Here is a 72,089-nt window from a genome sequence, read left to right as displayed (position 1 = left end):
CATAGTGATATTGAAATCTCCTGCCATAAATATTTTGGTGTGGGACCATTGTGTGAGTAGGTGTGAGATATGTTGGAAAAAGTTGTGTTGATTTTCGTTCGGCGCATAGACATTGCATAGGGTGATATCCGAATCTTAGATTCTCCCTTTTACTATTATGTATCTCCCCTCAGTGTCTGCAATTATTTCATCTTGTGTGAAGTTGAGCGAGGAGTGTATGAGAATGGAAGTGCCCCTTTTTTTAGACGTTGCTGTCGAGTGGAAGTGAGTATTAAAGTATTTTGCCCAGTATTTTGGAATACTGTCTTTAAGTAAGTGCGTCTCTTGGAGAAATAAAATGTTGGCATGTAAGGAGGTGTATTGAGTCATCGCCATTCGCCTTTTTACATCAGTATTTAATCCCCTTACATTATGGGATATTATTTTTATTTTAGGGATCATGGTAGTGTGTCTGTTGTAGCATGGTGCGAAAGGAGTTTTGTTACCTGTGGGTCACTGGATTGGAAACCTACTGGTATAGACTGTGGACGATCATGTGCATAGGTGGTGGGCTGGTATAAAAAGTTTTTAAAGGGATATCGTATGTGACAAGGTGTTTGACTGGGAAGGACACAAATTTGTTTTTATATATGTGTACATATGTGTATATGTGTATGAAAGTGTACATATTTGTATGTGTGTATCTATGTATGCATATTTATGTGCACACATACAGGGAGTGCAGAATTATTAGGCAAATTAGTATTTTGACCACATCATCCTCTTTATGCATGTTGTCTTACTCCAAGCTGTATAGGCTCGAAAGCCTACTACCAATTAAGCATATTAGGTGATGTGCATCTCTGTAATGAGAAGGGGTGTGGTCTAATGACATCAACACCCTATATCAGGTGTGCATAATTATTAGGCAACTTCCTTTCCTTTGGCAAAATGGGTCAAAAGAAGGACTTGACAGGCTCAGAAAAGTCAAAAATAGTGAGATATCTTGCAGAGGGATGCAGCACTCTTAAAATTGCAAAGCTTCTGAAGCGTGATCATCGAACAATCAAGCGTTTCATTCAAAATAGTCAACAGGGTCGCAAGAAGCATGTGGAAAAACCAAGGCGCAAAATAACTGCCCATGAACTGAGAAAAGTCAAGCGTGCAGCTGCCAAGATGCCACTTGCCACCAGTTTGGCCATATTTCAGAGCTGCAACATCACTGGAGTGCCCAAAAGCACAAGGTGTGCAATACTCAGAGACATAGCCAAGGTAAGAAAGGCTGAAAGACGACCACCACTGAACAAGCCACACAAGCTGAAACGTCAAGACTGGGCCAAGAAATATCTCAAGACTGATTTTTCTAAGGTTTTATGGACTGATGAAATGAGAGTGAGTCTTGATGGGCCAGATGGATGGGCCCGTGGCTGGATTGGTAAAGGGCAGAGAGCTCCAGTCCGACTCAGACGCCAGCAAGGTGGAGGTGGAGTACTGGTTTGGCTGGTATCATCAAAGATGAGCTTGTGGGGCCTTTTCGGGTTGAGGATGGAGTCAAGCTCAACTCCCAGTCCTACTGCCAGTTTCTGGAAGACACCTTCTTCAAGCAGTGGTACAGGAAGAAGTCTGCATCCTTCAAGAAAAACATGATTTTCATGCAGGACAATGCTCCATCACACGCGTCCAAGTACTCCACAGCGTGGCTGGCAAGAAAGGGTATAAAAGAAGAAAATCTAATGACATGGCCTCCTTGTTCACCTGATCTGAACCCCATTGAGAACCTGTGGTCCATCATCAAATGTGAGATTTACAAGGAGGGAAAACAGTACACCTCTCTGAACAGTGTCTGGGAGGCTGTGGTTGCTGCTGCACGCAATGTTGATGGTGAACAGATCAAAACACTGACAGAATCCATGGATGGCAGGCTTTTGAGTGTCCTTGCAAAGAAAGGTGGCTATATTGGTCACTGATTTGTTTTTGTTTTGTTTTTGAATGTCAGAAATGTATATTTGTGAATGTTGAGATGTTATATTGGTTTCACTGGTAAAAATAAATAATTGAAATGGGTATATATTTGTTTTTTGTTAAGTTGCCTAATAATTATGCACAGTAATAGTCACCTGCACACACAGATATCCCCCTAAAATAGCTAAAACTAAAAACAAACTAAAAACTACTTCCAAAAATATTCAGCTTTGATATTAATGAGTTTTTTGGGTTCATTGAGAACATGGTTGTTGTTCAATAATAAAATTAATTGCCTAATAATTCTGCACTCCCTGTATATACATTAAAATATACACATACCTGTACAAACACCTTTAGCCCTTCCCAGTCAAACACCTTGTCACAAACCATATCCCTTTGAAACATTGTTAACACAATTTTTTTATAATAGTTTTAATTGTTCTTCAATTGGAAGGAAATGTTATCATTATTTTTAAACACATACATACACGGGGCTGACTTCCGTTTGGGGTGGAGCAAGTAGCAGTTGTTGCTGCTTTCATGTGCAGGGAGGATACTGCATGGATACCAGCATTCCCCTAACCGACTGCCTTGTGGCACAGGGAGACATCCGTGAGATGGAGGCACAGAGCTAATTGTAGCTCACTAGAGGAAGTCGACTGAAGGCCTTTCCAGGTGTAGTGGTGCACTCCAGAGCAAAGTGGTAGGGGAGAGGAGAGGAGAGGGGTGAAGAAACCGTTGTATACCTAGAGGGGCAGAGGACGGTAAGAGCTGGTTTGTCTGTGTATACTGGGAGGATAAGTCAAAGCCGACGATGGGCTCAGGGAACAAGAGTTAAAGACTTCTTTGAATGTGAGCCTTATGACTACAACTAAAGGGTGCCCCCTGATCGGCCATTTGTTTCTCTAAAGCTCAACCCAGGGACCTTACAGAGGTAACACGCTGTCCCCCTGGTTGGAGGAATACGGTACCTAAGGCCTAGTCCCTCCCTCTCCCCTTGGTGAATTATAATTTTCTGTTTGGTTAACTAATATAATGGCTATGGCTAATATAACTAAAGTTAACTAATATAATGGCTGAAATCTGTCCCACATAAATCAAGCTGAGAACAATTCAATACTGCCTAACCGTACCTGGAGTATTTTACTTTCTGTATATATATATATATATATATATATATATATATATATATATATATATATATATATATATATATATATATATATATATATATATATATATATATATTTTCTCGTACATCTTGGTATATCTTGGGTATTAACCCCATAATAAAGCTGCAGTGAGTAGCTGGAGTAAAAATCGGATATCGGCTGATTTATTATGATATATATATATATATATACAGTGGGGAAAAAAGTATTTAGTCAGCCATCAATTGTGCAAGTTCTCCCACTTAAGAAGATGAGAGAGGCCTGTAATTTTCATCATAGGTATACCTCAACTATGAGAGACAAAATGTGGAAACAAATCCAGACAATCACATTGTCTGATTTGAAAAGAATTTATTTGCAAATTATGGTGGAAAATAAGTATTTGGTCAATATCAAAAGTTCATCTCAATACTTTGTTATATATCCTTTGTTGGCAGTGACAGAGGTCAAACCTTTTCTGTAAGTCTTCACAAGGTTGTCACACACCGTTGCTGGTATGTTGGCCCATTCCTGCAGGCAGATCTCCTCTAGAGCAGTGATGTTTTGGGGCTGTCGCTGGGCAACACGGACTTTCAACTCCCTCCAAAGGTTTTCCATGGGGTTGAGATCTGGAGATTGGCTAGGCCACTCTAGGACCTTGAAATGCTTCTTACAAAGCCACTCCTTCGTTGCCTGGGCGGTGTGTTTGGGATCATTGTCATGCTGAAAGACCAGCCACATTTCATCTTCAATGCCCTTGCTGATGGAAGGAGGTTTGCACTCAAAATCTCATGATACATGGCCCCATTCATTCTTTCATGTACACGGATCAGTCGTCCTGTTCCCTTTGCAGAGAAACAGCCCCAAAGCATGATGTTGCCACCCCCATGCTTCACAGTAGGTATGGTGTTCTCTCTCCTCCAAACACGACAAGTTGTGTTTCTACCAAACAGTTCTACTATGTTTCCACATTTTGTCTCTCATAGTTGAGGTATACCTATGATGAAAATTACAGGCCTCTCTCATCTTCTTAAGTGGGAGAACTTGCACAATTGGTGGCTGACTAAATACAGGTAGCCCTCAGTTTACGCCGGGGTTAGGTTCCAGAAGGAATGGTTGTAAATTGAAACCGTTGTAAATTGAAACCCAGTTTATAATGTAAGTCAATGGGAAGTGAGGGAGTTCGGTTCCAGGCCCCTCTCAAAATTGTCATAAGTAACACCTAATACATTATTTTTAAAGCTTTGAAATGAAGACTTTAAATGCTAAACAGCATTTTAAACCTAATAAAATAATCACACAACACAGAATATATAATTAAACTAAGTTAAATGAACAAAAACATTTGCTAAACAGCATTATAAACCTAATAAAAAATTAAACAACACAGACTTCACTTGCATTTTTCTGCAAACAGTTCTTTCTATGCATTCCAATCTGGACTGATTTATAGACAGGAAGATCTCGTTCCTTTGAAATCTGCTCGATAGCTCAGGTCTAGTTAAACTGATTAATTTCGGCTTTGCTGAAACACAAGCGGACAGCTCCACCTACTGGCTATTTTAATAAATGCACTGCTTCTCAATGCTTTTCAATAGCAGTCACATGACTGGAAAAAAAAGGTTGTTATTCTGAAACGGTGTAAATTGAACCGTTGTAAACCGAGGGCCACCTGTACTTTTTTTCCCCACTGTATGTGGCTCCTGCTAAAAGAGTTACCTCCATTGTTAATTGTAAATAATTCATCATCGTCATGATATCTGCAGTATCTGTCTGCTATCTACATACATAGCACTTGCTAGGAATCTCTGTTTTGGGTACATCTTGGTATATGCTGAGCAGTAACATCATAAGAGATTGGCTATGAGCTGACCTAAAAATTTTGGAACAGAGCTGCTTTGGAGTATTAATTGAACTTTGTCTGATTGGCTATGATATATCTGGGTAAATCCAGCTAAAAGAGTCATCTCGTTGGATTTGATGTGGTCAATCTTATACCTGTATGGTAGATGAAATATTTGTTTGCTATATCTGCACATAACTATAGTTGGAGATTTCTTTAATGGGTACATCTTGGTATATGTTGAGCAGTAATTTTATAAAGAAGTGGCAGTGAGCAGATTTAAAAGCTTCAACTACAAGGCAAAAAAAGCTTTGGAATATAAGATGAATCCTGGCTAAGGGACTAGGACATATATACGGGGATTTCCCCTTAAAGAGATATCCCCTCCTGTCAGCTGGGAACAATTGATTACAGATCACTCCCACGGATTTGGAATCTCTATTTTTCTCTATTTTTTATAAGCAAATGCAGCGTCTATTGAGAAATCTCATGTATTGGGTATATCTTGGTATATGCTGAATAGTAATCTTACAAGGAAATAGTAGTGAGCAGACTTAAAAGTCTGAAATACAGCGCAAATAGAGTTTGGGAGTAAAAATTGTATCCTGGTTGTGTAACATATTTAGTGTCTGCAGAATTCTGTGTAAATCTTTGGTTATACCCTGAATGGGGCATATTATGTTGCAATCTGTGAAGAATTAAGTTGTGAGCAGTGTCAAAAATTACAAAAGTCATAATGGTTCCCTGAAAATGTCATGCTGCATGTTGGTTTATCTTTCTAAATAGCTATTACTGTTTGTATAAACTACAGATATGACAACTTGAGCTGTACAGAAATTTGAAACCTTGTGGGTTAAGGTAATTATATGACTATCTGCACATCTTCTTAAGAAAAAACATGTAATTTGCATAGGGGTCTTGGGTCCCTCTATTGTAAAGGAATTCACCCTAAGATTTATTGAAATTATATATATATAATTCTTATAACAGTCTGAAGGTAGTGGATCCCAGGGGATTATTCTGGTCTTTTTGCTGATTTTGCCCTTTAAAGGGCCAGTAACTAACGGCTAGATTTGGAGTTTGGCGGTAAAAGGGCTGTTAACGCTCCGCGGGTTTTTTTCTGGCCGCACCATAAATTTAACTCTGGTATCGAGAGTTCAAACAAATGCTGCGTTAGGCTCCAAAAAAGGAGCGTAGAGCATTTTTACCGCAAATGCAACTCTCGATACCAGAGTTGCTTACGGACGCGGCCGGCCTCAAAAACGTGCTCGTGCACGATTCTCCCATAGGAAACAATGGGGCTGTTTGAGCTGAAAAAAAACCTAACACCTGCAAAAAAGCAGCGTTCAGCTCCTAACGCAGCCCCATTGTTTCCTATGGGGAAACACTTCCTACGTCTGCACCTAACACTCTAACATGTACCCCGAGTCTAAACACCCCTAACCTTACACTTATTAACCCCTAATCTGCCGCCCCCGCTATCGCTGACCCCTGCATTACACTTTTAACCCCTAATCTGCCGCTCCGTAAACCGCCGCCACCTACGTTATCCCTATGTACCCCTAATCTGCTGCCCTAACATCGCCGACCCCTATGTTATATTTATTAACCCCTAATCTGCCCCCCACAACGTCGCCGACACCTACCTACACTTATTAACCCCTAATCTGCCGAGCGGACCTGAGCGCTACTATAATAAATGTATTAACCCCTAATCCGCCTCACTAACCCTATCATAAATAGTATTAACCCCTAATCTGCCCTCCCTAACATCGCCGACACCTACCTTCAATTATTAACCCCTAATCTGCCGACCGGAGCTCACCGCTATTCTAAAATATGTATTAACCCCTAAAGCTAAGTCTAACCCTAACACTAACACCCCCCTAAGTTAAATATAATTTTTATCTAACGAAATAAATTAACTCTTATTAAATAAATGATTCCTATTTAAAGCTAAATACTTACCTGTAAAATACATCCTAATATAGCTACAATATAAATTACATTTATATTATAGCTATTTTAGGATTAATATTTATTTTACAGGCAACTTTGTAATTATTTTAACTAGGTACAATAGCTATTAAATAGTTAAGAACTATTTAATAGTTACCTAGTTAAAATAATTACAAAATTACCTGTAAAATAAATCCTAACCTAAGATATAATTAAACCTAACACTACCCTATCAATAAATTAATTAAACACAATTGCTACAAATAAATACAATTAAATAAACTATCTAAAGTACAAAAAATAAAAAAGAACTAAGTTACAGAAAATAAAAAAATATTTACAAACATAAGAAAAATATTACAACAATTTTAAACTAATTACACCTACTCTAAGCCCCCTAATAAAATAACAAAGACCCCCAAAATAAAAAATTCCCTACCCTATTCTAAAATACAAAAATTACAAGCTCTTTTACCTTACCAGCCCTGAACAGGGCCCTTTGCGGGGCATGCCCCAAGAATTTCAGCTCTTTTGCCTGTAAAAAAAAACATACAATACCCCCCCACCAACATTACAACCCACCACCCACATACCCCTAATCTAACCCAAACCCCCTTAAATAAACCTAACACTAATCCCCTGAAGATCTTCCTACCTTGTCTTCACCATCCAGGTATCACCGATCCGTCCTGGCTCCAAGATCTTCATCCAACCCAAGCGGGGGTTGGCGATCCATAATCCGGTGCTCCAAAGAGGACATCCGGACCGGCAAACATCTTCTCCAAGCGGCATCTTCTATGTTCTTCCATCCGATGACGACCGGCTCCATCTTGAAGACCTCCAGCGCGGATCCATCCTCTTCTTCCGACGACTAGACGACGAATGACGGTTCCTTTAAGGGACGTCATCCAAGATGGCGTCCCTCGAATTCCGATTGGATGATAGGATTCTATCAGCCAATCGGAATTAAGGTAGGAATTTTCTGATTGGCTGATGGAATCAGCCAATCAGAATCAAGTTCAATCCGATTGGCTGATCCAATCAGCCAATCAGATTGAGCTCGCATTCTATTGGCTGATCGGAACAGCCAATAGAATGCGAGCTCAATCTGATTGGCTGATTGGATCAGCCAATCGGATTGAACTTGATTCTGATTGGCTGATTCCATCAGCCAATCAGAAAATTCCTACCTTAATTCCGATTGGCTGATAGAATCCTATCAGCCAATCGGAATTCGAGGGACGCCATCTTGGATGACGTCCCTTAAAGGAACCGTCATTCGTCGTCTAGTCGTCGGAAGAAGAGGATGGATCCGCGCTGGAGGTCTTCAAGATGGAGCCGGTCGTCATCGGATGGAAGAACATAGAAGATGCCGCTTGGAGAAGATGTTTGCCGGTCCGGATGTCCTCTTCTTGCCGGATAGGAGGAAGACTTTGGAGCACCGGATTATGGATCGCCAACCCCCGCGTGGGTTGGATGAAGATCTTGGAGCCAGGACGGATCGGTGATACCTGGATGGTGAAGACAAGGTAGGAAGATCTTCAGGGGATTAGTGTTAGGTTTATTTAAGGGGGTTTGGGTTAGATTAGGGGTATGTGGGTGGTGGGTTGTAATGTTGGGGGGGGGGTATTGTATGTTTTTTTTTACAGGCAAAAGAGCTGAAATTCTTGGGGCATGCCCCGCAAAGGGCCCTGTTCAGGGCTGGTAAGGTAAAAGAGCTTGTAATTTTTGTATTTTAGAATAGGGTAGGGAATTTTTTATTTTGGGGGTCTTTGTTATTTTATTAGGGGGCTTAGAGTAGGTGTAATTAGTTTAAAATTGTTGTAATATTTTTCTTATGTTTGTAAATATTTTTTTATTTTCTGTAACTTAGTTCTTTTTTATTTTTTGTACTTTAGATAGTTTATTTAATTGTATTTATTTGTAGCAATTGTGTTTAATTAATTTATTGATAGTGTAGTGTTAGGTTAATTGTAGGTAATTGTAGGTAGTTTATTTAATTATTTTATTGATAGGGTAGTGTTAGGTTTAATTATATCTTAGGTTAGGATTTATTTTACAGGTAAATTTGTAATTATTTTAACTAGGTAACTATTAAATAGTTCTTAACTATTTAATAGCTATTGTACCTGGTTAAAATAATTACAAAGTTGCCTGTAAAATAAATATTAATCCTAAAATAGCTATAATATAAATAAATTTATATTGTAGCTATATTAGGATTTATTTTACAGGTAAGTATTTAGCTTTAAATAGGAATCATTTATTTAATAAGAGTTAATTTATTTCGTTAGATAAAAATTATATTTAACTTAGGGGGGTGTTAGTGTTAGGGTTAGACTTAGCTTTAGGGGTTAATACATTTATTAGAATAGCGGTGAGCTCCGGTCGGCAGATTAGGGGTTAATAATTGAAGGTAGGTGTCGGCGATGTTAGGGAGGGCAGATTAGGGGTTAATACTATTTATGATAGGGTTAGTGAGGCGGATTAGGGGTTAATAACTTTATTATAGTAGCGCTCAGGTCCGCTCGGCAGATTAGGGGTTAATAAGTGTAGGTAGGTGTCGGCGACGTTGTGGGGGGCAGATTAGGGGTTAATAAATATAACATAGGGGTCGGCGATGTTAGGGGCAGCAGATTAGGGGTACATAGGGATAACGTAGGTGGCGGCGATTTGCGGTCGGAAGATTAGGGGTTAATTATTTTAAGTAGCTTGCGGCGACGTTGTGGGGGGCAAGTTAGGGGTTAATAAATATAATATAGGGGTCGGCGGGGTTAGGGGCCGCAGATTAGGGGTACATAAGTATAACGTAGGTGGCGGTCGGCAGATTAGGGGTTAAAAATTTTAATCGAGTGGCGGCGATGTGGGGGGACCTCGGTTTAGGGGTACATAGGTAGTTTATGGGTGTTAGTGTACTTTAGGGTACAGTAGTTAAGAGCTTTATAAACCGGCGTTAGCCAGAAAGCTCTTAACTCCTGCTTTTTTCAGGCGGCTGGAATCTTGTCGTTAGAGCTCTAACGCTCACTGCAGAAACGACTCTAAATACCGGCGTTAGAAAGATCCCATTGAAAAGATAGGCTACGCAAATGGCGTAGGGGGATCTGCGGTATGGAAAAGTCGCGGCTGAAAAGTGAGCGTTAGACCCTTTAATCACTGACTCCAAATACCAGCGGGCGGCCAAAACCAGCGTTAGGAGCCTCTAACGCTGGTTTTGACGGCTACCGCCGAACTCTAAATCTAGGCCTCAGTAAATAGTAGGAGAGCACGGTTATTAATCTATAAGGGTTAATTCCTAGGTTGCATATCTAGCTAGGGCTCTTAAAGCACTAAATCACTACTACACTACTACAGTTTGTTTTTTTTCCTCCCACTTTTATTGTTTTGATTTGTACACAATTTTGTGTGGTCACGGCTTATTAAGCCTCTAATTTATTTTATTTAGTGGATTTATCACATATTAAACTTTAAAAAATGTAACTGGTAGCTGATACTCAGAAGCTACCACACAAGTATAAGTGTATGGATAAATTTATATCACAGGTGAAAACAAATTCACCCGTAATGCCGGCTAAAGGTAAGGATAGGAAACCCAAGAGTGCCAATCTTAGTATTGAATCCTCCTCTGAATTCAGCCTCAGATCACCGATTCCTCCCACCTTATGTTTCAGCTCTCTGCTTTTTTCACTCCCCAATTGGATGCAATTAAGAAAGAGCTGGGTTCTATCACCTCTGAAGTATCCATATTATTCAACGAAATTAGGCAATTTGCGATAAGGGTGACAGAAGCAGAGAGCAGAATTTCAGAACTGGAGGATCAGGTTAGTACCCAGAAGCAGTGAACAAGTGTGCGTGAGACACACGAAACATGTCTGCTGTTGCTGCACTGTTAACCCTTTTTGTCAGTGTGTAGAGCTTCGGCTCTTTGTGTTTTAAAGTGCACACAATAAAGCTTACTTTTTACAATACTGGACTGACCCCTGCCTCATTACTTGGAAACAGTAGGTTTGTAGCCCTGTAGCCGCATCAGTTTTTGCACAATTGATTCTAGTTGCACCCTGGACAGAGGCGTGTCGGCTGGGCTCCCTACTTCCGGACTCTGCATACACAGCTGCTTGGAGGAGTGGAGGATACATCAAACACTTAGCACGCTGAAGCGACGCTGCTCAGATCAACAGACCACGTACCCTGGAGGAACGGTAAGCGCCACTCTTGTGTTTTTTTTTAGTACCCAGAATAATTTAATCTAGGAACAGGGAAGATATATTCAGTCCATCAATACTAGACTCGAAGACCTTGAGGATAGGTCTCAACATAACAATGTACGTATTGTAGGCCTTCCAGAAAATATAAATTACTCAGACTTAATCAAATTTACCTCACTAATACTACCACAAGCTCTTGGTATACCTGAGGAAAATCTTCTGTTAAAAATAGAGAGAGCTCATAGGGTGGGTACTATAAGATCTAAACCGGAGGATACATGGTTTAACAGAACACTCATATTTAGAGTCCTGAATTATCAAGACAAGATAGAAATGTTTAAACTCTATAGGGAACTTGGTACATTAACTATAAATAATCATAAAATACTGATGTTCCAAGATTTCTCTAACGAAACTCGAAAAAAAGGAAAAGTATGTCCCCCTATTTTTCTCAATTCACAGAAAAAGGCTGCAAAGTTAGAATGTTATATCCAGCCAAACTATGGGTGGATGTTAAGGGAAAAATGAACATATTAAATAATGTCCAAGAAGCGCAGGAATTGCTGGCCACTATTTAAATCATTTTTTTTTAAGGAACCAAGGTTCACCCTTATGGAAAATAGGGTTAATAAAATTTGTACTTTTTTGTTACCTAAGTGACCAAAGGTCAGCCAACATAGGATATTCACTCGGTAGGGATATGTTAGGAGTGTTTTTGTTTGTTTGTTTGTTTTTCTGTTGCTCCATCTCTCTATCTGTCATTTAAGTATACAGAGTATCTATATATGGGTACACAGTTGAATATCCTGTCATGGAATGTCAGGGGAAATTCTTCCCTAATAAAACATAAGCAAATAATAGCACAGTTGGGTAAACATGCCCCCAACATTGCCATGATTCAGGAAACGCATCAAGGAGAGTGAATTAAGCAAGCTAAAGACTTGATGGGTTGGGGAAGTATTGGCCACACCTTCCACTAAAGGGAGCTGTGGTGTTGCAATTTTAATGCACAAAAAAATAGAATATCAAGTTTTAAAAGTTGAGCGTGATCGGAATAGTAGGTATATATTTGTTCACTTAACAATTGGTGGTACACAATATATGGTAGGTAATATATATGGGCCAAATGTGTTTTCTCCACAGTTCTGGGACACAATTAAAAGTAAGTTATACTCAATTGCTAGCGAAAGATTAATTCTTGCTGGCGATTTCAACATGACAGTATGTCCTAAGTTAGACAGATCCTCAACTAAAGAGAAGTTTAAGAATGAAAAAATTGCCCAGTATTTTAAAATTGTTTGTACGGCCTTAAAATTTAACGATATCTGGAGAATTAAAAACCCAGAAAGCTATGAATATACATGTGTGTCCAAGACCCATCGTTCATTCTCCAGAATTGATTATATTCTTGTTTCAGAGCAGCTAATTTTATTAGATTCAGAACCCAAAATTCATGATATATTGGTCTCGGATCACACAATAATTTCCATCAAATTTCAATTGATAAAAGCTGAAAAGCGTGTAAATAATTTTTTCACATTTCCACGTTTTATGTTAGAGAATACTAAATTTAATACTTGATTGTCCGGTCAATGGAAAGATTTCCATCATAATAACAGAGGGTATTATGATAAAATTAAAGTATATTGGGAAACAGCAAAAGCGGTTTTGAGGGGAAAGACAAAAGCATATATGTGTAATTGGAAAAGAAAACGGCAAGCTAGGGAACAACAGCTATCTAATCAGCTCAGGAATGCATTTTTACGATATAGATTGGAGAACTCTAAGTTTAACTGGGATAAATACTGCCACGCTAGAACCGAAAGGGAGTTATTTTTAAAGCAAAAGTGTTTAGAGGAAGATAAGAAAATCAACAATCGATATAAGGGGTATATTGGTTGTTCAGCTAAATATTTAGCAAACATAACTAAGAATAGGAAGAGTAAAATCTATATAGCAGCAATTAAGGAAGGGGGTTATAGATATACTGATAACAAACATATCAGGGAGGCATTTTTAAAATTTTATCAAAATTTATATAAAAAAGTTGATGAAGATCTATCTCATAGAACAAACTTCTGGTACAAAATTTCACCTCCCAAGGTTTCAGAAAATGATCTTGAATTGATCAATAAACTATTCTCAGTAGATGAGATATGTGAGGCTATCGGTGAATCTAAACTGAATAAGGCTGTGGGCCCAGATTGGCTCCCGGCAGAGTTTAATAAAATTTTAGTAGAAGATATTAAGTATACACTTACTAAACTCTTTAATTCGTATTATATTACTAATATGCCAATATCAAGCTACTTTTCCCCAGGTAATATTACTCTTATTCATAAAAAAGGCAAGGATGCCGAAGAGCCAGCTTCCTATAGGCTGATTTCTGTTTTAAACGCCGATTATAAAATCCTCACGGCTATCTTAGCGAACAGGTTAAACAAATTTCTGTATAAAATAATACATCAAACGGGTTTCATACAGGGAAGGAATATGAGAAGAGAGAGAAGAGGCGCCAAATGGCCCCAAATAAAAACTACTTACAAAATTTCCAGCACTTGAGAAGTGCCACAAATGCCTTCTGAACTGTTAGCAGCCGTCCAGCTAGCTGATATGTATCAGAATTGCTTCTATACTGTGCTGTTCAAGACAAAAAACACAAAAGTGCCACAATAGTGTGTATCAGTGTGATCATTTGATATAGCGCAACAAATGAAATATACTCACAAGATGTAGGGCACTTGAGAAGTGCCACAAAAGCCTCCTGGACACTTGTCAGCTGTCCAGCTCACTGATAGAATCGATATCCCCTTGGTTCACTTGTTCAGCACACAAACGAACTCTAATGTAGCACACTAGAATCTCCCTGCAGCTCAATATTCGGATGAGTGCAAGTATGGCTACCAGTGTTGGATGTGCAAAGTTGCTAAAAATTGCCGTGCTACTAGTACTGGTTAGTTAAAAATAGAAATTTATTAAAAACAATGTTACACTACGCGTTTCCCGGTTACTCAGACCGCTTCCTCAGGTGTAATTCCAGATACAAAGTAGCAAAATTTTATAGCCCATTATCGGCGTCTAACCCGACCCAGGGCGCATGCGTGCGCAACTAAAGAAACATTAGCCAATCAGTGCCTTAGTTGAGTTCCTCTCTAATATAATTGGTTCTCTCTTGGGGGCTTGGCCAATGACGTGCCCGCTATCTGATGTGTAATGTTTGTCATCGGCACTCGTGTCAGTTTTTAAACTGACAGTTAAACTTATCGTAGGTATTACAATACCAGAGTGGTACATTTTTATTATAATATTGCCTACTTTGGCACCAATTTACTAAAGTTAGTTGATCAAGCATTTACAAATAATATAAAATATTTTATAATAATAATATATAGAAACAATATCACCATGCATATGTTTGTGTTGTGGCTCATTTATAAACCTCTATATGTATTATCTGATTTTAATGTAGCTGTAATCGGACAGATCCACATATACTTGTGACTAAACTGATGATAGGTTGATATTGGTAATACTCTTAAAAATTGGCATTAATCTTGATGAAAAATGTATATATAAAATATTGATAATAATATATAACTTAAATGTATATTAATCTCGAATATGATCCAAATACAAATGATATATAACGAATAAGTTATAACTTGACTGTTGTTGCGAATGACCTATACTGCAGCTGTTGATGTATAGGTCCTATATCTTAATTGAAAGCAGCCATGTCTATATTTTCGTTTAAGCCATAGGGTTGGAGAGTCTTGAGCTTCCAAATCCAAAATGTCTCTCTCTGCCTTAGATGGGTTAACCTATTCCTACCCCATTTGGGAGCAATCTGTTCTAAAGGAAAAATGTTAAATAAATCAGTTTGTCCATCATGACAGTTTTTACTGTGTCTTGGGACACTATGATTGGCCACCCCAATTTTTATATTTCTATTGTGTTCCCCCCATCTCTTCTTTAGGGGTCTTGAGGACCTACCAATATACTGAATTCCACATTGACACTCAAGGAGATATACCACATAACTTGAATCACAAGTGAATCTAGAATTTATTTCAAATTCTTCCTTAGTGGAAGCAGATTGAAATTTTGTCCTATTCCCTGAAGTGTACTTACAAAGACCACAATTTGGTCGATTGCATCTATAAAAACCCCTTTTACCCATCGGCCAACTATTTTTGATGGTTCTTATGTTGCTACCTTTGGTATATTTCTTCATTACCACCTTGCTCGGTGCTAATTTATTTTTTAAAGTAGGAGCTCTCTTGAAAGTGCAGATGGGGAACTCTTCTAAAATATTTTTCAGAATGCAATCATTTTTTAAAATATACCAGTGTTTGCACAAAATGTGTTTAATTTTGTGGTGGTTGCTATTAAATTTGGTGATAAATCTTAAATTGTTAGATTTGGACTGTGTATTTTTGGATTCATTACCACTATTTTCATTAATGCCTTCATGTTTCTTTTTAAAAAATTCCTCTCTATCTTTGATCCTTGCTTTTCTATAGCCTTCTTCAATTAGGTCTCTTGGGTATCCCTTTTCTAGAAATCTTGATCTAAGAGTCTCTGCCTGATCATCAAAACTATTTAAAGTTGTACAATTTCTGCGGATCCTTTTAAAACTGGTTGTATGGTATATTTTTTACCCAGGCTTTGTAATGATTACTTTTATAGTTTAAATAACTATTAGTGTCAACTGATTTGAAATATGTTTTTGTGGTTACTCGTCCATACACATCCCAGCTCAATACTAAATCCAGAAATTCTATGGAGTTCCTATTGATATTTGATGTTAATTTGAGGCCCATATTATTATTGTTTAAAGATGTGATAAATTTCTTAACAGAGTCTTCTGTGCCATCCCATACCAGTAATAGGTCATCAATGAAACGGCCATAGTACACCAGGCCCGCCCCCAGAGGAGACTTGTAAATATATTTCTCCTCAAATATCCCCATAAACAAATTAGCAAAGCTGGGGGCAAACCTGGTGCCCATGGCCGTTCCCTTGATTTGTAAAAAGAACCTCTCCTGGTACACAAAATAATTGTGTTTTAACACAAAAGATATGGCTTCTAATAAAAATTGTCTTTGTTTGGATGGTAGATATTGATCCCTTTTTAAAAACTCATCAATTGCTTCTAAGCCCAGACTGTGACAGATATTTGAATATAAAGAGGATACATCACATGTACACCAAATAAGATCTCGCCCTGCTTTTTCTATCTTTGATATAAGATTCTAGGCCCATAACCGGTTTTTTAAGATAGGTGTCTACATATTCAGATAGATTGCAAGTAAGATTTCCGATACCAGAAATAATAGGTCTCCCTGGTGGACACTTTGGGTCTTTGTGTATTTTCGGAAGATGGTAATAATAAGCCAAATTGGGTGACATGGGTATCAAGTAATCTCTCTCTTTTTTATTTAAAATCCCTTCTGAAAAGCCTTTATCTATTAGTTTAATGAGTTTAGCCATATATGTTAAAGTGGGGTTAAAACTCAATTCCCTATAGTAACAAGGATCTAACAAAATTTTATCGGCTTCTGCAATGTAATCTGACATATCTTGTATGACCACCCCTCCCCCCTTGTCTGCCTGCATAATGACTATATCTTTATTGTTAGCCAAATTGACAAGAGCCTTGTATTCAAATTTATTCAGATTATGGTTGTTGATCTCAAGGTTCATAGTACCAAACTCTTCTAACACTAGATTTTGAAAAAGAGTAATATTGGGACATGTAGTGGGGGGATTAAAATTGGATCTAGGTGCAAGATTAGAGTGTATGTAATCATCGAATAATGATTCGCAAAATTCTTCAGGTTCACAGTAAACAATTTCTCTAGTAGGTCTTTCAGGCATGTCATTTGTGATGATGGGAAATTGATTTGTTGACTTCAATTTTTTATCACAAAAATACCTTTGTAAATTTAACTTTCTGATAAACCTATTGAGGTCAACAAACAACTCAAACATGTCATGTTTTAGTAGAAGATATTAAGTATACACTTACTAAACTCTTTAATTCGTATTATATTACTAATATGCCAATATCAAGCTACTTTTCCCCAGGTAATATTACTCTTATTCATAAAAAAGGCAAGGATGCCGAAGAGCCAGCTTCCTATAGGCTGATTTCTGTTTTAAACGCCGATTATAAAATCCTCACGGCTATCTTAGCGAACAGGTTAAACAAATTTCTGTATAAAATAATACATCAAACGGGTTTCATACAGGGAAGGAATATGTCTTTAAACTTGCGTAAAGTGGAAGTCATTTTGGATTATTTTTGGAATACAATCCCTCAATGTGACGACCAAGGTTAACCAACCCTGTGCTAGTCACTTGTTTGGCACAAAAAGGGTTATCAGACCCCTTCTACTGTCACTAATACGTCACAATCTAGCCACACCAGGCAAGCTTGTGATTTAGTTCAGTGGGTGCAAGGGTTAACATTACTCTCTAGTCTGTACTAGACTTAAACAAAATGCCCAAAATTCCCCTTTAATGCCACCCACACTAAACTAACTATGCTGCCACCACTTATGATTAATTAAAGGGAAAATCCTAATGAAAAACCCAGACTTACACATAACCTCTCAGAATACAATTTAGCAGAAAATAACCTAAAATATACAGTTCTAATACTCCAGTCCTTCAATTATTAGACAAAGTCCAAAGCTTAATAAAGGAATTATTTATTATGCCAAAAGTATTATGCACAATGCATTATTAATAAAAAGTTGTTACAAGTAGAAATACACACAGCAAACAGTTTTTAAAATAAAAAAGGAGAAAAACAGATTTGATACTTTACTAGGCTCAAGATCTGTGCCCGGGATGGCATGAAGCAATGGGTCCTTACTCTGTAGAACAGCTCCCCTTGTAAGAATGACCATTTTATTGTTAAAACACAAGATTCTTATACATATTTTCCAGAGATCAAGTTGCCTGACCACACCCTCTTGGCAGGGCTAAGAAACCCCCCTATTTTTATGACCTTCAATAAACTCTAAGTCTTTGGCTGAAATTATAGAACCCTTTATAATTTCCGCTAGATACATCCATTTTCATATAGACCAAAAGGCAATCTCTTATTACATTGTGAGAATCAATTTGATACCAAATATGACATGGTTGCCTTATTTCCCTTCATTTAATGTCATAACATGTTTTAAACACATATCTACATGTACCAATGTCCTTTTATTGACCTCATCAGGATACGGGGAGAGGGCACTGCTTATTGTCTTTGGAACCAACACATTTATGTCCTGAATGCACCAATGCAGTGGAACTCTGAAACAATTTATGATGGGGTCTGGTTTTATCACAAAAAAACAAACATACACAGGACACAGTTCTTTTTGAAAAAACAAATGTTTGTTAGCTCACAGGCTAAACAGAATTAACCCCTTAGCAGCAAAATCCTGAGGTATTCGTGACACCTCCCCCAATAAGAGACGCAAAAGGGGGTGGCTACAAGCCACTCCCGATGCGTATCAAAGAGAGCGTCCCCTTGCAGTGAGAACACCATTGCCAGACCAGTTGCACATAGCAGTTTTGCCATCATGATGCCCTCCATTTAGAAATGTCACACTAGCTGCTCTACCCAGCTGTAGCTGTTCTGCCTCATGAGTGTTAGTACCAGAAATTTTGCCCCATCTCATATACTCCCTCTCTGGCAGTGAAATCCTGCAACTGTTTTTGTAGGAATATGGCATTGGCATCTCTGGGTTTTCCAGGTACCCACCCCATTAAGCCTTGTATCTTATCCCTGAATAACACATCACCCCCTGTTACAGAGGTGTCTGTGAAGCCTAGGGTCTTGCTACATATTGTGTGCTCTCTGAACATATTGTGTGCTGTCAGTTGCTGCTTAACTACCCAGGGCTCTTGCCCTCCCACTGGAGTAGAATTCCTGTACCCCTGCACTCTGTTATGGTTGGTAGGGGTTTGACTAACTGCTCCCCTCTTCTCCACTGTGAGTACTAGCTGCTGAGCCTGCTGGGGACTCTGATGCTGCGCACCTATCAGTGTATCTGCTGAATAGCACTGTGGGGCTGTGTAAATACACTTCTCTGTACTCCCCCCCCCCTGTGTCTGCAGTCTGTGTCAGTCTCTATCCCCTAGTCTGTTTATAGGTTACATCTGAGGTTACTGGGGGTCTCTGTCACCCACAATCTTTAACACTCACTCTGGGGGTCCCTCACAGAGTATCCTGTACCCTCCTCCCCCATACACTCTGGAATCTGGGGCTCTGCTGCTTCTGTTATAGAGAGGGCTACATTCTCCCCCCGCTTTCTCTCACAGTCAGTCTGCCGCTTCACATCCTTACACAGAAGTTGTGATCCTTCTGACACTGGTGCAGACAAGCACATATCTTCCTTCTGCCATTTATCCGATATATCCTGTCTTTCCACAGGGGACTCAATTGGTTCTGGCACAGACTAGCACACATCATCCAGTGGCCCATTCATCCAGTCATTCTCTACCCCCATATCCTCACTTCCTTCTATATAATTCACTGATTCAATCACAGACAGGCACTCACTACTCATCTGCCTCCTCTCACAGACAGTTTCTCCCTGTACAGTTAAAATTGGCTCAGGCCCAGACAGAACCACACAGTCTATCTGCCTTTTTCCCCAATCAGTCTCACACTGTACAGTTAACTGTAATTCTGCAGATACTGCTGGTTCAATTACAGGAAGACACACACCATCTATCTGTCTTTCTCCCCAGTTAGTCTCTCCTCTTACAGGTTTACATCTCAGCACAGACCCCCCCTAGTTCAAGCACAGCATTTTGCACACATGCACTATGTTCTCCCTCCTGGTCAAAATGTCTCTGAGCATTTTTACACACAGCCCTTTCCACATAAGGGTCTACAGCTAATGTCACTAGGTTAAATGTAGCATTGTCAGGCACATAAGGAGATAACAATCTACCCAGATCAGTACCCAGTAAAACATCATTAGGAATATGTTCAGATACCCCCACATTTCTTAAACCTCTCCCGCTCCCCAATCAAGATATACAAGTGCCATAGGCACTGCAAGTTGCATTCCCCCAATCCCTTTAATTGCTACAGTCCTGCCAGGAATAATGTCCTTAGAGCTCACCAGCCCTGGACGCACAAGAGACACTGCTGCGCCTGTGTCCCGAAGTCCAAGTGTTACTTTAGTTCCGATGAGCACAGGTTGCAAGTTCTCCTGGTTGCTTTCCTCTAGACGCGTAACAAACAAAACAGATGCTGGTAATTCTGAGGGATTACCCACTCCAGCTGATTGCACCAAGTTAATCTTCTCTGGGCAAGTGGAGCTGATGTGGTCCACTTTGTTGCAAGCAAAACACCTGTGGGTATCCCCCTGCCCAGGTTCAGCACTTGCACCTTCTTTCCCAGAGGGAACAGACACGTTAAACAAAGGCACAACAGATTTTGTGAAACGGGGTCGTGCAGCAGCTCCTTTCCAGGTGGATCCCCCCTTAACAAAGGATTTTCTCTCATTCCCTGGTGACCAGTTGGCTGTGTAAAAATCAGCCAGTTCACCAGCTTCCAATGGTGTTATGGATTTACGATCTAAAACCCATTCTTGAACTTCTGCTGGGCACAGCTGCATAAATTGCTCCTTCACCATCAGATCTTCCAGCTCCTCTATAGTTGCAATAGTTAGCCCTCTGACCCACTGTTTGAAGGCTGTCATCAGGTTTCCATCAGCTGAAATATAGCTCTCTGACATACCTTTCTGCAGAGAATGGAATTTCTTCCTGTACACCTCAGGTGTAAGATTATACCTCCTCTGCAGTGCAGCTTTAATGGCATCATAATTCTGATCAAACTCTGGAGGTAGTTCAGCAAAAGTCTCCAGGGCAGGACCTTTCAGGTGTAAAGTACTTGGCCCACTGCTCCCTTAGCAGCTGGAACTGTCTGCTAATTTTCTCAAGCTATGCAGGAATACATCCACATCACCATTGAAGAGAAAATTCTCTTCACGAACTCTGGGAACAAGTGGGTCTCTAGGTTCACTAACAACAGGTTAGACCATCCCTCTCTCCAACCGTACAAGCTGTAGCTGATACTCTCTCTCAGCCTGTCGTTCAGCAGCCTGTCTCTCAGCTTCTCTAGCAGCCTGTCCCTCAGCTGCTTCTACCTGTCTCTCAGCCGCAGCAGCCTGTCTCTCATAAAATTTTGCAATCAGCTCCATGTGCACACTTGCATCCGCTGAGCCCATATGTTTCAGAACAGTTTGCAAATAACAGTCCAGTGGATCCCCAGATCCTGATGAATCACTGCCCACAGCTGCAGACACCTCTCCTGAGGCTTCAGCTGGGGTGGCTTGGTTGTTATCATTTTCAAAAAGAGCTTGTATTAGTCCATCTTTGTTCTTTCCACGGGATGGGATATCACGCTCCTGGCATAACAATGCCAGCATCTCCTTAGTCTGTTGTTGGTATAATTCCATAGTAAAAATAAAATAGAAAAGAAAAACAGAGAATAGGGAAGGGGACTGTTTGCAATGTGTGACTATATAATGAACTGAGTTTTAGCCTTTGGAAATTGTGAGAGTCACAATTTCTTTTAAGTACCGGGATTTTCACACTAGCAAATCCACCAGCACTAAAATCTAATAAAAAAATGATCTACACCACTGCCCACCAATTTGTGACGACCAAGGTTAACCAACCCTGCACCAGTCACTTGTTTGGCACAAAAAGGGTTATCAGACCCCTTCTAACTAATATGTCGCAATCTAGCCACACCAGGCAAGCTTGTGATTTAGTTCAGTGAGTGCAAGGGTTAACAACACTCTCTAGACTGTACTAGACTTAAACAAAATGCCCAAAACTCCCCTTTAATGCCACCCACACTAAACTAACTATGCTGCCACCACTTATGATTTATTAAAGGTTAAATCCTAAGGAAAAAAAACCCCAGACTTACACATAAACTCTCAGAATACAATTTAGCAGAAAATAACCTAAAATATACAGTTCTAATACTCCAGTCCTTTCAGTAACGTGGTTCAATTATTAGACAAAGGCCAAAGCTTAATAAAGGAATTATTTATTATGCCAAAAATATTATGCACAATGCATTATTAATAAAAAGTTGTTACAAGTAAAATTACACACAGCAAACAGTTTTTAAAATAAAAAAAGAGAAAAACAGATTTAATACTTTACTAGTCTCACGATCTGTGCCCGGGGGATGGCATGAAGCAATGTGTCCTTACTCTGTAGAACAGCTCCCCTTCTAAGAATGACCATTTTATTGTTAAAACACAAGATTCGTATACATATTTTCCAGAGATCAAGTTGCCTGACCACACCCTCCTAGAAGGGCTAAAAAACTCCCCTATTTTTATGACCTTCAATAAACTCTAAGTCTTTGCCTGAAATTATAGAACCCTTTATAATTTCCTCTAGATACATCCTTTTTCATATAGACCAAAAGCCAATCTCTTATTTACATTGTGAGAATCAATTTGATACCATATATGACATGGTTGCCATATTTCCCTTCATTTAATGTCATAACATGTTTTAAACACATATCTACGGTGTACCAATTTCCTTTTATTGACCTCATCAGGATATGTGGAGAGGGCTCTGCTTATTGTTTTTGGAACCAACACGTTTACGGCCTGAATGCACCAATGCTTACATGATAACATTTATTCAAGTGGAACTCTGAAACAATTTATGATGGGGTCTGGTTTTATCACAAAAAAACAAACATAAACACAGGACACATCTATTGATTAATGGTAACCCCTCAGCTAGAATTTTATTAGGTTGTGGGACTCGTCAAGGATGTCCCCTTTCCCCGTTATTGTTCAATATATCTATAGAATCTCTTGCTATATGGCTTTAGTTTGAATTGATAGGGCTGAAATTTGGTACTGAGAAGATTCAAATATTATTGTATGCTGACGATTTACTGGTTTTCTTGGAAAACTCAAAAAAATCTATACCTTTATTATTAGACATGCTCAATATCTTCAGCTCAATTTCAGGCTATAATCTGGGAAAAAGTGAATTGATGTGGATCATGAAGAAGCCAGATAGCTATTTACATTATCCTTTAAAAACAACAGATTACATAAATTATTTGGGGATACAACCTTATAAGAATCAGAAAATTTGGTATGAGATGAATTTTCCGCAGGTTTTTAGTAAATCTATCTCAGATCTTAAAAACTGGATGGATCTTCCCATTTCTTTGTCAGCCAGAATCACATTGATTAAAACAATTATATTTCCACAAATTCTGCATTTGTTAAAGAATTTAACACATTTTATTTTTAAACAGCAGATAAATAAATTCTATTCAATTTGTTCACAATTTTTATGGAAAAAGCAAAAAGCCTGCATATCAATAGCAAAACTTACTAAAAAAAAAAGAGAATGCTGGGCTGGCTTTTCCAGATATTAAACTGTACAATTGTGTAATGTTAGCCAGGACTGCCATGGACTGGCTAACAAATCTTAATAAATTCACCTCTAATGAACTTGAAACAGAAATAATCTCACCATTTTTTCTCAAGGCGATTTTGCATTGTTCAATAGGGAATCTCCCTACTATTCTAACAAATTTTTTTTTTTAAATATATTTTTTTATTGAGGTGAAACGGTAAACAGACAAAATTCCAAAAAGAAACATCATGGCAACATGCCCATTTGTCATACATCAGGATTTACAGAATTAATAAAACAAGCATGTCTTCACAACTGTAAGATCAAAGCGTAACCTAATCCAAAGGTACATTTTCCAGCCATGTATATTAACTCATTTTATAAAAGTACTTATACGGAAGGACATATGGCACAAAACTAACACCTATTTTGACGTAGGCCTAAATGCAATAGCCAGATCTTAGCCTATGTAGGCCTGTACACGTCCTTGATATCTGCAGCAGAACATATATTACATACAATTTCAGTAATAAAACATTTCAACAAGAATATTAATACTATAGGCATTATATATTTTGTCATCCACTCCCCTTAAACTGTGTTAAAGTATGAATGAGACGAATCTCAGTTAAGAGTTAACGGCCACCTTCAGGTCACAAATCTTAAAAAAATAAGTACTGTAGGAAGCGTAGGGGATAAAGCTATAGGGGCCTTCTAGGGCCCAGCCTGGTAGTGAATTCTATATAGACAGTACTGTCGGTGGTATAGGCCCCCGTTTATCTCAGCACATGCGAAGGGCACACAAGGGGTAGTTAAAACTGGAAAGATTATAGGTTTCATTCATACCTTTATATAAAACTTTATGTGTGCCTAAGACCAACATCATAGGTGATATGAAGATAAAGCATAATATACAGTACATGTTCAGAGTAGCTATATAGAGCCCATTAGACCTTAGATGATAGGGCCACTTTTGGGCCCTTAATTGCTATATATAAGTAAAAGCAGAAAGGTGTGAGACTGACCTCTACCTAAGTAATAACACTACATGAATGGAGGGGATAGCTCACTTAAGCCAATAGCCCCTGTAAAGTGGGAGCAATTCTAGAAACCTACAGCCATCTTGTAATTTTACTTACTTACTATTGTGCTATCTCAGCAATATACATATAAATAGTTACATAAAAGGCGTTGAAAGAAGCTGGATATATAGGTTAGCAGCGCATATCTGCTGAGAAAAAACAGGCTATAAGCAGTTATAAATGGTGAAGCAACAGCTCAATATGCGATACAGTATTTATTTTACACATATGTCACTCCTGAACCCCCAGTCCAAGAGGGGAAAAGTTCTGAGGTAGAGTTAAATCAGCCCCAGCAGTCCAAAAGTGGCCTTTACTTTACCCTATCCCTGCTTTTATGTTGTCACTCAGATCTTGAAGGCCTCCGGGTATCCTCTGCATCACTTCAGAAACCAGGTCGGGCAGAAATCTCAGCTTGCGCCATAGCTCTAGGACACAGCCCACACTGAGAGCCAGAGCAGGGCAGTTATGATGAGCCACCAGTGTACAGCCTTTCGCAGGGGAGCCGGCCGGTCTCCCCCATATGTCCAGGTAAGCGGCAGTGAGCTTGACACTTCTAGTGGGATAGGCCTCTCGAGCCACTACCTTATCTCGTGCGATGCTGACAGACGCTGCCGTTCCATCCCTTTCAGGCGGTTCCTTTAGTTTAGGCACTCCCAGAGTATTGACAGCTCCCCACTTCTTATCTCCAGAACTAGAATCTCGCTGTCCCTTCTCCATGACGGTGGATTTGGTGAGTGAGGGTTCTTTCTGCGGCTGTGTATCACCGCTCTCTATGCGTGGAGCCACCTCTCCTTCCACAGCAGGCCTGCCAGATCGCGCCACAGGGGTTTCAAGCAGTTTCATAAGGCGGTCAAATTTGTAGAGCATTCATCAAATAGGGCTTGTACCTTAGCGCAAAAATCCTCCTCCATGGTGTGAGTGTTATGTAGAGAATCTCTGTATTCTCTGATTACCCGGTTTCCCGGGGGGGGGGGGGGAGGCTGAGATCCCTCTCCTTAAGAGCCGCCAGGGACCTTCAGCAGTCCAGATTGGGAAGTCCTGCGTTATTTGAAAAAATTCTTATATCAGTCTATTCAGCCAAATGTCCCCTACAACTTGAGATATAAATGTTAGCTGGATGGCTATGTAGTTAGCAGCTTACAGGCGGAATGTAAAACTGTAGCCCAGAGCTCCTATTTTAGTGGCCATCTTGGCCCATAGCCTGGACACGCCCCCCCTATTCTAACAAATTTAATAACTTTTAAGAATGTTATCATTAAATGGCAGAAGATTTTGCTTCAATCTGGCAATAGATTTTAAATACTCATCCCTTCTTCCAATATGTGGGAATCCAGAATTTATACCAGGAATCCAACAAGCAGTTTTTAAATCATGGTCCTAAAGGGGTTGATATGCCTTCATCATTTGTTCTCTTCTACCAGTCATTTACTATCCTTCAATAACCTTATTCGCAGGTTGCAAATATCTAGGAATGACTTGTTCGCATATTTTCAGATACGTCATTTTATTAATTCTAAAAGTTGGAAAATTGAGCTACTGTGTCGATGGTCCGAAATCAATCTATCCATTAGGAAATGTTCTTTAGGCAAATGTTCTATATCATTATTGTATGATATTTTGCTTTCTAAACAGGGTCAGTTATATTTAAATAAAATTCAAGCTTATTTAAATGTTTTATGTTAATGAAAAAACTTAGAATTCCCATTGGTTGGAATCACATGTCAGACTGATTCGCAATATCTATTTCCAAATAATGATTTTTACTGTTCCAAATGCTATTAAGATAAAGCAGATATTCTACATATATTCTGTAAATGTCCAAAAATATCACAATTATGGTCTAAATTTAATTTTTGATACAACAAACTATTTTCGGATCATTTCAAGATTAATGGTAGATATATATTTTTTCTGACGGATTCGGAAATTATTAGACCGAACTACTACCATACCTATTGTACAATGATAATGATAATGCGATAGATGATATTGAAGAAGTGGAAGGATATTTCTCCACCTAGTTTCACTAGTTTTATAAGTACCCTTCTACAACATATTACGTTTGAGATTCAGAATATTAATTTATTAAATGATAAAAAGACTCAGGAATTTTTGGATAAATGGTTACCATTGATCAGAGCTCAAACATTGGTGATTCAAAAACAGTTATTATCTCCATTATTCAACACCAAACCATTTATATCAGCTGCCAAAACTGGTCTGTTTCCTCTTTCCTGGATACCAGCTTCATAAGTAACATAAAAATTTGAAGACTGTGTCAAAGCGAGTAATGTTATAGAGGGATGGAGTGATTTATTTATTATTTATGGCTATGTTGTTTCTTTTTTTGTTTTTTGTTTTTTTGTTTGTTTTCTATTTTATGTTTCTGGGGGGATAAAAGAAAAAAATGTATGGTTCACAGGCATGATAGTACCAAAAGATATTGGGATAATATATACAGGAATTGCCCTGTACTTGTGTTGGAAACTTTGAAATCAGGGTAACCTTTCGAATTGAGATTAATTCTTGGAAGACATGTGGTTTACTCTTATTTTTCGGTGGTTTATGTATTTACTTATTGTTTCTGTATTAACATATCATAATTTGTCATTTGTCTTGTGAACTGGTTTAATAAAAGAATTTTAAAATAAAAAAAAAAAAAACACACACACACATACACACATAATCTGCTGTCCTTCACCCTACACTTCCTAATTGAAAGAAACCAAATCCAGTGCTCTTTCACAACAGTTTCTTACAGATTCTGCCTCTACCAAATTATCATCCAACATAATACTACCAGAATTAATCATAGCCCAACTATTAACTATTAATCTATTTTGTGCTCCCTCCTCCAAATAAACCTTTGCCCTACCTCTTTATGCTGTGGCCTGTTATCATAGGCCCATTAAACAAACTGTGTGGACTCCTTTGTGTCTTCCAAATGCTGCATCATTTACAACAGCATATTTGGTGATTATCTGTGACAAAAATGTGCAAGATTTCATCCAGCCTTGTTTCATTTATGCTTCTAATAAAATCCTCGAACACTCCTTGGTGGTCTTCTTTAATCTCGCTCAGTACCAAGGCAACCATGGAGTTTATGGTTGACATACCCACTTTAAATAGCTGCACAGTTATCTTTGTTGTTTTGGACTGCTCCCCCAAGCATGTTCATTTCATCCCACTCTAGAAATGAAAATCAGCTCTGGACCTTGTATCACTGTTACCCACATTATTCATTTACATAGGTTAAATGTTTATTTCAAGTATAACAACTCGACTGGATTTCTGCCATTAGCTTAACTGGTTTGAAGTAACCTCTGACACTCTTTATTAACATAGTCAACATTATTTGCTGCTCTGATTTTCAACGCTCAATCCTCTGTCAGGGCCTGATGATAAAAAGCTCATCACCATGGAGAGAAATCATACAAAATCTTTGGAATTTTCTTTTAGACCTTATATTGTAAAATAGGTGTTTCTTGTTTACATCCAGAACCCTGCACACTGAGATAAGCATCTCTCAAGGTAAAATGTGCATTTCTAATATTCTTTGAGGGACCTCGCAATACTGAGAGACTTCCTAGATAATGTTATTTGAGCGAAGAGCTTTAGATCAGCAGGCCTTCAGAGAGGATAACAACCCCTGATAATTAAGCATAACTACTTGTGTCAACATTAAAGGCAGATTTGTACTTTTACATTTATCCTGTCCTTATTACTTCAAGGTACCGTTCCTATTGCAGTATATAAACATATCATCAAAACATGTTTTTTGGATGCTTTTTAATTGATATACATCCAACCTCACCTTCTGGTTGCAGCTGTAGAACAGGCATTACTTCTGTTCTAAAACAAAGCTGGTGTACTGGCGCTAAAAGCTAGGGAGAAAGGATAAAGCTATATAGATGGTTATATAACAAATTACTGTATACAGGATAAAAAATTGTAAATAAATAGTAATTAAAGACAACCTATAATCTAAAGATTAGCTCGAAATAAGCAGATTACAGTAGATATAAATTCAATAAGCTATATACAATATATGGAAATGTGATATAGTTACCACAATGCAGGGTCAATAAATAAAATACAATAGGAATGGATAACAATAATGAGTAGATGGTGAGCCTTAATAATAGAGTGTCTACTCGGATAGAACCTAAACAGATAGATCCAAACAAATACAGCCTAAGAATCGGCTTACAGCATGGGACAAGGTGTGTCTTATAGATAAGTTAGCAATGGAGCCCAATAAATAAAGTCCTACAATTAAAAGTGCACTAAATCGTACAAAAATTTAATAATGAAACATTCATAAAATTTACTAAAACAGGACTGACAGTAAAATTAAGACGCACCATATAATAACAATATAACTAAGATACAACTTCCAATGGCCATGTAAAATAAGATTGAAAAAAAAAAAACTATACTGAACGTCCGTTAAAAATGTAAAAAATATAAAAAAATACTGAATGGAAAATAATTAATATCCAAATAAATTTCAGCCGTTCCAGTGGTTACAATTGCTTCCTTCGTTCTTCGGTAAGCGGGTATTCCACAGGGACCTCCGATATGAGTGTGTGGTTCACTTCCGCATTATGCTGCGTCAGGTGATTCTATGGTCACATGTATCTACACTCAGCTGTAGCCGGTGGGAGTGACGTCAGCCTCTGTACGATCGGAACAGAACCTCCTTGTTCTCGTAGCTGGTTTGGGGGTCTCTCTGGTCACTAGTAAAGGTATTCAATAGTGCAGTCCAGACTAAAGAAGACCAAATCTTGACACTCAGTTATAGAGTCTGCCAGAAAGTGTCAATTGGCAGAGATTGGCATTTCCAATTCAGTTTGAGTATCAGGCACCCAGCTGTAATGATTCTGGGACAGGTTCTAACGTAGTGTCAAACACAGTACAAACACAATCAATGCAATTCACCCCTGCCTGGGGCTTTTTCAAGATCTTGCCCATTGCTGTGCGATTTACCCCCTTTGCCGTGTCTCACGCCATGAGAATGAGGCTCTCAGTGGAGCCTATTGAAGCGCGTTCTCATGAGTGCAAAGCTTCCGTGCAATGCGAATGCGACCTAACTTATAATATCAGTGCACATTTGTGTGCGCAGGTATTACTAAGTGGAGCGCAAATATTGCTTTCGCGGAATCGATATTTTGTGCTCCACTTGTAATCTAGCCCTTTATGTATGTATTTATTTTATTATTTCTTTATTGCTTGAAAAAAATAAAGTTAAGACAGTTTATTTTGATTTTGAATCCAACAGAATGGAAATGTCTGTACAACAGCTATCAATTTTTAGTGACACAAACCCTTTTTTTTAAATAAAAATAATTATAATAATGAATGAATGAATTAATTAATTAATTAAAAACATTACACGTATTAAAATGCCCCTTTACAGATACAGCAAAGAAAAAAATAATTTTTGTTTATTTAGCTCATAGAAATGACATGGAAATGTTCAAATTAAATAAATAGAAAAAACTCCCTAATGTTTTCAGACCAGTGATGAGAATTGTCCCAGCAATTAAGGGGCACTTTCAATGGATTATAATATAAAGTTTATTTATTTTTTATATATAAATTATGTAAACTGACAGACACACCCAATCCTCTTAAGCTCTTTCGAACAATGTGTCTGTGTCTCCAGATTATTTACACAAAAATCTGAATCAGATGATAGGTGGTGCTAGGCAGACAAGAAGAAACTTCATACTGCCCAGGGACATTGTTTGTCTATTATTAAAACTATGTCAACTGTATTCTAATCAATCTATTGAATGATTGCTCTTAATTCTTACGTCAATTTTATAGACAATTCAGAAAGATTAAGATAAAGAAGAAATCAATAATGCAGCTTTATATCTGACAGTATTTAGGGTAGGGTTGCCACCTTGGCCAGAGAGAAATAAGAATGGTGCTGTTCAGTGTCACTTTGTGTGCTGTAAAAGGGTTGAAATTCATGTTCCTACCCGCATACGGTGCAGGATGTGTAACTAATAAGTGTCCAGGAAAACAGGGCTGAAGTGGCAACCCTTATTTAGGGTTTTTTATTTTACTCTTCTATTATTCTTACCCACAAGTCTGTGTCCCTTAAAACATCTTGCAAAAATGAATGTGAGCTACACTAATTATGAGCTCTACTAATTACAGCTTTACTAATTATCTTACACAAAACAGACTTATTTCATAAATTATCAATGTTAAATGGGCCCATAAACAATTCCTCCTTAATGGCTTATATTAAATTTCTAAGAATATTCCCTGCAGTCAGATTGTAAAATCTCATTTGTATTAAATATGCTACATGAAGTTTTCTTTAGTCTTGTCTCTGATGGAACATGTAAAGCTTACTGAAATATGAAAAAGTACATTTGGATGTAAATATATTAATATGAAAAACAATTAAATGAATAATTAATAAACTAGTGATATATTGTAGCTCAAAGTTTTGCTTTTTTTAATGTGATTAGGGAAATGTTAGATTACTATGTATTCATATTCTACAAGACTGTATAAAGGTAGGTATAACACAAAAAAACCAGAAATTGAAATAGTATTAAAAAAGCGACCAATAAGCATGTTCCTGCGGGAAATTAGGTGGTTAAATGGTGTAGTCAGAATAGAAGGCAAATTAATTGCCTGATTGATAGGGTTATGGCCATAAGGAAGATAGGTTAATGATTGCTAGAGGCTGAGTGATATATATATATTATGTTAATATAAGAGACTACAATATATGGCTCTTTTAGCATACATTTCCAGAATTAATTTAAGTAGACAAAAAGCCAGAGAGACTATGGCAAGTAGTTGAAAAGAATAGCAGCACTATCCAGTATGTCCTATAGGGAATCAATGGAGGAGACTCTGAAAGGGTTAGCAAAAAGATGTGAGATTAGAAGAGGGGTGGTAATGAAAATGTAGTTACTAGGGGAGAAATACAAGGGTGAGTTGTTTAGTAAGGATAATGAACTGTATTCTTCTGCGTATAGGAATGCTTGGTGAAATAAATGAGTTTTGCAGAGAGGCGTCAGAGTCTGAAGAATGGTTGGCTAGTTAGCAAAGAGTTGCAGCAGTCCAGACAGAAGAGGAAAACAGTACAAATTAGTTATTGGTGGCCTCTAGTTTTAGGAAAGGACACATTTTGGAGATGGTGCAGTTTTTTTAGATGTGGCTATTAAAGTGAAAAAGAGAGAACAAATTTCTATCGCCTTATTTTCAAAAAAGCACAAAAATGTTGAATATATTTTAAAATTCTATGGGGGGTGGTTATCAACGTGTCTACTTTTCCTTCCTTCGCCGGCCCAATACGCCCGCCTAAGCTCGCCTCACATCGCCGCCGCGGACCTGCAAAAATTCACCTAAGTTATCAAAAAAGCTGTCAAAAAGCCGCACACCAAGTACGGGGCGATGAGCAGCAGACTGTGAGAGTTATCACTCATCCAATCTCGCTGCTCTTCGGCTTTTTTACAGCTTTCTTGCTAGCCTGTCACTAAGCACCCACACTAAACTACACTGTTCTACCCCCTATACCGGCACCCCAGGAGCCTCCCGCAACTCAATAAAGTTACTAACCCCTAAACCGCAGCTCCTAGACCCCGCCGCAACTCTTATAAATGTATTAACCCCTAAACCGCCACTCCTAGACCCTGCCACAACTCTTATAAATGTATTAACCCCTAAACCGCTGCTCCTAGACCCTGACGCAACTCTTATAAATGTATTAACCCCTAAACCGCAGCTCCCTGACCCCACCGCAACCTATATTACATTTATTAACCCCTATCCTGCCCCCCCTACACCGTCGCCACCTATAATAAATGTATTAACCCCTATCCTGCCCCCAACTACACCGCCGCCACTGTAATAAAATTATTAACCCCTAAACCTAAGTCTAACACTAACCCTAACACCCCCTAACTTAAATATTAATTAAATAAATCTAAATAATATTTCTATTATTAACTAAATTAATCCTATTTAAAACTAAATACTTACCTGTAAAATAAACCATAATATAGCTACAATATAAATAATAATTATATTGTAGCTATGTTAGGATTTATTTTTATTTTACAGGCAAATTTCAATTTATTTTAACTAGGTACAATAGCTATTAAATAGTTATTAACTATTTAATAGCTTACCTAGCTAAAATAAAGAGAACTTAACCTGTAAAATAAAAACTAACCTAAGTTACAATTACACCTAACACTACACTATACTTTAATAAATTATTCCTATTTAAAACTAAATACTTACCTGTAAAATAAACCATAAGATAGCTACAATATAATTAATAATTACATTGTAGCTATCTTAGGATTTATATTTATTTTACAGGTAACTTTGTATTTATTTTAGCTAGTTAGAATAGTTATTAAATAGTTATTAACTATTTAATAACTACCTAGCTAAAAGAAATACAAAATTACCTGTAAAATAAATCCTAACCTAAGTTACAATTAAACCTAACACTACACTATCATTACATTAATTAAATAAATTACCTACAAATAACTACAATTACATACAATTACATAAACTAACTAAAGTACAAAAAATAAAAAAGCTAAGTTACAAAAAATAAAAAAAAATAAGTTACAAATATTTAAAAAATATTACAACAATTTTAAGCTACTTACACCTAATCTAAGCCCCCTAATAAAATAAAAAAGCCCCCCAAAATAAAAAAATGCCCTACCCTATTCTAAATTTAAAAAGTTCAAAGCTCTTTTACCTTACCAGCCCTTAAAAGGGCCTTTCGTGGGGCATGCCCCAAAAAATTCAGCTCTTTTGCCTGTAAAAGAAAAATACAACCCCCCAACATTAAAACCCACCACCCACATACCCCTAATCTAACCCAAACCCCCCTTAAAAAAACCTAACACTACTCCCCTGAAGATCATCCTACCTTGAGTCGTCTTCACTCAGCCGAGCAGTGATGGAACCGAAGAGGAGATCCGGAGTGGCAGAAGTTATCCTCCAAGGGGCGCTGAAGAAATCTTCCATTCGATGAAGTGATCCTCCAGGCGGCGCTGAAGAAGTCTTCCATCCGATGAAGTGATCCTCCAAGCGGCGCTGAAGAAGTCTTCGATCCGGTCGATGTCATCTTCCAAGCGGGGTCTTCAATCTTCTTCTTCAGGATCCATCTTCATTCCGCCGACACGGAACATCCTTCTTTCCCGACGGACTACCGACGAATGAAGGCTCCTTTAAGGGACGTCAACCAAGATGGCGTCCCTTCAATTCTGATTGGCTGATAGGATTCTATCAGCCAATCGGAATTAAGGTAGGAAAAATCTGATTGGCTGATTGGAACAGCCAATAGAATGCAAGCTCAATCTTATTGGCTGATTGGATCAGCCAATCGGATTGAACTTCAATCTGATTGGCTGATTCAATCAGCCAATCAGATTTTTCCTACCTTAATTCCAATTGCTATCCTATCAGCCAATCAGAATTGAAGGGACGCCATCTTGGATGACGTCCCGTAAAGGAGTCTTCATTCGTCGGTAGTCCGTCGGGAAAGAAGGATGTTCCGCGTCGACGGAATGAAGATGGATCCTGAAGAAGAAGATTGAAGACCCCGCTTGGAAGATGACATCGCCCGGATCGTAGACTTCTTCAGCGCCGCTTGGAGGATCACTTCATCGGATGGAAGACTTCTTCAGCGCCGCTTGGAGGATCACTTCATCGGATGGAAGATTTCTTCAGCGCCCCTTGGATGATGACTTCTGCCGCTCCGGATCTCCTCTTCAGTTCCATCGGTGGCTCGGCTGAGTGAAGACGACTAAAGTTAGGATGATCTTCAGGGGGGTAGTGTTAGTTTTTTTTTAAGGGGGTTTGGGTTAGATTAGGGGTATGTGGGTGGTGGGTTTTAATGTTGGGGGGGGGGTTTATTTTTCTTTTACAGGCAAAAGAGCTGAATTTTTTGGGGCATGCCCCACGAAAGGCCCTTTTAAGGGCTGGTAAGGTAAAAGAGCTTTGAACTTTTTAATTTAGAATAGGGTAGGGCATTTTTTTTATTTTGGGGGGCTTTGTTATTTTATTAGGGGGCTTAGATTAGGTGTAAGTAGCTTAAAATTGTTGTAATATTTTTTAAATGTTTGTAACTTATTTTTTTTATTTTTTGTATCTTAGCTTTTTTTATTTTTTGTACTTTAGTTAGTTTATTTAATTGTATTTAATTGTAGTTATTTGTAGGTAATTTATTTAATTAATGTAATGATAGTGTAGTGTTAGGTTTAATTGTAACTTAGGTTAGTTTTTATTTTACAGGTACATTTCTATTTATTTTAGCTAGGTAGCTATTAAATAGTTAATAACTATTTAATAGCTATTGTACCTAGTTAAAATAAATTGAAATTTGCCTGTAAAATAAAAATAAATCCTAAGATAGCTACAATATAATTATTATTTATATTGTAGCTATATTATGGTTTATTTTACAGGTAAGTATTTAGCTTTAAATAGGATTAATTTAGTTCATAATAGAAATATTATTTAGATTTATTTAATTAATATTTAAGTTAGGGGGTGTTAGGGTTAGTGTTAGACTTAGGTTTAGGGGTTAATAATTTTATTACAGTGGTGGCGGTGTAGTGGGGGGCAGGATAGGGGTTAATAAATTTATTATAGTGGTGATGGTGTAGGGGGGGCAGGATAGGGGTTAATAAATTTAATATAGGTTGCGGCGGGTCCGGGAGCGGCGGTTTAGGGGTTAATACATATATTATAGTTGCGGCGGGGTCAGGGAGCGGCGGTTTAGGGGTTAATACATATATTATAGATGCGGCGGGGTCAGGGAGCGGCGGTTTAGGGGTTACTACATATATTATAGTTGCGGCGGGGTCAGGGAGCGGCGGTTTAGGGGTTAATACGTATATTATAGTTGCGGCGGGGTCAGGGAGCGGCGGTTTAGGGGTTAATACATATATTATAGTTGCGGCGGGGTCAGGGAGTGGCGGTTTAGGGGTTAACATCTTTATTATAGCTTGCGGTGGGCTCCGGGAGCGGCGGTTTAGGGGGTAAACACTTTATTTACTTGCGGCGGTGTAGGGGGGACAGATTAGGGGTGTTTAGACTCGGGGTACATGTTAGGGTGTTAGGTGCAGACATCTCCCATAGGAATCAATAAGATGTCTGGCAGCAGCGAACATGAACTTTCGCTATGGTCAGACTCCCATTGATTCCTATGGGATCCGCCGCCTCCAGGGCGGCAATTGAAAACCAGGTACGCTGGGCCTGCTATTTTTTTTGTAACTAGCAAATGTAGTCAGATTGTGCCGCACTTGTGTGCGGAACATCTGGAGTGACGTAAGAATCGAAGCTTACGTCACAAAATTCTACTTTTGCCGATATCTAGGGCTTGATAACTAAGGCAAATCAGCCTCGCCACAAATACGCTGCGGAATTCCAGCGTATTTGAGGTTGACGGCTTGATAACTACCCCCCTATCTCTTAGATGCAATAGGATTTTTTTTTTTACTTTCTCTTTAAGTAAGGTTAAATGCTAAACTTTGCTGAAAGTACAAGTTTATTTACATCTATCCACAACAGTCCGCAACAAAGAAGACCAGTATCATAAATTTCACCACAATAACCCTCAACTTCTATTAATTTACAAACCTTGTAAATTGTTAAATTGATGTACAGCTGTTTTGCAGTAATTGCTGATATGTGCTCAGCATATGCACACAAATTGCTTAGTTTTTTTGTTTAATATCATACAGGTATTGTTAGCATTTAGGTAAAAAAAAAAAAGGTTCTGTATAGAAGAGATAACATTGTAGTAATAATGTGTTATTACTTGTTCACTAAGTCGAAATAAAGAACCAGATATCACTACTATAAATGCCATATAGCTGAGCTGAATTTAAGACAAAATTAAAAAAAAATAATAATAATTTGAAAACACATCATTAATAAAACTAATTCCCTTGAAACAGTTTAGAGATGTACAGAAAAATACAGTGTTTTTACCCTTTATGTTCTCATTAGAGCTTGTAATCCATCAAACCGCCACAAAGAATACAGTGCAATGTAGAGTAAGCGGCAGATGAATGTCACATTCTCTTTTTTTATATAATTATTTGGTGATATCAATTTCTATTTTTAATACTGGCTTCTTGCAGTGTATAATTACCCTATGTACACCATATTTCATTATGCTTTAACATCCTATTGAAAGTGTCACTGAGCTCCTTTCTAGTCTATCACCCTCTAATTATATAGCTCTACTTAATGAACGTTAATGGAATATGAACTTGAAAAAAGACTATGTCAGCTTAGAAGCAAGAGACAAGACACTCAATTTATGCAGAAGACCTTGGAGGGATTGAACACAGAGAGGTTATATGTGTCTAAAAATAGAATATCACTGACAGAGATGAAAAGATATATAACAACAAAAATACATGATAGGTATTTGAAGGTCAGTTTTGACCACTTACTTCTAAACTATGTGCCCTAATTTGTGTTTAGAATCTGTGTCTGTTTCTGGGTCATTTTGAGGCCATTGTCACTGGTCTTCCATTAAAAGAAATCTGAGTTGTTTAACAAGCGTAAAATTGATCTGAGAATCTTTAATTAATGCAAGGATTATAGTTTATTATGGTGGTGTTGAAGATGATTAATTAAATATATATTTTAGGTACCAAAAAACAACTGAATAATGTAGGTCAGAATTTTTATTCCAAATGAGAAAATAAAATAATTATAGAAAAAAAAGTATTATTGTCATATTTTTGGAAGGTAATAATACTTAATGAAATTACTTATTGTAGATGTAGTTTAAAAGGTTAATTTAGGATAACAATGCAGGTAATAATTTCAAACCTAAAATGTTCATTTGAATATTTAAATAAAAATGCTATTAAAGTTCAGTACTTAAAGGGACATTTATAAGAGAAATTAAAAAATAATCTTATTACAGTGCTTTGTTTGTTGTTTTTTAAATGCAGAGATCCCAGATTTAGTAGTATAAATCATGCATTTCCTCTTCACTGTAAATTTAAACAGCTTTTACATAATCCCTTTTCTTGGTATTCTTTAGTGAAAAGGATACCTAGGTAGGCTCAGGATCTGCTGATTGGAGGCTGCACATATATGCCACATGTTATTAGCTCACCCAATGCATTCAGCTAACTCCCAGTAGTTTATTGCTGCTTCTTCAACAAATGATACCAAAAGAATGAAGCAAATTAACTCAAAGTTATTTGGAAAATTGTATGAAACTGGAAGCTCTATATGAATCGTGAAAGAAAAAAATTGGGTTTCATGTCTCTTTAAACTAATGAAAATGATAGACATGATTAAAAGAAGCTAGAAGCTATGCTTCTATCCTTATACAGGAGCAGGGGGACAAGACATCCCAGTTTTACAGGGACAGTCCCCATTTTAAAGCTCTGTCCCAGTATCCCAAGAGTACCTGTTGGTACAGTCAAGTTGTTCCAATTTGTATTAATGATGAGCTAGTAGAAATGCCCAGTGTTAATACTCACAAAGTTTTTCAAGGTATATGTCCCTGGACTGCAACTTAGGCTACCAAAATGGCAGGTATAAATGTTTTTAAAACATTCATTTTGTATTCAGACCTTTTTGCAATGCAGAGATTTAATGACAATATATGCTATGCATATGTAAAAATGAAAAGAATGTCCCTTTAAACAAATGTATGTCCTTCTATTAGGTGCACGCAGTCTTGTTTCTTACCCTCTGCCTTCAGCCATTCTCGCTGCATCTATTCCTTTTTCCTTGTGCTCCCTCTATACCCTCTGTTTGTCTTCTATTAGCCTTTTACCTTATTGTTATATTACCCCAATACTTTCTGTTGTGCAATCATATTGCCCAAGTGATATGTATAAGAGTTTCTTTTAACATAAAAAGATTGTCATGGTTTGGGAGCTTGTCCCTCAATCAGCTTCGCTTGGATCCTATAAATTTCCGGGTTTTCTGAAGACCGTCTATCTATTCCCTTCCCATCCAGTTCCACATCTAACATGGCACCGCTCCAACCTGGTTTGCTGAGACTTCTTGAATCTCCCTGACTGAGGCACAAGCTGTGCTATCCTGAAAAGTATCTAGAAAATGTTACCCTGCATGCTATTGCTTAGACAGCACAAAAAGTCATCATAAATAAAATGACAGAGTGAGGGCATATCAGAGCATGCTTGTTTCTTCACTTGGTAACTAACTTACAATATTGTAGTGAGCAAGTTTTGAGGCCAGCAGTGAAGGTGAGCTCCTGTGCCCCCAAAACAAAATTACTGGACGCACCACTGAGGCCCAGCCCAGAAATAAATAGCTACTGATTTAAAACTATGTGTGCCATGTACTAAGCAGCTAAAGCTGCTTCTGAGCCCTTGCGGGTCAGGTTCGCATATGCTTCCCGCAGTGTAAGAAGCATCAGTAATTAGACCACTGCTTCTTAAACTCTACGCCACCTCTAAGGTGGCGAGGGGAAATCACCTAGAGCTTGCTCGTTCTCAGTGATTGACAGTCCGTTCTCTCACGTGATTGGCCGCATGAGAGAAGGGTTGGGCTTTACACGCTCACTTGAGTGTATAATGATACATACGGAAGCAGATCCTGTTCATCCGCTGCCCGTATGTAGCAAAGGTGAGGGGACAGTTTAGAAGCTTGTCCACTCGCTACTTAGTACATGGGGGCCAATCTAACCTCTACTACATTTAAAATATTTTTTTTGTGTGTTTTTGCTTTGACTTGAAATCTGATTGGATTAAACTTTTAGGAACTTGCAAAATGAAATGGAATTTATTATTTCAGACCATATTAAAGGGACATTATACACTCATTTTTTCTTTGCATAAATGTTTTGTAGATGATCTATTTATAAAGCCCACAAAGTTTTTTGTTTAAATAAATGTATAGTTTTGCTTATTTTTAAATAACATTGCTCTGATTTTCAGACTCCTAACCAAGCCCCAAAGTTTTATGTGAATACTGTCAGCTACCTTCTCCAGCTTGCTCCTGTTTGAGTAAAGGGTCTTTTCATATGCAAAAGAAGGGTGAGGGGGGAGTGTCTTATTTGCCACTTGCAGTGGGCTTTCCAGCTACCTTTTCAACAGAGCCAAACTGAAAGCTTCTAAGTAAGTTTTTAAACAATTTTATACTGGATTTTTATATCAGTATCTGTGCATCTTATTCTTTATAGTAGTGTCTATTACATGCAGTTATATGAAAATGAGTGTATACTGTCCCTTTAAGCTGTTCCATTTAAAGGTTGTGCCAATGGGAAAGACCTATATTTAGCATAAAACAGAAACAAATGACAGCATATGCACAGATAATCGAATGGAAACTGATTTGAGATATGTGTCAATCTCTTCCTTATTGTGACTGATCAAGTGATTTTAAAATGACCTAAAGAGATTTTTAAAAGTAATTGAAAATAATAGAGGTGAGAAGCTGCCAGATTTTGAAAGTGTAATTGTTTTTTAGAAATACGTCATACAAGAGAAAGTTGGAGCAGGATATGATTAGATAAGATTAGATTAGTGAATGACATATTCAACATAATTACCATGAAACAATTATACCACCTGCTCTTCTATCATGTAACTGATATATTTATATTAGTAGCTATTTTGATTATGTGTTCCATTTGTGAGATTCATCACCTCAGTTCCTTTTCAGTGTCAACTTAATTCAAATAGTTTTACAAAGATATAATAATAGTATATTTTGGATATTTCACTTTATTTACCTACAGTATAAAAAAGTTCTAAAATGTTTCTAATCCTTGTTAAAGGGACATGAAACCCAAAATTTTTCTTTCATGATTCAGATAGATTATACGATTTTAAACAACTTTCCAATTTACTTCTGTTATCAATTTTGCTTTATTTCCTTGCTATCTTTTATTGAGGAAGCAGCAATGCACTCCTGGGAGCTAGCCGAACACATTTGTAAGCCAATGAAAATGGACATAGAAGTTCAGCCACCAATTAGCAGCTAGCTCCAAGCTCCTGGGCCTTTCTAGATATGCTTTTAAAAAAAGCATACCAAGTGAATAAAGCAAACTAGATAATATAAATAAATTGGAAAGTTTTTTAAATTTGTATTATCTATCTGAATCATGAAATAAAATTTTAGGGTTTCCTTTCCCTTTAATCAGTAAATTCAAATAACTACCTCAGGGTTTGATGAATTGTCCTTAAACCAGATATGTTTTCATCATTTTGCTATGTATGTATATACATATATACATATTAACAGGGAATCTATACTGTTCTTTTTCAGCAACAAGTTAGCTATTGTTTTTTTAACAAATTATGCAATATATATTAAACAAACTCAGTCCTTTTGATAAAAGCTCTTATTCCTTTGAATATTCCTTTACCAGTTATATATTGCTATTCCTAATTTCAGGTTTAATACTGACACACAAATTCTAAAAGCACATAATGATTTTGTCTGCTTGATAAACCCAATTGGGATAACTTGGTTTACAAAACCAAACTACTTCACTACTTTGATTTAACCCCATAAAGGTAAATGTTTTCTAAAAGTAAATACCTTAAAGGGACAGTAAATACTAGATACATTTCATGCACCTCCCTGCCTCTAATCATGGGTGCTGCCATTACGGAACCTAGGTTACAAGTAAATATCTGAAGGAGATCTGAAGGAGAGAGGGTTGTGCTCTTATTTTAACTTGCTTACTTCTGGGTTATAAAATAATAACTTTAATCCTTATTACTCTTTAAAATTTATTTAAGGACCTCTGTCCAGTGAGTCTGTCAGTGACTCCTAACCTGACTAGTACTAACCGATGACACGCAAATGGTGCTGCTAACCTTTTCTTACTAATCAACGATATGCGATTTGTGTTATCGAACCTACAACATTTATATTATAACTACATAAAAAACCTAGTGGTACATAGGCTTGAATCTTTTGCTTTATTACATAGCGGTCTAGAATTCACATTCCTTGGCTAAGCAGTTTTTGCCTTAAAAAATTGGATATATATAAATTCAGAACAGTTATACGACTATTCATGGTTTGCTAGTGTCATCAATTATACTTAGTTAACAATATTCACCATACAAAACTGTAAATATTAATAAATAATAAATGTAATAAATATTATTTACCTGGGTGTTTTGCTATAACATTACTGAATACACTAGTGGAACATATACTCATATGTTACCTAGCGATTCGATTTTGCTATTCTACTACCCTGAATATATAATTCTTTCTATTGTGAAATCACCTAGGGTGTATATAAATTACAAAAATAATACTTAACCTAAATTATCAAAATACACATGAGATTAACATCAGACAATCACTGACAGAGTCCTAAAATATTGGATTTCTATGTGGGTAGATATACTTTTAAATTACTACTTTTATTAATCCACAGTTTCAAGGTTCTAAGTAGCCATTTAAACACACAATGTGGATAAGATGTCTGACTAAAATATTGACACTTTTGTGTACACTTTTTTATGGAAATGTTTTATTATGCTCATTCTTGATATGTTACTGAAGCCATAGTGCCAAGGAGAATGATATAAACATCTCCTGATCACCCACATATCAAAAATGATATGTCTTTTTAAAGGGACACAAACCCAAGATTGTTCTTTCATGATTCAGATAAAGCATGCAATATTAAACAACTTTCCAATTTACCTCTATTATCTAATTTGCTTCATTTTCTTGTTATCCTGTGTTTCAAAGAATAATACCTAGGTATACATAGGAGCAGCAATGCATTACTGGGAGCTACCTGCTAATTGGTGGTTGCACATATATGCCTCATTTAGGGCCAGAAAAAAGCACCCCAGGAAGTAAGCTTTGTGCACGTCAGGTTGCGCTTATATTGCAAGTTGAAAGTGAAAGTTTTCGCTCGCACACTAACATGAAGTGTGGAGAAAGTTAAAGTTAAGTTATAGTGATTGCCTTAACTAGAAGTCGATAGAGCGACAAAAGTGGGGGAAAAACACCTGATCGCATATTCTCAAGTGCGCTAACCCTAAATGAAAATATTAATATTTCACATTCCAATTTTCTTCACATAGAAGAACATGTTCTATTTATTCATAAATATATATTTCTACATATATCTGATGGTATTTTGGTAAAATATATATATTTTCCTATATAAAGATGATATATACACTCTCCGCCCACGTTATTAGGTACATTTGTTCAATTACATGGTAACACAATCACATGGCAGCAACTCAATTCATTTAGGCATCTAGACGTGGTGAAGACAACTTGCTGAAGTTCAAACCGAGCATCAGAAGGGGAAGAAAGGGGATTTAAGTGACTTTGAATGTGGCATGGTTGTTGGTGCCAGACAGACTGGTCTAAGTATTTAAAAAACTGCTGATCTACTGGGATTTTCAAGCACAAACATCTCTAGAGTTTGCAGAGAATGGTCCAAAAAAGAGAAAATATCCAGTGAGTGGCAGTTGTGTGGACGAAAATGCCTTGTTGATATCAGAGGTCAGAGGTGAATGGTTCAAGATGATAGAAAGGCAACAGTAACTCAAATAACCACTCGTTACAACCAAGGTATGCAGAATACCATCTCTGAATGCACAACACGTCGAAACTTGATGCAGATGGGCTACAGCAGCAGAAGACCACACTGGGTGCCACTCCTATCAGCTAAGAACAGGAAACTGAGGCAACAATTTGCATAGCCTCACCAAAATTGGACAATAGAAGATTGGAAAAATGTTGCCTGGTCTGATGAGCCTCAATTTCAGCTGCGAAATTCAGATTGTAGGGTCAGAATTTGGTGAAAAAAACATAAAAGCATGGATCCATCTTGACTTGTATCAACGGTTGAGGCTGGTGGTGGTGGTGTAATGGTGTGGGGGATATTTTCTTGGCACACTTTGGGCCCCTTAGTACCAACTGAGCATTGTTTAAATGCCACGGCCTACCTGAGTATTGTTGCTGACCATGTCCATCCCTTTATGACTACAGTGTACCCATCTTCTGATGACTACTTCCAGCAGGATAATACACCATGTCACAAAGCTCAAATCATCTCAAACTGGTTTCTTGAACATGACAATGAGTTCACTGCAATCCAATGGCCTCCACAGCTACCATTTCTCAATCCAAAAGAGCACCTTTGGGATGTGGTGGAACGGGAGATTTGCAGCTGACAAATCTGCAACAACTATGTGATGCTATCATGTCAATATGGACCAAAATGTCTGAGGAATGTTTCCAATACCTTGTTGAATCTATGCGATAGAGAAAGAGAGTGTAACGCTCGTGGGATACTCCTCTATCAGACCGAACTCGGCCAGTAGTCTTGTTATCCCGGCGTCGAGAAGGAAAGATAGGAAATATCCCAGAGCAGAGAATATTAGACAAATGAGGAGAGCGGCACTCACCACAGGCAGGACAGCACAAGGCAAATTACAAGAATGGTCAGGCAGGCAGGATTCGGCAACTTAAAACAATCCAAGGACAAACCACTAGAATGGTCAGGCAGGCAGGGTTTGGCAACAATAAATCAGTAGAGCAATTCAGGGGTTAACCAGGTAGCGTAGTTAAACGGACAGGGTTCGGCAACAAAATATCAGTCAGAAATGCAGGGGGTAACCAGGTAGCGTAGTGAGACAGGCAGGGTTCAGCAACAATATATCAGTCCGTAATGCAGGGGTTAACCAGGTAGAGTAGTGAGACAGGCAGGGTTCAGCAACAATGTATAAGACAGTAATGCAGGGGTTAACCAGGTAGCGTAGTGAGACAGGCAGGGTTCAGCAACAATATATAATGGTCCAGCAAACGATCTATCACTCCCAGGAGTACACGAAGTAGCACCTATACTTGGGCAGTGACAGATCACTTGCTGCCCGTTTAAATAAGCAGAGGATTGTCGCCACAAGACCGACCAGCATCAGGAGTGTGCAGTAATTACGTCAGTGCCGCACGCATCCAGAGCCGACACAGCCCTAGGCAACGAGCAAGAGGGAGACACCGCACTCCTAGGAACGGTGCAGCGTGACAGAAAGAGAGAGAGAGATTTATAAATACACAATATAACATTTTATTAAATATGAATATTGCATAAATATGCTCTTTACATATTTTCATCTACATGACTGTAAAGGTTTCCGATGCACTTATATATATGTCTATAAATGTTTACATATGTATTTATGTGTTATATGTGTATATATGTCTGTAAATACATATATACACATATAAATACATCTGTACACACACACAGATATATATATCTTTATTTAGACATGTATATGTATGTATTTCTATGTCAAAGCATTTTTCTTTTCTAACACCTGAGACCTCATATCTTTGAGCAATTTAAAAAAAAAAAAATGTTTTATCAGACAGTGTTATTATGAGTACTGTACTTTTCAATGTATTTTTTATGTGCTTTGGGACACTTTTTTGTTTCACAAAACATTTAACCAGAGCTCTGAGAACGTGCTTTCCTGACGTGCATTAACTTCAATTGCACTCAAGCGATCCCATTTACTTTCAACTTGTAATACGAGCGCTACACCCGATGAAGGCAAACAGCTGCGGTAAACCCCTTTTCGCTTGCGCCACTTGTAATCTAGCTCTTAATTGGCTAAGCTGATGTGTTCAGATATCTCCCAGTAGTGCATTACTGCTCATCGAGCAAACAAAATCAAGTACATTTGTTTAGAATTGAATGCTTTATCGGAATCATGAAAGAAAAATTTGGGGTTTATATCCCTTTAAGTTAAAAGCTAGATGAGCACATAAACAGCCAACATTATAGGCCTGCGCAAACATTTTTCTTGGTAAAAACAAAACACACTTCAAATGGCAGAACTAAAGCATACCACATACAACGTTTAACCTCAAAACATGTATATTTCTTTAATTATATCACTTTACGTATATATATATATTTTTTTAAATGTTGGTTTAATGTAATAGAAAATCCTACAAAATATCTTCACACTTTGAACATTGATACCCATGATTGGATAAAAAAAACATTTTTTAAAAAAATAATACACTTTATGCTCCAATTTGTTAGAATACGTAGTGGTAGGTTAAAAGAAAAATTATTTCTATTTTCTCCTAGGTCGCACATTTGCAATACAGTTGCAAGAAAAAGTATGTGAACCCTTTGGAATGATATGGATTTCTGCACAAATTGGTCATAAAATGTGATCTGATCATCATCTCACAACAATAGACAATCACAGTCTGCTTAAACTAATAACACACAAAGAATGAAATGTTGCCATGTTTTTATTGAACACACCATGTAAACATTCACAGTGCAGGTGGAAAAAGTATGTGAACCCCTAGACTAATGACATCTCCAAGAGCTAATTGGAGAGAGATGTCAGCCAACTGGAGTCCAATCAATGAGATGAGATTGGAGGTGTTGGTTGCAGCTGCCCTGCCCTATAAAAAAAACACACACCAGTTCTGGGTTTGCTTTTCACAAGAATGATGTGAATGATGCCTCGCACAAAAGAGCTCTCAGAAGACCTACGATTAAGAATTGTTGACTTGCATAAAGCTGGAAAGGGTTATAAACGTATCTCCAAAAGCCTTGCTGTTCATCAGTCCACAGTAAGACAAATTGTCTATAAATGGAGAAAGTTCAGCACTGCTGCTACTCTCCCTAGAAGTGGCCGTCCTGTAAAGATGACTGCAAGAGCACAGCGCAGACTGCTCAATGAGGTGAAGAAGAATCCTAGAGTGTCAGCTAAAGACTTACAAAAGTCACTGGCAAATGCTAACATCCCTGTTAGCAAATCTACAATACGTAAAACACTAAACAAGAATGGATTTTATGGGAGGATACCACAGAGGAAGCCACTGCTGTCCAAACAAAACATTGCTGCACGTTTACAGTTTGCACAAGAGCACCTGGATGTTCCACAGCAGTACTGGCAAAATATTCTGTGGACAGATGAAACCAAAGTTGAGTTGTTTGGAAGAAACACTCAACACTATCCGCTAGATTTAGAGTTTTGTCGGTAAAAACCAGCGTAGCTAACGCTGCTTTTTTTCCCAGCGCACCCTTAAGACAACACTGGTATTAAGAGTTGTCTGAGGGGCTACGTTAGGCTCAGAAAAGGGTGTGTTGAGCCTAATTTATCTCCACTTCAACCCTCAATACCAGTGTTGCTTACGGTAGCGGTAAGCTGGAAAAACGTGCTCGTGCACAAAATCCTCATAGGAAACAATGGGGCAGTTTGGGCTGAACACCCTAACATGAACCCTGCGTCTAAACACCCCTAACCGTACACTTATTAACCCCTAATCTGCCACCCCCGCTATCGATGACACCTGCTGTATATTATTAACCCCTAATATGCCGCTCCATACACCGCCGCAACCTACATTATCCCTATGAACCCCTAATCTGCTGCCCCTAACATCGCCGACCCCTATATTATATTTATTAACCCCTAATCTGCCCCCCCCAACGTCGCTGCTACCTTACCTACACTTATTAAACCCTAATCTGCGGACCAGACCTCGCCGCCACTATAATAAATGTATTATATATAGTATATATATGTATACTATAATAAAATTATTAACCCCTAAACCTAACTCTAACCCTAACCCTAACACCCCCCTAACATAAATATAATTTAAATTAAACAAAATAATATTCCTAAAATTAACTAAAATAATCCTATTTAAAACTATATACTTACCTAGAAAATAAACCCTAATATAGCTACAATATAATTAATAATTACATTGTAGCTATTTTAGGATTTATATTTATTTTACAGGTAACTTTGAATTTATTTTAACTAGGTACAATAGTTATTAAATAGTTAATAACTATTTAATAGCTGCCTAGTTAAAATAAGTAAAAAATTACCTGTAAAATAAATCCTAACCTAAGTTACAAATACACCTAACACTACACTATCATTAAATTAATTAAATAAATTACCTACAATTCGCTAACTTAAAATACAATAGAATAAACTATTCTATAATACAAAAAAACAAACACTAAATTACAAAAAATAAAAAAGAATTACAAGATGTTTAAACTAATTACACCTAATCTATGCCCCCTAATAAAATAAAAAATCCCCCAAAAATAAAAAAAATGCCTACCCTATTCTAAACTACCAAAGTAATCAGCTCTTTTACCAGCCCTTAAAAGGGCTTTTTGCGGGGCATTGCCCCAAAGTAATCAGCTCTTACCCCCCAACATTACAACCCACCACCCACATATCCCTACTCTAACCCACCCATACCCCCCTTAAAAAAAACTATCGTTAACCCCATGAAGATCAGCCTACCTTGAGTCGTCTTCACCCAGCCAAGCCGAATTCTTCATCCAAGGTGCGCAGAGGAGGTCCTTCATCCGGTAAAAGTCTTCATCCAAGCGGGGCAAGAAGAGGTCCTCCATCCGGTAGAAGTGTTCATCCAGGCGGCGTCTTCAATCTTCATCCATCCGGAGCGGAGCGGAGCCATCTTCAAAGGAGCCGACGCGGAGCCATCCTCTTCAACCGACGACTTCCCGACGAATGAAGGTTCCTTTAAGGGACGTCATCCAAGATGGCATCCCTTCAATTCCGATTGGCTGATAGGATTCTTTCATCCAAGGTGCGCAGAGGAGGTCCTTCATCCGGTAGAAGTCTTCATCCAAGCGGGGCAAGAAGAGGTCCTCCATCCGGTAGAAGTGTTCATCCAGGCGGCGTCTTCAATCTTCATCCATCCGGAGCGGAGCCATCTTCAAAGGAGCCGACGCGGAGCCATCCTCTTCAACCGACGACTTCCCGACGAATGAAGGTTCCTTTAAGGGACGTCATCCAAGATGGCGTCCCTTCAATTCCGATTGGCTGATAGGATTCTTTCAGCCAATCAGAAATTAAGGTAGAATCAGCCAATTGTATTGAGCTCGTATTCTATTGGCCGATCGGAACAGCCAATAGAATGCAAGCTCAATACGATTGGCTGATTGGATCAGCCAATCGGATTGAACTTCAATCTGATAGGCTGATTGCATCAGCCAATCAGATTTTTTCTACCTTAATTCTGATTGGCTGATAGAATCCTATCAGCCAATCGGAATGGAAGGGACGCCATCTTGGATGACGTCCCTTTAAGGAACCTTAATTCGTCGGGAAGTCGTCGGTTGAAGAGGATGGCTCCGCGTTGGCTCCTTTGAAGATGGCTCCGCTCTGCTCCGGATGGATGAAGATTGAAGACGCCGCCTGGATGAACACTTCTACCGGATGGAGGACCTCTTCTTGCCCCACTTCGATGGAGATTTCTACTGGATGAAGGACCTCCTCTGCGCACCTTGGAGGAAGAATTCGGCTCGGCTGGGTGAAGATGACTCGAGGTAGGATGATCTTCAGGGGGTTAGCGATAGTTTTTTTTTAAAGAGAGTTTTGGTGGGTTAGAGTAGGGGTATGTGGGTGGTGGGTTGTAATATTGGGGTGGTATTGTATTTTTATTTTCAGGTAAAAGAGCTGATTACTTTGGGGCAATGTCCCGCAAAAAGCCCTTTTTAGGGCTGGTAAAAGAGCTGATTACTTTGGTAGTTTAGAATAGGGTAGGCATTTTTTTATTTTGGGGGGATTTTTCTTTTTTATTAGGGGGCTTAGATTAGGTGCAATTAGTTTAAACATCTTGTAATTCTTTTTTATTTTTTGTAATTTAGTGTTTGTTTGTTTTTGTATTATAGAACAGTTTATTTTATTGTATTTTAAGTTAGCTAATTGTAGGTAATTTATTTAATTAATTTAATGATAGTGTAGTGTTAGGTGTATTTGTAACTTAGGTTAGGATTTATTTTACAGGTAATTTTGTACTTATTTTAACTAGGTAGCTATTAAATAGTTATTAACTATTTAATAGCTATTGTACCTAGTTAAAATAAATACAAAGTTGCCTGTAAAATAAATATAAATCCTAAAATAGCTACAATGTAATTATTAATTATATTGTAGCTATATTAGGGTTTATTTTCTAGGTAAGTATTTAGTTTTAAATAGGATTATTTTAGTTAATTTTAGGAATATTATTTTGTTTAATTTAAATTATATTTATGTTAGGGGGGTGTTAGGGTTAGGGTTAGAGTTAGGTTTAAGGGTTAATAATGTTATTATAAGAGCGGCAACGGTGCGGGCGGGAGATTAGGGGTTAATAATTGTAGGTAGGTGGTGGCGATGTTAGGGAGGGCAGATTAGGGGTTAATACTATTTATTCTAGTGTTTGCGAGGCGGGAGTGCGGCGGTTTAGAGGTTAATACATTTATTATAGTGGTGGCGAGGTCCTGTCGGCAGATTAGGGGTTAAAAAATTTTATTAGAGTGGCGGCAATGTGGGGGGCCTCGGTTTAGGGGTACATAGGTAGTTTATGGGTGTTAGTGTACTTTGTAGCACAGTAGTTAAGAGCTTTATATTCACGCTTTAGCCCATAAAGCTCTTAACTACTGACTTTTTTTGTCGGTAGGAGTCTTGTCGGTAGAGGGTCTACCGCTCACTTCTTCCAAGACTCCAAATACCGGCGTTAGGCAGATCCCATAGAAAAGATAGGATACGCAATTGGCTTAAGGGGATCTGCGGTAGCCTGGAGTCGCGGTGAGGAAGTGAGCGTTAGACCCTTTCCTGCCTCTAAATACCAGTGGGTGGTAAAAAGCAGCGTTAGGACCCCTTAACGCTGCTTTTGACGGCTAATGCTAAACTCTAAATCTAGGTGTAAGTGTGGCGAAAAAGAGGCACAGCACACCAACATCAAAACCTCATCCCAACTGTGAAGTATGGTGGTGGGGCTCATCATGGTTTGGGGCTGCTTTGCTGCGTCAGGGCCTGGACGGATTGCTATCATCAAAGGAAAAGTTAATTCCCAAGTTTTTCAAGACATTTTGCAGGAGAACTTAAAGGGACATGAAACACAATTTTTTTCTTTCATGATTTAGAAAGAATATGTAATTTTAAACAACTTTCTAATTTACTTATCTAATTTGCTTAATTATCTTGATATATTTTGCTTAAAAGCATATCTAGATAGGCTCAGTAGCTGGTGATTTGTGGCTGCACATAGAAGCCTTGTGTGATTGGCTCACCCATGTGCATTGTTATTTCTTCAACAAAGGATATCTAAAGAATGAAGCAAATTAGATAATAGAAGTAAATTAGAATGTTGTTTAAAATTGTATTCTCTATCTGAATCATGAGTGACATTTTTTGGGTTTAATGTCCCTTTAAGGCCATCTGTGTCTACCAGCTGAAGCTCAACAGAAGATGGGTGTTGCATCAGGACAATGACCCAAAGCATAGAAGTAAATCAACAACAGAATGGCTTAAACAGAAGAAAATACGCCTTCTGAAGTGGCCCAGTCAGAGTCCTGACCTCAACCCGATTGAGATGCTGTGGCATGACCTCAAGAAAGCGATTCACACCAGACATCCCAAGAATATTGCTGAACTGAAACAGTTCTGTAAAGAGGAATGGTCAAGAATTATTCCTGACCGTTGTGCACGTCTGATCTGCAACTACAGGAAACGTTTGGTTGAATTTATTGCTGCCAAAGGAGGTTCAACCAGTTATTAAATCCAAGGGTTCACATACTTTTTCCACCTGCACTGTGAATGTTTACATGGTGTGTTCAATAATAACATGGCAACATTTCATTCTTTGTGTGTTATTAGTTTAAGCAGACTGTGATTGTCTATTGTTGTGACTTAGATGATGATCAGATCACATTTTATGACCAATTTGTGCAGAAATCCATACCATTCCAAAGGGTTCACATACTTTTTCTTGCAACTGTATGTTATATGACTGCAATGAATGGCATTTTTTATAAGAGAATTTAAAAATGCAATCTTTTGGCTATTAGGGCTAATTTATCTATACAATTTAATCCCTGAAAAGTATGTTTAATAAAAGTGCAGATTTTTGTTCAATGAGGGCAGCAGAGTCTCTGGATAATATTGTGTTACATATTGTGTTTTGAGGAGTATTTGTGCATAAGACTGTAAGACAGTGCCTATGGCTAGCTCTACAGATAGGAAGAGTGCATATGAGTGAGTGTATAAGAATGGGGATAGTGCCTGATATGACGGAGACTGTGGTATGATTAAGAGTAGGTGTTCGTCTGGGGTGAGTATACCTTGGGTATATGTGAAAATGTTGGAGTGTTATTTAATTTTCAAGCTTATCACCTCTTCCTGTTACTTGGAGAGTGAAACTGAGCGATAAATATGCTGCATATAAAAGGGACAGTTAACACCAATTTTCATATAACTGCATGTAATAGACACTACTATAAAGAAGAACATGCACAGATACAGATCTAAAAATTCAGTAATAAAACCTTTTAAAAACTTACTTAGATGCTCCAAATTTAGCACTGTTGATGAGGTTAGGCTAGGACACCCAGTGAAAGGGTCTTGGTAAACAAAAAGAGCAGACACTTCCCACCTCTCCCTTCTCTGCATATGCAAAGACAGATAACATAAACAGGAGCAAGCAGGAGCCTGTAAACTCATGTATACATCTGACACTGTGGGGCTTGGTTAGGAGTCTGCAAATCAGCACAATGTTTTAAAAAAAATAAGAAAAAACTATATATTGTTACAAAAACACTCCCAGATGGGCTATATAAATTGATCATCTACAAAACATTTATGCAAATAAAAAGCTAGTGTACAATGTCGCTAAGCCTTTAAGGACTACATGTTCATGCACAGTAAAATAGCTTCATTATTATATGGATTTTTCTTATATTTGTTAAAGGATCAGGGCATTTGTTACATCTTTAGGAGTCAAATATCTAGATAAAGGAAACCAACATAATATTTTATTTTGACTGAAGCAGGCAATAACCTTGCTTTGTGCAAAATCTATGAAAGTCATATTGACATGTAAATGCAGAGTATTGATAACCACTGTTGCATCAATATCTCTCTTATCTGCACTACAAAACATTGCATCAAATACAGAGGTCATTTGTTTATAAGACACAAATTCAATGTTTTATTTTCATTTTTTGTTAAAAATAGATTTCATTTTTAGGGCTAGATTACAATAATAGTGACAGGCAAACGATTTTGTGAGGGTTTTCCCGATTGTTTGCACTCCTTTTAAATTGAGCTATTACAAGTTGAGCACAATCGCAATTTACTCTAGTATCATTACTACAATTTTAGAGCTGTGGTTAAATGTTTTGTGAAACTAAGAAGTGTCACAAAACACATCAAAAATACATTACAAAGTACACTTATAATAACACCGTCTAATAAAAATAATTTCAAAAAAATATTGCACTCAAAAGTTATAAGGGCTCAAAGATACGAGATCTCGGGTGTTATAAAATAAAAGCCGCCAAAAGGGCTTTAACATTGAAATACATACATATATATGTCTAATGATGTATTTGTATGTATATACTGTATATACTGTGTGTGTATAACCATCAAGAATCGCTATCCCATACTATTGATTCTAGTACCGCTGTACTAGAATAGCCTCAACCTACATCCTTAAAGGAATTACAGAGGTTCTTGGGGTTCTCCAATTACTACCGCAAGTTCATAAATAACTTTTCTCAAACAGTCGCTCCTCTCACTGAATTGACTAGACGGAACAAGGACTGTAAACATTGGCCTTTTGAGGCCATAAATGCCTTTTCTTGTCTGAAAAAGGCTTTCTGTTCAGCTCCTGTGCTCCGCCATCCTGAGCCTGACCTACAGTTCACCTTAGAGGTTGATGGCTCCGAGATAGGGGCTGGAGCAGTTCTTACCCAAAGGGACCCTCTGACTTCCAAATCACACACTGTAGCCTTCTTTTCTAAATGTTTCACTCCTGCTGAGAGGAACTACAATGTGGGTAATCGTGAACTCTTAGCCATTAAAATGGCCTTAACAGAATGGCGTCACTGGCTAGAGGGCACCGCCAACCCTATTCAGATCCTCACCGACCATAAGAATCTGACTTACCTAGAAACTGCTCATCGACTCAATCCTTGTCAGGCCAGGTGGGCCTTGTTCTTTTTGCATTTTCACTTTGTGGTTTCCTACCTTCCTGGAACCAAGAACAAGAAGGCGGATGCCCTTTCCCGTCAGTTCCCTCACTCAAGTTATTCCTCCGAAGCTCCTATCGAATACATCATACCCCCCTCCTTTATGATTACCCAACTCAATACCACTCTTCTGCAAAGATTACAATGTGCTCAGTCTAGTAAACCTCCTGGTGCCCCCATGGCCTCTGATATCCTCTTTGTACCTCGGAACCTCCGTATCCCTGTTCTAGCCTGGGCTCATGATAGCAAACTCTCAGGACATCCTGGTTCGACTAGGACCTTCAGGCGTCTTTGCCAACATGTTTGGTGTCCTACTATGAAGTCTAACTCTCAGGACTATGTGAAAGCCTGCACAATTTGACCCTGGACACACATAACAATGGACTTAATTGTTGATCTTCCCTTTTCCGACCACCATACAGTTATCTGGGTTGTGGTGGATCGCTTTTCCAGACTGGCTCACTTCGTACCCCTAGCCAAACTGCCTTCTGCTCAGGAATTGTCGTCCCATTTTCTCTTGCATGTGGTACAACTTCATGGCATTCCTGTGAATATTGTCTCCGACAGGGGTTCACAATTTATTTCTGCCTTCTGGAGAGCCTTTTGTAAGTTGATTGGAACCACTGTATCCTTGTCATCTGGCTACCTTCCTCAGACCAATGGACTAACTGAGATAGCAAACCAGGATCTGTAAGCCTACCTTAGAGCCTTTGTCAACACTCGCCATACCAACTGGTCTGAATTGCTACCCTTAGTTGAGCTGGCAAGAAACACCCATTGGCACTCGTCTCTTCAATGCTCTCCATTCCAATCTGCAGCAGGTTATCAACCTCGTATCTTCCCTCTTTCAGCTCGGTCCACTGGGCTACCTGCCGCAGACCGTCGTGTTACTGATCTCACCACTCATTGGCAACAAATTCGCGCTCAGCTGTGTTCAGCTGTCTCTAGATGTAAGAAGTTTGCTGATCATCATAGGGCTTTTGTACATTCCATTCCAGTGGGTGAACATGTTTGGTTCTCCACTCGACATATCCATCTACGTCAACCCTGTCACAAATTGGGGCCTAGGTTTATCGGTCCTTACAAGGTTCTAAAAAGACTGTCTCCTGTTGCCTACAGAGTGGCCTTGCCGAGAACCCTACGCATACATCTAGTCTTCCACATCTCACTACTCAAGCCGTACATCAAGAATAGATATTCCCAGCCTCAAACTCCTCCTCCTCCACTCTTGATCCATGGTAACCCTGAATATGAAGTGGCTAAGATTCTGGACTCCAGATACAGGTGCAGACAATTGCAGTATCTGATACATTGGAAGGGTTACTCTGTAGCAGACTGTTCCTGGGTTCCTGCCCGTGATGTGCATGCTCCATCTCTGGTCTCCAAATTCCATGCTGTTCACCCTTTGAAGCCGACTCTGGTTCCCGGAGGGAACCCTTGAGGAGGGGGCTATGTCACGCCGCACTGTTGGTAGGGGTGCGGCGTCTTCCCCATGCTCGTTGCCTAGGATGTGTGCAGTGCTGACGTCATCGCCGCACACTCCTGATGCCGGCCGGTCTCTTGGCGCCAATCCACCAGGTACTTTAGCGGGCAGCAAGCGATCTGTCACTGCCCAAGTATAGGTGCTACTTTGTGTGCTCCTGGGAGTAACAGAGCATCTTCTAGACTGATACTTTGTTTCTGAAACCTTGCCTGTCTTACTACGTTATTTGGTTAACCCCTAAACTGCTGGACTGATATTTTGTTGCTGAACCCTGCCTGTCTCACTGCGCTACTTGGTTAACCCCTAACTTGCTGGACTGACTTCTTGTTGCTGAACCCTGCCTGTCTCACTACGTTACCTGGTTAACCCCTGAATTGCTGGCCTGATTTTCTGTTGCTGTATCCTGTCTGCCTTATTTGCCTTGTGCTGGCCAGCCTGTGGTGAGTGCCGCTCTCCTCATTTGCCTGATACTCTCTGCTCTGGGATATTCCCTATCTTTCCGGCTCGATGCCGGGATAACAAGACTACTGCCTGAGTTCGGTCTGATAGAGGAGTATCCCACGAGCCTTACAGCTACATGGTCCCACTGACAAATCGCAACTAACTACTTGTCTCATGGATTTCCTCAACACATATCAATGATCTATAGAGCACTGCTCATTTGAGTATATTTAACATCTCCCCACTCGCACATCGTGAAGGGGGATGTACCCTGTAGTAGTTGTTACTATCCCATTGGGCGTGTACACAGACCTCGCCCACTTTAGGTGTGGCCAAAGAATGTTATTACAACAGCCTAACATACCGATTAATTTTAAATATAAAAAAATGTAAAAGCTGTCAGCATAAAAGTTAACAGTGTCCAGTTTTCTAATTACGTATGTAATATCCACTAGAATAACTGATCCTGATCATCACCTTTACGCTCTTATAGAAACACAGACCCTAAAAATGTCTCCTGACCTACTACAATCAGAACATCTCCAAAGTACAAACCTATCCTCCATTTGCACCCTTATGCGGCAAGACATCACAGTTATATCGTGGGAGTGTTCACTATCCCTACTGTACCCCACTTAATAAGCCATTACATAGAAACCTGGAAACCTCTGTGGGAATCTTTAAAGCTTTGTTTGTTGCACCGGTTATTTGTCAGAGGAAGGGACTGCTTTTTTGTCCCGAAACATCACATATTAAAGAATAATTTTTTATCCAGTGAGTGCTTATACTGTATATATACATATTTGTTAAAAAAATTCAGATATTTGTAGAAATATGTGTTTATGAATAAATAGAACATATTGCATTATGTAAAGAACATTGGAATATTAAATATTCATATTTTCAAGTCGGGTTATTGCTAATGAGAATTTGTTATGGTGTTTGTGCGAGAGTGGGTGTTTTTTTTGTTCCATTGACTTCTATGGGGGAATACGTGAACGCACACGCGATATTCTAGGTTTGGATTTTTGCAACCCGACTAGTGCAAAAATCTTAATTCTAGCGGAGTATTGGCTATAGCGAAAATGAAAAATACTGTGTCAATCTAGTCCTTAATGTTTTTATTATAAAATGGTGCTTCATAACATTTTAATAAATATTGTTGTTAATTTTACAGTCCTTTAAACATATTATCCCAATCCAATGATCATTGTTTTGTGTCCAACCAGTCTAAAAAAAGATTTACAATGATGTCAAAGCAAAGTTTTCCACATTATAACAATGAACTATCAGCAAAATATCATGTAGCATTTCGGGTATTTAAAGTTTTACGCATCCTTATGCTATTTTTGGCTTAAATTGACTTTCCTATAAATTATATAAAAGAACTCTATGCATATTATTACAAAGAGACTCTCATTAGGGATTTACAGGGATAATGCACAGTACTTTCTCTAAAGTAATTTAGAATTGACTGTATGCTATGAACTGTAACTGTACGACTGCTCTGAGTTCATTTGTTCCTGTGACATTTATTTAGTGAAATCTTTAAAAATGTTTTCTTTTGTCTCAGTTTAGAATTGCAGGTCAATGAAAATCTATTTCTATCTGCACACCATACTTCATAGCGTCAGTATATGACATGATAAACAATAATAAATTCAGTTTAGTGCCAAACCTGATCAATACAGTTCACCAGATAATGTGTAAAATATCTCAGAAGCAAGGAAAACTAAAACTAAAAATCAAAATGTAAGAAAAGCAGAAATGGTTTCCATCAGTATGTACATAACTGGAACAAAATCAAAGAGCTTGTTCAATGTGATCATAATGCTAATATCTGCGTGGAAAACATTTAACTTAACAAGTACAAGTGTAAAGGTAATGAACTGTATCTCAAAATTGCATGCATATGAAACAGCAATATTTAAAGGTAACATTTAATTTTGAGTGGAACCTTTTTAAATGTGTCTAATATGGCAATATTTGTTGTGTACTTCCTGTTTATCCTTACTGGTTGATATGAACAACTAGCACAGCTCTATTGGTGGAAAGGGACAGGGAAATAAACGGATGGTTTCTTTAGGACAGAAAAATAACAAAAAAAATAAAAATAGAACATAGAGAATATTTTGAAATTTAAAACATGCTAGAGTGTTACTATTCTGGAAAACATTACTTTAAATTGACTGCAGTGTTTTGTGTTACCATCATAAAGGGGATCAACCCATAACTATACAGGCTGAAACAGGACGATTACAGTGGTGGAGGAGTATGGTGCTTCTGAGACATTTTACAATGTAAGTGTAGATTGCTAGAGACAAACAGATTGCGTTGTCAATGACAGTTATTATAGTCTCATACAAAGGTGAGTTCTAAATCCAAATGAAATATATATATATTGCTTGGATGGTTGTTGGAACAGCACTCTGTTTTTGTGAAGAATATAAAAGAGCAGAGAAAAAGAAAACACAATAGTGTAGTATGTAAATGCTTGAAAGGAAACCAGAAAATAAACTGATTTATATCTCATCGTTTATACGGTATATTTAAAGCCTGGGGGGGTGGTAAATAGCCCCTATCTGTGTTAATGATGTATCCACAGGGTAAAGAAGCAAGCTGGGTCAACAAATGTGGAAATCGAGACAATGTAAACCTCAGAGTTTAGGAGGGGTACAATCTTCCTCTGTTACAGATTTATTATGTGCCAAAAACAATTCCTATTAAAAAGAGTTTATTTATTGTTATAAAACAGTGACTCTTAAAAAGAAATCTAAAAAAAAAATCAATGTTTCTCTATTGTTTTGCTTAAATATAGGTATTAAATAAATAAAATGTGCAAGTTCATTGAAGATAAAAAAAACAACAAATAAGTAACGTAAGTAATCTGCCATCCCATGGCATGACGTCACATCTGAATTCCCATAAGATTCTGACGCATTTCGCTAGCCTATGCTGGCTTCAACAGAAGTACAATCCTCTTCCATTCTCCTCCTATTTATCTCCAGAATACTTCAAAATGGGGGGAGTTTTATATCATTATGTTAGTACAATTTTCTATATCAATATTGCAGAGATTAAAAAACAGACTTGAAAAAAAGATGAATTTATTCATCACAAAAACAGAGTGCTGTTTCAACAACCCTCCAAGTAATCTCTTTGAATATACTCTGAATATAATCTGATATACAGGGAGTGCAGAATTATTAGGCAAATTAGTATTTTGACCACATCATCCTCTTTATGCATGTTGTCTTACTCCAAGCTGTATAGGCTCGAAAGCCTACTACCAATTAAGCATATTAGGTGATGTGCATCTCTGTAATGAGAAGGGGTGTGGTCTAATGACATCAACACCCTGTATCAGGTGTGCATAATTATTAGGCAACTTCTTTTCCTTTGGCAAAATGGGTCAAAAGAAGGACTTGACAGGCTCAGAAAAGTCAAAAATAGTGAGATATCTTGCAGAGGGATGCAGCACTCTTAAAATTGCAAAGCTTCTGAAGCGTAATCATCGTACAATCAAGCGTTTCATTCAAAATAGTCAACAGGGTCGCAAGAAGCGTGTGGAAAAACCAAGGCGCAAAATAACTGCCCATGAACTGAGAAAAGTCAAGCGTGCAGCTGCCAAGATGCCACTTGCCACCAGTTTGGCCATATTTCAGAGCTGCAACATCACTGGAGTGCCCAAAAGCACAAGGTGTGCAATACTCAGAGACATGGCCAAGGTAAGAAAGGCTGAAAGACGACCACCACTGAACAAGACACACAAGCTGAAACGTCAAGACTGGGCCAAGAAATATCTCAAGACTGATTTTTCTAAGGTTTTATGGACTGATGAAATGAGAGTGAGTCTTGATGGGCCAGATGGATGGGCCCGTGGCTGGATTGGTAAAGGGCAGAGAGCTCCAGTCCGACTCAGATGCCAGCAAGGTGGAGGTGGAGTACTGGTTTGGGCTGGTATCATCAAAGATGAGCTTGTGGGGCCTTTTCAGGTTGAGGATGGAGTCAAGCACATTAAAAACACAGCAACGCGTTTCTCAGTATCTCAGATACTGAGAAACGCGTTGCTTTGTTTTTAATGTGTTTAAATAAACACTTTTATTGATACAAACTTGCTACATCGCTTTTTATTTGGAAATCCCTGTTTGGAGTAACTCTCCAATTGCTGGAGGAGTTATAGTGCCTTTCCTGACATCCATACACCTTAACTTTGCTGGTGACTACTATCTTGGCTGCTGGGAGCTTTAGCCTGAGAGGAGAGTTTACCGTACAACTCTGAGGTTCCGGTTTGCCCAGTCAGCACCACATCTTGGTGCTTTCTTACACGTGAGTGCATTTGAGCTACAATTTTCAATATGGTATACCATACGGAATTATGCTATGTGGCGCCTTCTCTGTTTCTTTATATGCTAGTGTAATCTAATTGCAGTTGCCTGCCTGCTAGCATGTGTGCCAGGCCCACTTGCCCAGTGCCACCACTCATCTCTGGTGTAACAGTAGTGTAAATATTTTTAAAAAAAAAACTTTTTTGACTGTGAAACATCAGTCTGCTAGTGTAATCTAATTGCAGTTGCCTGCCTGCCAGCGTGTGTGCCAGGCCCACTTGCCCAGTGCCACCACTCATATCTGGTGTAACAGTAGTGTAAATAATTTAAAAAAAAAACTTTTTTGACTGTGAAACATCAGTCTGCTAGTGTAATCTAATTGCAGTTGCCTGTCTGCTAGCGTGTGTGCCAGGCCCATTTGTGCCACCACTCATATCTGGTGTAACAGTAGTGTAAATAAATTAAAAAAAATAAACTTTTTTGACTGTGAAACATCAGTCTGCTAGTGTAATCTAATTGCAGTTGCCTGCCTGCCAGCGTGTATGCCAGGCCCACTTGCCCAGTGCCACCACTCATATCTGGTGTAACAGTAGTGTAAATAATAAAAAAAAAAACTTTTTTGACTGTGAAACATCAGTCTGCTAGTGTAATCTAATTGCAGTTGCCTGTCTGCTAGCGTGTGTGCCAGGCCCACTTGTGCCACCACTCATATCTGGTGTAACAGTAGTGTATATAATTAAAAAAACTAAAAATTTTTGACTGTGAAACATCAGTCTGCTAGTGTAATCTAATTGCAGTTGCCTGCCTGCTAGCGTGTGTGCCAGGCCCACTTGCCCAGTGCCACCACTCATATCTGGTGTAACAGTAGTGTATATAATTAAAAAAAAAAACTTTTTTGACTGTGAAACATCAGTCTGCTAGTGTAATCTAATTGCAGTTGCCTGCCTGCTAGCGTGTGTGCCAGGCCCACTTGCCCAGTTCCACCACTCATATCTAGTGTAACAGTAGTGTAAATAATTTTTTTTAAAAAACTTTTTTGACTGTGAAACATCAGTCTGCTTGTGTAATCTAATTGCAGTTGCCTGCCTGCCAGCGTGTGTGCCAGGCTCACAGTGTATACTGTGCCCACTTGCCCAGTGCCACCACTCATATCTTGTTTAATAGTAGTGTAAGTGTACATTTAAAAAAATTAATTAAAAAAAAAATTAAAACTTTTTGGACTGTGAAAGATCAGTCTGCTTTTTTGTGTCAGGCTCACAGCATATACTGTGCCCACTTGCCCAGTGCCACCACTCATATCTTGTTTAATAGTAGTGTAAGTGTACATTAAAAAAAAAAATGAAAGGCTGATGCAGGCCACCCCGCAGGTGCCGTAGTGGTTGTGGTGCTGTGATTCCCTTTGGCCCTAGAATAATGCCCAGTGTTCAGAGGCCACGTCCCATGAACTCAAAAAATCCTGAGGAAATAGTTGACTTTTTAACACAGGACACCCAATCTTCTATAGCTTCTGCTCCGAACCTTGACGCACCATCCTCCTCCAGCTTATCTTTGGGCACCTCTCAAGTTACCACTCGCCCGCCGGCCGCCACCACCAACACTAGCACCACAGCTGCTTCACTTGATGTGTCAGAGGAGTTTTATACACATCAGTTCGAAGAAATGAGTGATGCGCAACCATCATTGACAGAGGATGTAGATAACAGCGATATGTCTCAGTCAGGCAGCATTACAGACATGGACGTACGGTGTGATGATGATAATGATGTTGTACCTGCTGCTGCTTCCTTTGTTGATTTGGATGTCACCTGGGTGCCCGCTAGAAGAGAAGAAGAACAGGGGGAAAGTTCAGATGGGGAGACAGAGAGGAGGAGACAAGTTGGAAGCAGGTGGAGGTCGTCGCAAGGAGCTAGTGGCACAGTCAGACAGCATGCATCGGCACCCGTGGTCAGCCAGACAGCACGCCAATCAACGCATGCTGTTGCCACCACCAGAATGCCGTCATCGCAGAGCTCAGCAGTGTGGCATTTTTTTTGTGTGTCTGCCTCTGACAACAGCGATGCCATTTGCAACCTGTGCCAAAAGAAACTGAGTCGTGGGAAGTCCAACACCCACCTATGTACAACTGCTTTGCGAAGGCACATGATCGCACATCACAAACACCTATGGGATCAACACATGAGTATAAGCAGCACACAAACTCAAAGCCGCCATCCTCCTCCTGGTCCAGCATCTTCAGCCACTTCAACCACTTCTGTCCTCCTTGCCCCCTCTCAACCATCCGCCACTCCGTCTCTCTTCTGGAGCAGTTTCTGGTCATCTGCCCACAGTCAGGTGTCTGTCAAGGACATGTTTGAGCGTAAGAAGCCAATGTCACAAAGTCACCCCCTTGCCGGCGTCTGACAGCTGGCTTGTCTGAACTCTTAGCCCGCCAGCTTTTACCATACAAGCTGGTGGAGTCTGAGGCGTTCAAAAAATTTGTAGCTATTGGGACACCGCAGTGGAAGGTACCCGGCCGAAATTTCTTTGCACAAAAGGCAATCGCCAACCTGTATTCGATTGTGTGAAAGGAAGTAATGGCATGTCTGGCACACAGTGTTGGGGCAAGGGTCCATCTGACCACTGAAATCTGGTCTGCAAAGCATGGTCAGGGCAGGTATATCACCTACACTGCGCATTCGGTAAACCGGCTGCCAAGCATGGAATGCGTAGCTCTGCAGAGGAGGAGTTGGTGACACCGCAACAACTTTCAGGCAGGCCTGCTGCCACCTCCTCTACTCCTCCTACTCCATCCTCTTCCATAACCTCCTCGGCTGAGTCCTCTTCTGCTGCTGCATCTTGCTCCACATCAACGGCACCCCCCCAGCTCCGCAGGTACTATTCCACATCCCGGATACGGCAGTGTCACGCCGTCTTGGGGTTGACTTGCCTGAAAGCAGAGAGTCACACCGGAACAGCACTCCTGTCTGCCCTGAATGCACAGGTGGATCAGTGGCTGACTCTGTACCAACTGGAGATCGGCAAAGTGGTTTCTGACAACGGAAGTAATTTGGTGGCGGCATTGAAATTGGGCAAGCACGGCACATGTGTGTAATTTGATCGTACAGCGCTTTGTTTTCTTCCTGGAGCGTGCCCTGCGAAGAGTGCTGGATCAGGCCGTAGATGAGCGTGAAGAGGAAGAGTTGGGGTCACCATCAACACCAGAAACAGCCTTATCAGCATCCCTTGCTGGACCAGCAGCAACGCTGGAAGAGGATTGTGAGGAACAGGAGTCAGAGGAGGAATGTGGCTTTGAGGAGGAGGAGGAAGACCAACCACAACAGGCATCCCAGGGTGCTCGTTGTCACATATCTGGTACCCATGGTGTTGTACGTGGCTGGGGGGAAGAAGATACCTTCAGTGACATCACTGATGATGAGGAACGGGACATGAGTAGCTCGGCATCCAACCTTGTGCAAATGGGGTCTTTCATGCTGTTGTGCCTGTTGAGGGACACTCGTATAAAAAAGCTGAAGGAGAACGACCTGTACTGGGTGTCCACGCTACTAGACCCCCGGTATAAGCATAAAGTGCCTGAAATGTTACTGAATTGCCACAAGTCGGAAAGGATGCAGCATTTCCAAAATAAATTAAAAAGTATGCTTTACACAGCGTATAAGGGTGATGTCACAGCACAACGGGAATCTAACAGGGGAAGAGCTGAAAGTAATCCTCTGACTCCCACGACCATGCCGGCAAGGACAGGACGCTTTACAGACGTGTTGTTGATGGAGGACATGCAGAGCTTTTTAGCTCCTATGCATCGCCACAGCCCTTTGGGGTCCACCCTCAGAGAACGACTCGAACGACAGGTAGCAGACTACCTTGCCTTAACTGCAGATCTCAACACTCTGAGTAGCGATGAACCCCTTGACTACTGGGTGTGCAGGCTTGACCTGTGGCCTGAGCTATCCCAATTTGCAATAGAACTTCTGGCCTGCCCCGCTTCAAGTGTCCTGTCCTTCAGTGCAGCAGGAGGTATTGTCACTGAGAAGATAAGTCGCCTAGGTAAAAAACTCTAGATTACCTCACCTTTATTAAGATGAATGAGGGATGGATCCCGAAGAGACTTACATTGGGTGATACATTCGAGTAAAAAAGGCCTGATGAGATGAGCTGCCTTGTGCTAAAAATTGTCCACATGCTGATGTATTTTATCTTCGAATGCCGGATGACTTGCATGACTTATCTGCCACCAACTAGGGTTCAAGCCGCAATGTTTTAGGGCTCTTTCTGCCTGGGAAACAAACATCAATTTTTCTGGCCGCTGCTACAGCAGCGGCTGCAACAATACCTAATTTTTCAGGCATGTGTGCATGCCAAATTTTTCTGGCTTCTGGTGCTGCACTGTGACTTCAAAGACCAAACAAAAAAAAGGCACTTAACAGGGATTAAACTGATATGAATAGTACTACTTAACACACCACTCCTATCTGGTGGCACATTAGATTGCACCCGCAGTGCCCCAAATTTGAAGAAGTAGGACCGACCAAGCATCTTTTTCCATCTCCCGGTTCCTAAAATCCATGCCATATACACATCCCCTGATAGGGGACACCGCAGTGGAAGGTACCCGGCCGAAATTTCTTTGCACAAAAGGCAATCCCCAACCTGTACTCAATTGTGCAAAAGGAAGTAACCTTACCATGGGTCCCAGTCCGCACGTCTTGTAATTCTCTGTCTGGGAAATTATCTATCTATCAAATCTATCTATTTTATCTATCAAATCTATCTATCGTATCTATCAAATCTATCTATCGTATCTATCAAATCTATCTATTGCATCTATTGATCTATCTATCTAATCTATCTATCTCGTGGCCGGACCGACCATGCATCTTTTTCCATCTCCCGGTTCCTAAAATCCATGCCATATACACATCCCCTGATAGGGGACACCGCAGTGGAAGGTACCCGGCCGAAATTTCTTTGCACAAAAGGCAATCCCCAACCTGTACTCGATTGTGCAAAAGGAAGTAACCTTACCATGGGTGTCAGACCGCACGTCTTGTAATTCTTTGTCTGGGAAATTATCTATCTGTCAAATCTATCTATTTATCTATCAAATCTATCTATCTATCGAATCTATCAAATGTATCTATTGATCTATCTATCTAATCTATGTATCTATCTATCTATCTATCTATCAAATATATCTATCTCGTGGCCGGACCGACCAAACATCTTTTTCCATCTCCCGGTTCCTAAAATCCATGCCATATACACGTACCCTGATAGGGGACGTAACAGGTATTAAACTGATAACAATAGTACTACTTAACACACCACTCATATCTGGTGGCACAGTAGATTGCACGCGCAGTGCCCCAAATTTGAAGTAGGAGGACCAACCAAGCATCTTTTCCCATCTCCTGGTTCCTAAAATCCATGCCATATACACGTCCCCTGGTGCCGCAACTGCCTCTGGGAACCTTACCATGGGTCCCAGACCGCACGTCTTGTAATTCTCTGTCTGGGAAATTATCTATCTGTCAAATCTATCTATTTATCTATCAAATCTATCTATCTATATATCTATCGGATCTATCAAATCTATCTATTGATCTATCTATCTAATCTATGTATCTATCTATCTCGTGGCCGGACCGACCAAGCATCTTTTTCCATCTCCCGGTTCCTAAAATCCATGCCATATACACGTTCCCTGGCACCGCAACTGCCTCTGGGAACCTTACCATGGGTCCCAGACCGCACGTCTTGTAATTCTCTGTCTGGGAAATTATCTATCTATCAAATCTATTTATCTATCAAATCTATCTATCTATCTATCTATCTATCTCATGGCCGGACCAACCAAGCATCTTTTTCCATCTCCCGGTTCCTAAAATCCATGCCATATACACATACCCTGATAGGGGACGTAACAGGTATTAAACTGATAAGAATAGTACTACTTAACACACCAATCATATCTGGTGGCACAGTAGATTGCACGTGGTGCTTTGACAAAATGCAGAAGGACATTTGGCAGACGGACATTTGGCCGACAGACAGAACGCTAAAGAATGTTCCGATTTCGGCCGAGGGCAGATATGTTCCAGAGTGCTCTGTTCTAATCAGAGCCTTGGGTGCCCCAACTGCATCTGGGAACCTTACCATGGGTCCCAGACCGCACGTCTTGTAATTCTCTGTCTGGGAAATGATCTATCAAATCTATCTATCTATCGAATCTATCAAATGTATCTATTGCATCTATTGATCTATCTATCTAAGCTATGTATCTATCTATCTATCAAATCTATCTCGTGGCCGGACCGACCAAGCATCTTTTTCTATCTCCCGGTTCCTAAAATCCATGCCATATACACGTCCCCTGATAGGGGATGTAACAGGGATTAAACTGATAAGAATAGTACTACTTAACACACCACTTATATCTGGTGGCACAGTAGATTGCACGCGCAGTGCCCCAAATTTGAAGTAGGAGGACCGACCAAGCATCTTTTTCCATCTCCCGGTTCCTAAAATCCATGCCATATACACCCCTGATAGGGGACGTAACAGGGATTAAACTGATAGGAATAGTACTACTTAACACACCTTATAATAATGCAGAGAGAGGCAACGCAGAGAGAGGAGTCTGATGAAGAGGAGTCAGAGGAGGAAGGTGGCTTTGAGGAGGTGGAAGACCAAACACAGCAGGGGTCCCAGGGGGCTTGTTGTCACCTTTTGGGGACCCTTGGTGTTGTACGTGGCTGGGTGGAGGAAGAGACCTTCAATGACATCAGTGAGGTCAAGGAACGGGACATGGCTAGCTTGGTATCCAACCTTGTGCAAATGGGGAGTTTGCGGTTGTGCAAATGGACTGTTTGCGGTTGTTTGCGGTGCGTTAAAGGGACAGTCTAGGCCAAAATAAACTTTCATGATTCAGATAGAGCATGTAATTTTAAACAATTTTCCAATTTACTTTTATCACCAATTTTGCTTTGTTCTCTTGGTATTCTTAGTTGAAAGCTTAACCTAGGAGGTTCATATGCTAATTTCTTAGAGCTTGAAGCCCACCTCTTTCAGATTGCATTTTAACAGTTTTTCACCACTAGAGGGTGTTAGTTCATGTATTTCATATAGATAACACTGTGCTCGTGCACGAGAAGTTATCTGGGAACAGGCACTGATTGGCTAGACTGCAAGTCTGTCAAAAGAACTGAAAAAAGGGGCAGTTTGCAGAGGCTTAGATACAAGATAATCACAGAGGTTAAAAGTATATTATTATAAATGTGTTAGTTATGCAAAACTGGGAAATGGGTAATAAAGGGATTATCTACCTTGTGAAACAATAAAAATTCTGGTGTAGACTGTCCCTTTAAACGGGGAGTTTGGTCTGTCACTGTGAAGCGGGCATAACCCTTACACTACCTGATCGATACAACATCATACCTGATGTTTTAAAGCACGTTATTCCAAACAATTTAGGAATGTTAGGTGATTTATGCCCTTTATGGCTTAAAAACAGACTCTGCATCCACTATGTAATTTTCCATTGGAGTTTTGCCATGGATCCCCCTCCGGCATGCCACAGTCCAGGTGTTAGTCCCCTTGAAACAACTTTTCCATCACTATTGTGGCCAGAAAGAGTCCCTGTTGGTTTTAAAGTTCGCCTGCCTATTGAAGTCAATGGCGGTTCGCCCGTTTGCGAACAGTTGCGGAAGTTCGTGTCCGCCATTCGCAAGCCAAATTTTTTAGGTTCGCGACATCACTAATCATGACCTCTCAACCTCGCTAAATGCCGGCAACATACGTTGTCATCATTTAACATTGCACAAGCATTTGTTGTGAAATGCTTTGCAATGCGCCTCCTGCTCACTGGCTGTAATGAACTCCTCAGTTCCACCTTAACTTATGTTACTACATCTCACATACCACCTTAAGAATCAATTATCTGGCTCTCTTTTCCTTTAAAAGCTTTCCATTTCCCATACACCTTTGCTGGTTTATTGAAGGTTGATACCCACTCACTCTCCAGCCTTTCTTGTTACTTGTCTAAAACAGAGTATCACTTGTTCTGTGATTAGCTCTGTCTCATTCAACTGAAGCTACTTCTCATCTAAAGCAGAAGTCACCTGTTGCAACTGCAGCACGCACGCCGCTCTAACAACTTCCAGCTTAACAGACTCAGGCCGCAATCTGCAGAGAGGATCAGAGAAGCAGCACGCACACAGCTGCTAGAGCCAGGTTCCGTATACAAGTGTTAGCATTGCCGTTAAGACTGTGAACTTATCTTTACCGTATGGTGTAATGTTTAACAGCGCAGCAAGCCGTATTCTTAACACTGTTTACAAATCTTTACTGCAAGGTGTATTATTTAAAGGCCCAGCAAGCTGAAACAGTAAACTTAACACTGTGAACTTATCTTTACCACAAGATGTATTATTTAAAGGGCCAGCAAGCTGAAACAGTAAACTTAACACTGTGAACTTATCTTTACCACAAGGTGTATTATTTAAAGGGCCAGCAAGCTGAAACATTATACTCCACACTGTGAACTTATCTTTACCGCAATGTGTATTATTTAAAGGCACAGTATTACCTTAAAGGGGACCTCACTTATCTGTCACAAACCTATATAAACTGCTACTTATTATCTAAAAGTTTACATAGTACAAACTTATCTCTGGACCCAGATATAATTCACCTGATCTTACTACTTATAATTTTGAGGTGAATATTCCGGGCTACATTAATCCAGGTGATTAAGACTCTGTCTCCTCACTAGCAGACAGACTTAATCACATGATACATACAAACTATTTACCAGAGAATACTCATAATCAGACTAAAGAAACAGCAATCGAATTGCTGATCATTACATAATAAACCAGCCCTAAAATCTATATTTGATAATGGAGCCCAGTGACCTGACATCACAAATCCATACCCTAAATCAGCGTTTGGATAGTCTGACACAGGCTTTTAGATAGCTGCAGGTAGAAAACCAGAGTCTCAAAGCCTGTTTAAGGGAAGCATTGTCAAATAGGAACTCTGGAACTGATCATCAAGCAGAACCCCAAGTCTCCTACCCGGAGAAATTTTCTGGAGATCGTTCCACATTTAGGCAGTTTAGGAATGCATGCCTCTTGCTTTTTGACCTTCGTCCTAGGACATATGCAACTGATAGGTCCAAGGTTCTAACCATACTCTCCTATCTCAGGGGAGAACCCAGGGCTTGGGCCGACTCCTTTTATGAGACCCAGGACCCCATTCTAAATTCCCTGGATGCTTTCCTAAAGGCATTATCAGGCCTCTACGATGACCCCTACCGTCAAATAACTGCAGAAAGTAAACTCAGGAACTTAAAGCAGTCTAAAGCACCGGTAGAAGAGTACATTACCAGATTTAGAATCTGGGCTAGAGATTCCCTCTGAAATGAGGTATCTCTAAAAAACCAATACCGTCTCGGACTTGCAGAGGAGATCAAGGATGAGCTCGCCAGGATTGGTATACCGGATCGTCTTGACGACCTTTATGCCCTCACGATTACAATTGACAGACGCCTTAGAGAGAGGAAGCCCATCTACAGCACCTGTTCGCAGGGTACTGCCAACTCCTCCAACCGTTGGTCCACCGTCCGACCAACCCATGGACATCAGTTTTATTAGGGGTCCACTTACCCCGCAGGAAAAGGCTAGACGCCGAACTGCGAATTTATGTATGTACTGCGCAGGTACTGGTCATGCAGTTAAGGAGTGCCCTCTATTACTAAAGCAGAAGATAGATAAGATCCATAACATAAAACATTGTTTCCACACAAAAACCACTGCTACAGCTTACCTTACCATTCCCTTGCTTTTGCAGTGGGATCGACACAGGATAGAGTGTAACGCAATCATCGATACAGGCGCTTGCGCCAACTTTATTGATTTACGTTTGGTTGAATTAAATAAAATACCCTTTCAGTTTAAAAGCACACCTTTGCCTATAAAAGTCATTGATGGTTCGCATTTAGCATCTGGTCCAGTGTCTCAACAGACTATTCCTTTACTCGTTTCCTCTCCACCTGGTCACACTGAAACTATCTCCTTTGATATTATTTCTTCTCCCATTTACCCTATTGTTCTGGGAATCACTTGGCTTCAACTACACCAACCTGTGGTACATTGGGATACCCTCACCATTTCATTCTCCTCTCCCTACTGTGTCTCAACTTGTTTTCCAAACACTCACTTGTTCACTACTTCCTCATCTCCTATTCCTACACAATATCTTGACTTCTCTGCTGTCTTCAATAAAACAGAAGCCGAGTCGTTGCCCCCACATAGGCCTTACGATTGCCCCATAGACTTACTTCCCGGGGCAACCATTCCCTATGGCCACATCTATCCTCTTTCTAGACCTGAATTGGCTCATTTAAAAACCTATATCACTGATAATCTAAAAAAAGGTTTTATTTGCCCTTCCACCTCCCCTGCCGGTGCCGGCATTTTTTTCGTGAAAAACAAGGATGGGTCTTTACGTCCGATAATAGATTATCGGGAATTAAACAAGCGTACTAAAAAGAACAGGTACCCTTTGCCTCTCATTCCTGAGTTAATTGAGAGTTTAAGAGGCGCCACTATTTTTACTAAACTTGATCTTAGGGGCGCCTACAACCTTGTAAGAATAAGGTCCGGAGACGAGTGGCTGACTGCATTTAGGACCAGGTATGGTCTTTTCGAATATACAGTTATGCCATTCGGGTTGTGTAATGCTCCGGCAACATTCCAGAATTTCATTAATGATATCTTTAGGGACATCCTCGACACTTTCCTGGTGGTCTATCTAGACGATATTCTTATCTATTCTTCCTCTTTCTCTGAACATGTCAAACACGTCAGGTTAGTGTTATCCAGATTACAGACACATAAGCTGTATGTCAAGTTAGAGAAGTGTCTCTTCCATGTAAATGAAGTATCATTTCTTGGCTATCGCATTAGCAATAGCAGGATATCTATGGAGGATAGTAAAATCTCTGCCATCACCACTTGGCCTATACCTTCCAACATAAAAGAAGTCCAGCGGTTCTTAGGCTTCGCCAATTTTTACAGGCGCTTTATCTGCAATTTTGCAGCCATTGCTAGGCCACTCACTAACCTGACTAGGACCTCTAAGCCATTCATCTGGACTCCAGAAACTCAAAAGGCATTTGAACTCCTTAAATCTCTATTTGTTACTTCCCCAGTACTGCACATTCCCAACAGCAAAGCACAATTCGTATTGGAAGTGGATGCGTCCGAATACGCCATCGGATCTATTCTATCCCAGAGACTCTTACCAAAAGATCCTTTGCACCCAGTGTGTTACTTCTCCAGACTCCTTACACCTGCTGAACTCAACTATCCAGTGGGGGAAAAGGAGCTTCTCGCAATTAAGACTTCATTTGACCAGTGGAGATATTTGCTGGAGGGCGCAGAACATCCAATAGTAATTTATACTGACCATAAAAACCTACAATATCTTCAAACTAGTCGTACTTTGTCAGCTCGTCAGCTCAGGTGGAGCTTGTACTTTTCACGATTCAATTTCACCATCACATATCGACCTGGTTCAAGAAACGGTAAGGCGGACGCTCTGTCTCGAAAAGATATTAAGCCTTCCACTGCTCATCCCAACTCAACAATAGTTCCCGTTACATCCATAATTGGTGTACTCTCACCTGATAGCACTGAATTAAAGAACCAACAACAACTGGATACAACAAAGGCTACTTACCCTCTCACCCCTGATCAAAACGGTATCCTCTGTAATAAGTCAAGATATTACATACCACCATCTCTCCGGACAAAAGTGTTATCTATAACTCATGATTCCTCCTTAGCTGGTCATTTGGGAATAAATAAGACCTATGACCTTCTACAAAGGCACTTCTGGTGGCCTTCTATGAGACACTCAGTAAAACAATATATAAGTTCCTGTTCCACCTGTCAAACCTGTAAACCATCTCATCAACTCCCTCTGGGCCTATTGCAAAACATACCCTTACCAGACTATCCGTGGGCATACGTCTCTATGGATTTTATCGTTGATCTTCCAAGCTCCTGTGGCATGACTGTCATCTTTGTCGTAGTTGACCTGTTCTCTAGAATGGCCCACTTCATTCCTACAGCTTCACTTCCTACAGCACAGCAGACT

This window comes from Bombina bombina, chromosome 3, assembly GCF_027579735.1.
Source record: "Bombina bombina isolate aBomBom1 chromosome 3, aBomBom1.pri, whole genome shotgun sequence".
Classification (NCBI taxonomy): domain Eukaryota; kingdom Metazoa; phylum Chordata; class Amphibia; order Anura; family Bombinatoridae; genus Bombina; species Bombina bombina.
This window is presented reverse-complemented; position numbering follows the sequence as displayed.